The sequence below is a fragment of the Lepeophtheirus salmonis genome, chromosome 1, assembly GCF_016086655.4.
Source record: "Lepeophtheirus salmonis chromosome 1, UVic_Lsal_1.4, whole genome shotgun sequence".
Classification (NCBI taxonomy): domain Eukaryota; kingdom Metazoa; phylum Arthropoda; class Copepoda; order Siphonostomatoida; family Caligidae; genus Lepeophtheirus; species Lepeophtheirus salmonis.
Genome location: NC_052131.2, coordinates 4966045 through 5037505, shown reverse-complemented (window position 1 = coordinate 5037505; position 71461 = coordinate 4966045). Strand labels below are relative to the sequence as shown.

Here is a 71461-nt window from a genome sequence, read left to right as displayed (position 1 = left end):
TTCTTTGGTTTTGGGAACAAGAAAAAGTCTAATGGGGCCAAATCTGGTGAGTATTGTGGCTGAGGCATGATTGTAGGGTTTTTTGGCCGAAAAATCTCGACAATTATTTTGGTTAATATTAAACAGTTTCCGAACACACTTCGTTGACACTCGTCTCATGGCCAAAACGTTCGAAAAAAATTATAGCACGAGCCAACGTATATCCCAACGTATATTTTTTATCAGAACAGTTTCATCGTATTCCAGTGTCAACATTTCAAGTGTTTTGGAGCACTTAATTTCATTCTTTACAAAAAAATTGAAACAAATTATTTGATCCATGTTTATAAACGAAAAAATCATCGCACACGCAAAATGCTTCTAACAATTATGCCTCTGAAGAACAAACTAAACATATTATGTAACTGAAATAATAAATATATATTCGTGGCGAGTGTAATAACAAAAAAAAAAAATGAGCATACCAAATGTACGTTGCCCACAAAATTTTAAAAGTCACCTTACTTTTTGAACACACGTCGCATTGTGTGAAAGAGATCCTCAACAAGCATCTGATTCTCTAGCACCCGCGAAAAAATAACCCTTCCCCGCCCCCTCCCAATGAAAAAAATTGTTTTGTTAACACATCAAAGGCAATTAATTTTCCACCAAGATAATGCTCCAGCTCACCACGCAAAAAGGTACAAAATAGTGTTAAATAAATTTGGATTATTTCTGGGGTAAATATAAATGGCCCACAAAAAATTCAATTTTGAAATTTTTACGCAAAAAATTTAATATATGAAATCATTTTTTCAAAATTTTTTTGTGAATAACTATGAATTTTTGCATTTCATTTCCAAAAATGAAATATTGTAATTTAATTTTCGAAATTTCTCCGCAAAAAAATGATATTTGTTATTTAATTTTTTAAATGTTTAGGGAATAACTATGAATTTTTGTATTTCATTTCAAAAAATGAAATATTACAAATTCAGTTTTTTAAATTTATCTGCAAAAATTTAATATTTTAAATTTAATTTTTCAAATTTTTTGTGAATAACTATGAATTTTTTGAATTTTATTACAAAAAACTAATTTTCTGTGAATAACAATGGATTTCTGTATTTCATTTTCCGAAAATGAAAAATTGAAAATTCAATTTTTTTAAATTTTTCCACAAAAAAATTTAATATTTGGAATTTAATTTTTCAAATTTTCTGGAATTTTATTTTTCAAATTTGAAATATATTTTTTTAATTTCAATATTTAGAGTTTATTTCAAAAATCAAGCTCCCTCTAAAATAAAATCCTTCAGACTCCCCTAGAATCAATAACCACTTATGAAACTTTAAAACATCAGAAAAAGTGTAAGTACCTCAGACTAGAGGTCATGTATAAATTTGCTGCATATCTTAGTAAATCCTTATATACTTATGTAGATATTATTGGAATATCCATTTAATATAATATGTACCCTACATACATACAATGTACATTGTTAATACAGGATATCTACCAAGATATCAAATTACCTCATAATATATACTCCTGACTACATTTACATATATTACCCAATTTCCTACCAAGTTTTTCATTCTACAGAGATACAATAACTTCTTTGTTAATCACATTATAAATCCCTATTTCTTTCCTTAATTAACTTACAGTGAGATATTCAGAAACTCTTTTGTCTTTTATTTGTGGATATTAATTTACATACGGAGAATTAGAGGAATTGATTCTTTCCTCTAACATGGTACCGCCATTTACTCACTGTAATCACTCGAGAGCCAGAAGGCACTGACCTCCAATATATTTTTCCTGTAGTACTATTTATTGGTAAATTCAATAAAAAAAATGTGATTAGGGTACATGCAATAGTTTTAGATAAAGGACTCCAGTGAAGGAGTGGTCACTCAGTAGAAGAAAAACATGTTTTTTCCTTCTCTTTGCTGATTGGCTTAAAATTGTCAGCTGGTATAACGTCTATTTTAAAAGGTCTTGAAAGTAATTCATATACTTCTTTGTGGTCTTAATTGTATTACTTGTCATAATAAGACAATGATAATTAATTGCAACATATTTTTCATATATTAACTACAGCCGAGAAGTAATTTTGCAACCTTATTAAAACTCAAAAATTTAATTATCTAAGTTAGAAAACCAATATTCTGCAAGATATAATTGAAAAAGAAATAAACAAATATATCCCTACCTGATTTTCATAGTATTAAGACAAAAGTTATTCGAAAATATTGCCAAATTCGTGTTAAGGTGCACCGAAAACTTTTTCAAAAGTAATAAACAGAGACAAGATGAATGAGGAACAATGTTCAGGCTAGTAAAAATGCAAGTATGTATGAAATTGTGCAACACATGTCTTGATTATTGGCCACATTTAATTATAACTAATTATTTAAATTTATTATTCCCTAATAATATTATTTAAGCTTATAGTGAAAAATTTACTTAAGTATTTAATATTTAAAAAGTAAATTTGGTTTTATCTTAACTTTAAATTTATTTAAAGAAAATAAATTATTCATTGAATTCTATTTAAACAAAATAACCATTTTAAATCATGAGAGAACAACAACTATGTATACCTATATCAGTCGGTGCAATAGCTCTAAATTTAAACCTTATTTATTTCCCTTCTATTTGTGTTGTTGTTCTAGAATTTTTGTCTGTCCTCTATTGCCCTTGAGTTCTTTAGTTTTAGAGTGGAATTTTGAGAATTTCGATTACGAATTATGCGGAATAGTTTGTCGTATAATACCCTATCCAAAATTACATTGTTCTATGATGTCATTTTTAGGTCGCACATCTCAGTCAAAGTTTGAAACAGGCAACCATGCTGAAGTATAGATTTGTTATTTGGTATACAGCCATTTATATAGATCCTTTTCTAGCCTATAACAAATATTAATACAGATATCTAATAAAGCTATATAAATAAATTTAAATATTTATTTTGATGGTCCATTCAAGGATTTCTTATAAAAAAAGCGGCAAAACCCTCTTGATCTTTGGTAGATTTATTGTCGTACCAATATCTGTTTTTGCACGCAAGATGTTACTTTTATGATTTTACAGATGACTTCACTTTCTTCCATTAAGTTACAAATGAATAGTGAAGTTGAGCTTCTGAAGACTTTTTCTTCAAGTACTATCTTCAGAGAGTATCTTAATTGACCCAAATTCAATTCAAATAACTATTACGGACCTTCCCTTACTCCACTATGTGAATGAAGGAAGAAAGTTACTACTCTTTGATATCACTATTAAATCTATTCAAAATAGTGGAGGAAGTCGAACATCAGTCGGAAAAGCTATTTTGAATAGATTTAATAGTGACATCAAAGAGTATGCATGTTTCTGTTAATCATATAATTTCCGGTCTTATATACTATTAATATACCGTTTTTATACTCTATGACGTCAAAATATGTCTGTCTTCCCCAGTAGTCGGTTCGGTACATCAAGTTGAAAATTATGGCACGCCCGATTACATGATAGTATAACCTTGTATTTCTATTAGGGTTGGCATTGTTTAGGTCATTATCTAGGACTGAGAACTGTGGTACAGTCAAGTTCACTTCAGAACGATTATGTCGAGTCTAACTTCTTAGTCTTAAAAATACACTCCAAGACTGAACGTAACCGAAGACATTAGGACCAACTCAACTCTAGATTCATATACTAACGTTGAGTTTCGGTCTGGAAATCCTATATCGGTCTGAGATCATTATAATTTTAACTACTTCTGTCTAACTAAAGCATAGTATGGTATCCTGACAAAATTTGGTCTGCAAAAAAAAAATCGGTCCTTATCCGGTTCAACGCCATTTAAAAAAAAAGAAGTAAATATTACACTACAATTTTTATTTTGGTGCACGGTTTGAATTACGACTTAGACAAAAAATTCGTTTCAGCTTGGTAATTCTGTACGCACGTTTCAATTATTTGGACTAATGAGAAGATCTTCACGTGGAAATGGCTTACTACAGCCACAACAACCGGGTGATGGATTGGAGGATGGAGGGCATTGCCTCGAACGAGCACAGCGGGAGTCACCTTCTGCAGGATGAATATGTCCATGATGTTCATTCCCAAGGGTATGAAGGTCAATCAATCTGTCTATTTGGATATATTAGAGTCCCAAATACTTCCCTGGATCCCTTAAGAGCACTGAGAAGGATTTATCTGCTTTCAGTAGGATGGAACACTACTACTTGCCAAACCACTTCCCAGCTCTTACGGAGCAGGAACATGTGGACCTCTTCTTTCCCAGATAGACACGTAATAGACTTCTCCATATAGTCTATTCGGAAGAGGGAGGTTATTATGACTTCCTATCGCAGTGTCGACGACTTGAAGGCCACCATAGTGTCTGCAGGGGACAAATTATCAGGCGAGTCCATCTGTACAGTGTGAAAAGCATTTCTTAAACTTGTGAGAGCTGTAGTTGCTGTAAATGGTAGTCATGAAGAATTAACTTCACTCATTTGAAAGAAAATTTTATACTGATTGCACTGTTGTAAAAATATGTCTGGATATATAAATATTTGTTTACTTTCTTGGCTGTTGAATTTATCCTAAGACTTATGGGTAACCCTGTAGATATTGTGTAACATTTGAGAAGAATATAGCATGAGATAAAATGTCTTTGACATGTTCCCAGTAGGGAACAAAAAATTAAAGATAAAATTATAAAAAAAAGTCATGATAAATGTCTATATTGGGATAAGTTTTTCTATATTTAAAGTCTTCTTAAAGGACACGCAAATTTCAACTAAATGTTTATTCCCTGTGTTCACATATAAGTGTAATACTTTTCTTCACTCAAAAGTAGATAATTATTGGACACCGCTTAACAAGGGCTAATTTGAGAACAACCAATGAACATTCAAAACGTTAATGAGCACGACTACCTTTTTGAAATAAACAAAGATAAACTGCATTTTTCTTCCAGTTGTTTTCGAGTTTGTAATCTAAAGAGTATTTTTCTAACCTGTGATCACCATTATTTAATTCTTGAAGAGAGAATACAAGGTAATACCATAAAGTCATCAGGCTTGCTGGAATTGTCAATTTGATGTACATTAACAACAAAATACAGACAGATTTTGACCTAGGTGTACGGTTGCTTATAAAAGATGAAGAGTAACTATAAGGGTTTGCTCGGGAGTGTAAGTCCTTGTGGAGCTTCGAGTATATTCGATGATTGACATCGGGAGAATTCCTTACTATTTTCTTAGTGAACTTTGTGCTTATTTCCTTCCTCTTACCGCTGCTGGTAGCTGATCAAATGAAAATCATGATAGCTGTGCTGATCTCCTGCCAAATCTTCTTTAAATTGTCAAGATTACCAACTTCCTTTTCGATTCCTTTTTTTTTTTTTTTTAACAAAGTGATAGGTTATATTTTAGGCTGAAAGGATAGCCCTCCCCAAATTAAAGATTTTTTTCTTTTTACTATTGAATTTCTTTTTTAATTCTTGAAATTTTTTGTGAACATCTGTGAATTTTTGGTTTAATGTATATACTGTACAATTAAGGTCCTTTCTCACTTTGTTTATTTGTTTAAACAAGGCCCCACTTAAAGTGAGGCCAATCTTAAATTTAAGAGAGTTTTAATGTAGTTCCAAGTTTAAAGTTAAATCAGGTTCATGCAACCAGGCCTACAAGTTTTTTTTGTTTTTTTTAAATTCAATAATATATTAAAATAGGATACACACGTATTATATAATTTTAATAGAATTATTTAATTAATGGCTGAAATAACTCCAGAGTTTATTAAAACTTGTCGATAGACAGCATTTGAAGTTCTTTCATCCCTTTGGCCATTATATTTAGAACAATTAATGAAGATACATGCTAAGGCTAACTCGCGAATCCTCTTCCTAATTTGTTTTTAAATCATATTCAATACACGTTCTCCCTTTTCCTGTTAGTACAATCCTTCGTTATTCGGATTTTTAATTTTTTTGACTGCACTTTCGAATCCACAACCCATTCCTTAAAAAACTATGAGACACGGAAATTGATGTTGTTTTATGAAAAAAACAAAAATCAACTTATTTGCGAAAAAACAAACTTACCATACAGAGTGCAGGAGTTTGATCTGATCAGAATGAAACAGAGCCTTATTTACATAACTCTGAATTCTGAACAACTTTTATTTTGTGCCTAAAGTTGATCTTTTTTGTTTTTATTTAATTTTTTCATCTGTTTCCCTTTTTAGTATAAATACCCTCTCTATACGTTTTCTTTAAGAGACAAACATACAACTATAATTATATATTATAGATAAGGAAGGCTAGATACATGGCATAGTCGTCATTTCCCCCCTCCCCCCTTCTTATAGATCAACAATTGCACTGGCCAAAAAAGGAAGACTACTTATATTTCTTTTCCTTTATACTTGATTCTAACCAGCATGAATCCCCTGTTTGATTTAATTTTTCATTAATTTTATGAGGCCTTCTACACGTATTTATCATTACGCATTAGTATTTTTATGATTATGCCTTACGCATGTATTGCTCCTGGCTGTGTCATTGGCCAACCGACGTTTCGACTCATCGACTTCTGTCTGATCAGACTAGGTGAAGACAATGGATTCATGCCATTAGAAAAGTTCAGAACAGTTATAATCTTTTTCTTCTTCTTCATGAAGTTTATTGTGCTCAGATTAGACAAAAATTAGACAAGGGAAACAAGTCCAACTAGCCGCCAATTCAGGGTTTTACAAAAGTGCAATCCCCGGATTTGAATAGTATTTCAATCATGGGTTCCCTCATTTCAGTCTGACTATCCCTTTCTATATTTAATTAGAGAATAGTGGAACCGTCTAAATGTTAAATAATTAAGCGCCGCTAAGAGATCCCGCGATCCTTCAAGAGCAGCTATATATCATCATGACTCCTCCAGAATAACTTTTCATCCATATTTTTCTATCTTTCTGTAAAAATGGGAACAAATTCCAAATTAATGAGTTCTCTGGAATCTTTGACGAAGCAAATAAGTTTGAATCTGAAGGGAACATCAATTCTATATTAGAAATATATCATGTACTTTCTTCAACAGAAGTTGACTTTGACAATGAAGTCACTGCACTCAATACCGTTTTTTGTTTACATTGGAAGCTTCATTCATCGATCGATTTAAAAAAATGTCTTGTCCTAATTGTAGAATACTCCTAGTAGACGAAAGCTCGTTTGATATAATCAAAATTCTCTAAGGATGAAGAAGGAGATAAGGTAAGCCTAATAGAAATGATAAATAGAGGAGGACTGATTACTCCTTCGTATTTCCTTAACAATTTCATATGTGAACAACTTTTTATTCTTCATAATTAAAAACTCGGATCTCAGTGGAAATTTTTTCAATGCTTCTTCTTCGGCCGGGATACTCGGCACTGTCTGAAAATCAAGTTCGATGAAAGAGCAAGTTTTCTCCTTGATCATGAATGTAAATCTGACCACAGATTTGAAGAATTAATATTTGTTATTGCGACTAAAGTATTTAATATTAATATGAAAATTTTTGTGAAAAAAGATGAAGTTTGTATTAATTATTGGAATAAAAACCGAAAAAGAGCGGCAAAATTATCCTTTCAGCCCACTAATAAGTGATATTTTTAAAATTTTCTTGATAATCCTTAAATAGAAATATAAAATTGTATAAAAAAATTTCCTCTAAATTTTATGGACACATGGTGATCCTCTTAACATACGTTCATAAAGAAAAATGTTCAATAGTTCATATCAAGTAATTTTCCTCTTTTCCCTTCTACAAGTGTAGAAAAGAAAAACCATGGACTTGGATAATAATTCAAGACTAAATAAGCTCTAACCTATCACCAAAAATAGATGCAAACCCCAGAAAAATTTATATTCATAACTTAAACATTATCAGATTGCAGTTTGGCAGCCTTTCTAGATTTGAGTTTGTTTTCAGATGATTTTTTTCTGCCTTCCTGTCGGATGTTGTCAATGAGTTGAGAAACCAAATTTTTGCCCATCACGTTGAAAAGGATTTGTGAAATCTTACAAAGAATGCTTGACCATTTGTGACCTTGATCACACACACTATCAACTATTGCTTCTATTGTAGTTTCTTAGCTCTTTCTCGACTCTTCATGGTGGATTTCTTTGATATGAGCAAAGGTTGGGCGTAATGATGATTTAACTCCTAGACAGTTCAGGGGAATTCTGAAGTATTCTTGCCTTTGGAAGAGTTATAAATATGTTTAAAATTGTGTACAGGATCGACGATGATATGAACTTTTTTATTGATGTTGTGTGGGTGAGTTATTGAAGTCTGGAGCTCACCACCGCCAAGAAAATGAGTAAAGAACTTCCTGTTGACTGGATGGTTATCAATTACTAGTCTCTATGGTAACTGCAGTAGACAGAGTTCTAAGGTACATGGCACTGTAAGATAATTCGACATGAACATGATCATAGAGGGACGTACTAACATTTTGCGACAGAATACAAACAGAGAGAAGACAAGGTAAAAATCTCCTTTTCTTACTTTTCTTGAAGAGTTATGTCATTTGTTCTATGATGAAAGACAGTTTTGAAGAATGAATTAGCTCCAAGTCAGGGGATGCAAGTAGTTTGTTCAATAAGCCCATGATGATTTAATAAGTATCTTCATTTTTTAAGAACTCTTTTGGATCCTAAATACGCAGCAATGTTGATTACTTCAGTTACTGATTTGATGACATTAGCCTTTGTGGTAAGACTGAACTTATTGCTTAGCGTATATGAGGCCCATGAAAAATTGGAAAGGTAAGTTCTTCTTGAATTTCGAGGGTAGCCTTAATAGCAATGCCCCTACCTTCAGTCGCTTTTAGCTTAACAAGGGTCAATTTGGGGGATTTAATGAGTATAAACCCCTATGTTAATGTTTTAAGTAACAGCTTCTCATACAGCTCGTCAACGGTTAGCGCCTCGTCTTCTCCAAACATTTTGAGCTCGAGTTGTAGGCCACTAACAGATGCTTGGGTGGGTCTAGGAAGAGGCAGGGGAGAAGAGAGGTAGAACAGAAGGTTTGGCCACACTTAAGTCACAGCATCCTTTTTCAGTTTCCTGAAAAGTTAAGCAATTCAATTAAGTACATATGTCAATCTTTGGATTAGTTTTATATTTTCATTTTAATAACTTTGCCTTTTACAAAAGAGTTTTTGAGCTTGTGCCGCTGAGAGCCCTACCTTGTTTCCTGTTGCCGATTAAGTTGACGATCACTGCCCTGTCTATGATCTACGGAATGTGTAATATAATCCGATTTTGTGAAATGGAGGCTGTACAGTCTTCAATTCTTAATAATTGTCTATATTTTGAATTCCCTTTGAGATCCACTTTCTGTTTTGGAACAGTCCTCTCCAATTTAGATAAGTTCCAGATTAGGAGGCACATTGAAACCAGGAAAACTATGGTATAAGATATTAGAATTCTTGGGGATGCCGTCATAGCCTTGACGGCATCCGGGGGCACAGCACTTCTATACCATCACCTTAAGCTTAACAGTCACGATCGGAATCCTGAAGCTTTAAATATTAAGTGCAGTTTCTTTGACCACTGAAAACAATGACTAATCAATTTTAATAATAAGCCGTGTCATGGAGCCTGCGCACTTTTTTATTTATCCGCATGTAGTCCAGATAGCTCTAGATGTCTACAGGGAGCGGGGATCAAATTGTCGCCAAAATATTTTTCTACAAAAAAACAACACAAAATATACCTTTTTTATTGAAAATTAAAACTATGACGAGCATATAGATATAGAGTAGCCATTCATTCAATATAATCACCGTTGGCATCAATACGGTCTCTGAACCGGCCGCAGGCTCTTTTGACCATCTCATTGTCCATGTTGCCGAATACCTCCTTGATGGAGTCCATCAGGCTGGCCTTGGTGCTATGGGGATGTCTGTTGGTATGTCTTTCGACATAGCCCCAGACAAAATAGTCCAAAGGATTAAGGTCGGGAGAGTTAGGAGGCCACAAATCCTTGGTTACGACGTCATAACAGTTCTCGGTTAACCATTGCATGGAGATTTTGGACACATGGCAGGGTGCTAAGTCCTGTTGCCACACCCAGGGCAGTCCAGATCCCTCGCCATGGCCTTCATGGACCTGGTAGGGTCATCCTCAACCATCTTCTTCACCTTGTCGACAAAGTCGGTGTCCCTGACCTTCCTGTCGGTGCCCTCTTTATGGTGGCATCAACATCCCGGGTGTCCTCTTGCTTCTTACGGATACGCTGAACAGTCCGTTAATTCACTCCTAAGGTTGAAACAATCGTTGAATTGGAGATTTCACCTCCATTATTAACCAATGCCATGACTACAGCGGACCTCGAAAGCTCCTCGTTCCACTTATAACTCTTTATCTCCTCATATGATGACGGCATGATACTAACTGAACTACGTATCGTCAGCTGACAAGAATAGTTTTCCTATTTGGTAACCGGTTTTTTATTTGATAATGTCGTCTTCAAGTTATCAAGGTTTAAAGTAGGCGACAATCTGATCCCCGCTCCCTTTATGGAAAAGCTCATCACTATTCCATTCACGAACACAAAAATGCCCTATGTATTTCATTTTCAGCTGTTAATTCCCTCATTCCCCTTGATACGTCATGACTATTTCATAATTAATTATTTTTGATAAATAAACGAAGTAATAAATTATTCCATACATATGCTCCGTTTCCAAAAGAACAGGAATATAATTTATTGTTGATCCCTTGTCGTTTAAATAATATATTTATTCTTCAAATTATATTAATACTTTATTATTTTGGCTATTTCTTCATTGAAAAATATAATATCTACTCCTGACTGTTCTTTTAATAAAATATTACTAAGGGATATTATATTACAGTATCGAATAAAATATTACGTAGATTTAAATAATATGTACTTTGTTTTAAAAATAGTGAATAAATATAAGACAGTGTTAGTCTGCGAATATATAAGATATAAATATCGGTTGGTATGACTGACTTATTTGGCTAACTACCAGATGATTTGGGCCATTTTTTTTTTCTTTTCTTTTGAATGAAGGTTGCGTGATACAATAAAGATAACGACGTGATCTAGCCGTCCTTGATTATAGATGATATATGTGATGACTCTCTCTAATATAACTTTGAATAATCAGCCCCTATAGCTTTATTAAATTATTATTAAATCTCCCATCAGAACTGGGAGCAATTGCTGTTTGGGAATTACAACAACATAAAACAGAGTATTTATAAGCATTGGTATTTTTAACAAATGAAAGCAAATGACTAGTTTAAAATCCCCTGATGCAACAATCAACCATAAATGTAGATTTTATCATTAATTTTCATTGCTAACGCAAATGATAAAGGTACACACGTCACAGTAAATACAAATTGTATGCATGTATGCAAACAACTGAGCTATGATTAATTAAATTTTTACCCTTGTTTTCAACGTTTTAGTTCAAAAAAGTTTCATGATCTATGAATATTTTATAGAAGAAGAAATAAAACTCACTTTTTCTCTTTTTTTTATCCTTACTTTCCCATAAATAGTAGGTATAATTATTGGAGTATACTGCTTCAAAATACAGTCACCTTGTAATTTTAAATTGAGAACAGGATTTCCTCAGTATTTTGCCCAATATAAGATACTGTAAATACATGCTATATCTGAGATATTGATATATGTAGAACGCATCGGGCTTAAATATTTATTAATTGTGAGATATGAAGGCAATATTCCAAGGTTCTTGAATCCTTCATATTTCCTTGATTTGTGGACCAATTACTAAAACTACAAATGACGTAAGAGCTTTATCAGAAACAGAAAATATTTATCTACAATCATATAGTAGGTGGGAGAAAAAGTAATTTTGTATTTCCCGCCTTTTTTTGTTAATTAAGTATGTATATTTCGTTCCTTATTGGTCACATCTCATTCACGATAAGGTATTGTAAAGGTATGAGTGCATACTACAAATCCTTTTCGGATAGTATTGTGCTTGGCCGGTTCAGTCGTGAATTATCGTGCGTTGAGTATGGAGGTCTCAAAGGAAGAAATTCACCATATTTTACATTTTTCAACCTGAATGAGAAAAACACGTCAAAACAACCACGAAAAATTGCGATATATACTGGCCCAATACTCTTTCGGTACGTGTTGGACAATGTTGGTTCGAGGGATTTAATTCCCTTCTCAATTCTGCCCTCTGCTGTGAACAATTTGACCGTTTGAAGCTGGCGATTCAACAGAAGTGGTCAGCATTGGTGAATAGGAGACAACGCCAAGCCGCACACACCTTTGATGACGCTCAACATGCTCTGGAAGCTCAGAAAGGAAGTTCTTATGTGTCCAATCTACAGCCTGGACCTGGCATCAAGTGACCTACTCCTTTTCCTATCTATAGCCAACGTGTTTGGGGATTCAAATCTGTCTTTAATAAAGGCCTGTGAAAATGGTTTGTTAGATTTTTGTTTTTTTGCCCATAGGGACAATAACTTCTACGAGAAGGGCATTATGAAGTTGGATAGTCATTTGGAACAAATTATCAAAGAGAACAGGGCATACTTGGCTTAAGTCAAGTTATTATAACACTTCCTATATTTATTAATCTGTTATTCAAATTTAAAATCAAAGTACAAATTTAAAACAAAATTTTTGGGTTAAATTCTTTCCACTCTATCTTACTAGGAAAACTATGAAAACTACGAAATGATAATGTACTGCCATATATCCTTTTATTGTCGATCGGTTATTAACATTCAAAATTGAGTAAATGTGTTTACTAAAACTACATGATTTTAATGACAGAGCTAAATAATGTACTTCACAAAAGTGAACATAAAGTAAAGTTGTTAGTATCAACCACGCGTTATTACATCGCGTGGTGAGGACAACATAACCTTATGGGCATTTTAGTTGTAACAGTACGAGTCTGTTTAATTATATATTTAAAATAACGATAATGCAGTTTTTGTTAATGTGATAACGATAATGCAATTAATAAAAATCTATTAAACGATCCATAAATTAATGAAGTAATTTTTTACTTTTCAGTAAGGGTACCAACCTATACTTTTTTTAAATTGTATGCTCTCAGGGATTTTGACAATTTTCACATCTCGACTCAAAATTCAGATATACCTAGAGTTGAGTAGTTTGCAATGAAAAAATGTGCGCTTGGGAAAGGAGGGAGCGATACATTTGGTACTACTGAATTAAGACCCTTACAGCTTCTTGTTATATCACTTGTTTTGGGTGGGAGAAAATGAATATCTGCCATAAAAAGTAGAACCTTTTACATTTAAAATAGCATTAATGTACGGAAAATGTTGTTATTATATTTAAATTATATACTTAAATGTATTTTATGAGCATTTTTAAATCAATTGACACCAAAAAATAGGCAATAATATACACTTAAGAGAAAGAAGTTAACATCAAGACGACTGATTAAATAATAAGAAAAAAGAATGATCACAGGCAACGACAAACTACTCATCTCTAGACTAATACCTTGAGGCTTGATCCCATCTTCTCCTCGCTCTCTACAAAAATCCCATCCCTACTTATAAGTAACTTTAATTAATTGTGCTCGCAGGTATTAAAATACTCTGGTAAATACTTGGTTCTAACCAAGTCCGAAGTTCAACTAACTGTGTCTACCTTATCAAAAAATAATAATACCCGAAATCCATCCCTAGTGCAATCCATATATGTTGTTATATTGTATATCTAGTCAAAACTGCTATAAGCAGTCAGGCAACGTAAACAAAAAGGTTTTTTAAAATTTTTAAATCATAATGTTTATTTATATATATGACCGTGATTGTTTTTTTTTATACATAGTATATGTGTGTTATATGTAAATCATGGAATTCTAGGAACCTGGAATAGTCAAACATTATTTTTCATTCCCACATGAGGGGAATAAAAAAGAAAGAGTGAATGGTTAAAAGAAGGGGAAAAAAGTCAACGTCATTTTTACTTCCTTCCTTCAAGAAAAAAAAAGAAAAAAAAGCCTGGCTGCATATGTCTAGAACTCCATGCAATTCTATATGTATTTATAATTACCATTATCTTGTTGACAGAGTATAAATCAAATATGTTTAAAATAACAATAATAACTGACCGCATGCTGTAGATTACCCCTTAAACAAGCTTAGATATTATGGAACAATTCAAAGGTTGGAAATAGTGGATAAAACAAACAATAAAGCATAACATTTATTTAACTAACCTCCTTGGTTTCTGTAGGCCCCTCCCCCTTTTTTTTTCTTCATATATATAATAAATCTATTTATAAAAGCAATGATGAAGGGTAGCAACGCCCCTGTTGGGCATTAATCTCCAAAATAAATTTATCAATAGAGATGGAGTGAGGGAAAGACAAAAATGTGGGGGAAACATTCATTTATGCACAACTAGCAAGGGTTTACTCGGCATTGCTCGGACAAAGGAGGGAGCGGAAATCCCATTGACAATGGTCAATATTATTCCTTCTTAATGTGTCGACATTCTTCAACGCGGGAGAATATTATACTTTATCCATTGTTATGGATTTATAAAAGATATATATTGTGTTATAAACTTCAAATAACATTACAAGATATATGTATCCAAAATTATTTAGACGCGAAGTCCACTGACTATTTTGTCGAAAAATGGTCAGTTCGAAATTTGTAGAAAAATGCAAAATAAACTTTTGGACAAATTTAGAAAAAAAGATGAAAATAGCATTTATTGCAATTGTAAAGAGGAACACAAACTTAGCTATGTAATTATTTGTGCGACTACTGGCCAGGAATGGTAGAGACCTGCTTATAGGCTTTTATGAAATTTCTAGGGGAGAAATATACAATAAATATGGACGCTTATTGCAATGACACGCTTAAATTAGGAGAATGTTTGACCAGTTTGGAAAGTATATTGATTTGTTGTTCGTGCCAGGCCTTTCAATCAGGTTTGATCTATTATTTTTTTTACAAGTTTTATGTGGAGGGGCGTTGTATATTCAGTTTGTCATAATTTTGATCTAGATACTTTTCAACTATAAAGAGCTTGAGAAACTTTGATATACTTATGATGTATATCAAAAGAGCTCTACAAAATTCGCTTATCTGTCATGACGTCTTATTAGATCAGCTGCGAGTAGCAGTGAGAGCAAAATACTAATCCTGCTTTGTATATAGCAAGAACATAAAGGCTGGAACTACTCCAATGTCGATCTCCGACTCAAACAAGGACTTATATCTCACGAGCAAACTCTCAGTCATACTCTTCGTATTTACGAGCATATGATGGAGTGATTATTTTATAATGAGATGTTCCCTCCTCAAGAATGAAATGATAATAGGTATGGAAAATAAAAGCAACCTTGTACAGATTGTTAACTGGAAAAAGCCGCTCCCTCCCACTTTCTAAGACATATTTTATACAGCTCTCTACTATCGTGCGTAGATCTTAAATACGTTTATATCTACATTGATATATACAGTATATATCAGAAAGAGAGATGTAAACACCCTGAATGAATAAAAAAACTCATGAACCAACCCTGGTGGTTCCTTTTCGAATCTTTAAATAGAGGTTTTTTTTCCTCTACAAAATCACATTCCATATTGAACAGTTCCTTATAGAAAAGAATGTATGTATATACTTTGAGTGTGTAAGCCACCCCCTCTACCTTTAGTTCACTTAGAGTTATTTCTATACCTATTCTACATACCTATATAAATAAAAGAAGAGAAAAAGTCATGCATGGAACATAGAGAGCAAAAGAGGAATTATTCTTTTATTAGTCTACGATGAAGACTAAGAAAGACCACCACCATTCAGTGCAACTTGAACAAGGATTGAATCAAATTCTACTTACACTATTATATTATGTGAGTTTCTTTTTATTTTAAACAAATACCTATTAAAATAATAATAAGTCATTTTTTGACATCTGTCTCTGTCAAGTCTCGAGTATTGTAGCTCTTTAAGTAGTCCAAAGTCCCGAATTATTTTTGAAGTGTAACTCGAGTCCGATGTTCAAATTCCATCATACTTTTTATGATGCTTAAATAATATGAATAATTTGAAATTAATGATGTGTTTTAAGCTTCAAATCTTCTCATTCAAGTCCGAATATTTTCTTTGCTTTCAATTATATATAGACGATCTGAAGTCTCAGTTTAATAGAAATAGAATAGGTTTGGCCTCCGTTGAAGGAGTCCCCTCTGGGATTCAGTCATCAATATTAAAATAATTACATTAATCCAACAGTAAACCTTACTTTAATAATAATATTTAAAAAAATAAATTTTTTTCAAGTCTGAATCCAGTCGAACGTATTTTCCCTTGCATATGTACATTGAATCCAAGTTGAGTTGCAGTTTAATATGATCTTTTGTGTCATAACTATAGGGATCAAAGCCCCCACTTTTTATGTAGAGAAAGTGACTATGACGTCAACGTTATATTACCCCCCTCTACAACACTTGCAAACACATTCTGGGACCGCCGCAGCTTCAGAGCCATGTTTAATTGGCAATCATATGTGTGTACTTTTATAGTCCATTTGAATATTAATGAGGTGGCTGTTCTAAATGTGAAAAGTACGTACATTAAGACATACCGTGTGGAAAGTTGAAACTTACACACTTAGGAAGGAAAAAGAAAATAGCCTGTCATGCATCAAATTATACATATCACAAAAATCTTTTTCTGATACATAGCTAATGCCAAATTAATTTATTTTATTTTACCGTCATTTTTGCGGAGTGACCAAAGCCAAAACTTGCCGAAAGACAACCGTTTCCGACGGAGAATTTGCCTGGGCACAGGGGAGCAGGTTGGCCTTGAAAATGTCGATGTACAATCTTGTAGTGAGCTTATAATCCTCCAGATGGCGTCCTTGAGGGCATCTGCATTAATGATGGTTTTTTTTCGGAGCCCTGCTTTCTCTCTTTGGTCTCGTGCTTGTATAGCCTATTCTCAACATTTTAGATAGTCTAACAAGCCACTCCCGTCAGCTTGGCTACCTCTATTCGAGTGTGATCCGCACATGAATAGTTATGATATACTGTACACTGAATATCGCTGCGATGACATTTCTAGTCCGATTTAAACAAATCAAAAAGCAGCCGAAATACATGGCTACTTATACAATTAAAGACCGTTCAAATTTCATCACAAGTGTCTAAGTTTCAAGATTCCACCCGGTAAAAGAAGAAAGAGAAAATTTTTTGTACATATAAAGTACATAAATATGAAAAAGGTTCTTCCCCTCAAGGCCAAGCATGTGAGGGCAACATTCAAATATTGCAGATATTTTTTTGCCTTAGTTATGAATGTTTCACTACCTTTAATCATGTTAAATATACAACCTTTAATAAATGTTTACTCTTTGACTCTTATCGGACAGGTATTTACTCTACATATTTGTTGTTTGTACTCTGGCTTGAAATAGAGTTTTTATCGATTCAAGAAAATATAATTTATTTCTTTGTTACTCATTAGTAATCACTCATAGGCTCAATAACTAATATCCTTGGATAAAATAAACAAATCTATCAAATAAAGTGGGGAACCCCGCCTCTTAATTTTATGAGGTTTCCATGACAGCCTATGGGAAATTTTCACCACTCCCCCATCAGAATGTTGGCTCCAACCGCATGTGTTTACGTACAGTTTGTGTTCAATTTGTAACTTTTCATCCCTTGAGAATGTCTCTTGATCATAAATTATTTTATAAAGTTACTAGTTGTTGTATCTGGCAATGCCCAGAGTAAACAGGAGTCGTCCAAGAGACAAATTGCTTTCATAGTATAGAAAATAATTCCCCGATCTCTTTTAATCCGTGTCAGTCTCCGTTTTCATGAGCACTCTTAAACGTAACTACCCAATACTTATATCAACTCATATGACGTGTTCTTTCCTCAAGAATGAAAAAATAATAATAAGATAGATATGTTACAAAGTCTGAAAACAGTCAAAATATGAACTTGAAAAGAGGCTCTGACGTTGTCTATGGAGTGTATCTTCCCATAAATATATCAATTATTAAAACTCCATGGCTATTCACAGAGAAATCTGGAGATTTGTGGTCGAAAAATCAATCCGTTTTCTCCGTGAATTGCACGTACTAAGAACTGGTTTCTTAAGACTGGCGTATTAAATATGACGCACGGAGTTTGTTATTATTATCTTACTCAAATTATGCCCTTCTACATTTAGGACTATCGTAGTTTGAATCACGAAACCTACACTTTCCTAGATGTGAATTGTATGAGGTTCAGTGAACGGAAAAGAATGAGCATAACAAAAACATGATACTCCTCTCATAATTTATAAGCGCCTACAAATTCCAAATTCTCATAAAAACTGAGGCTCTCAATCAATTGATATATTTTTACCCCTAATAAATAAAAAAATGTTCAAGCTTCCTTATGTTTAAAAAAAAAATTATCTATGAATTAGAAGGGTCATTTTTGGCTCAAAACGTTGAAACTAATTTAAAGATAAAGAATTATTGCGACAACAAACTTCTTAATCTCATAAAAACGGATTCCGTCACATCAACTTTTTATACTTTTTTCACAAATGAAGAGATAAATATTCAAGCCTCGTTAAGTGTTTTAAAAAAATTTATTTATCAACTTGAGGGTGATTTTTTGAGCAGAACTGCTACGCAAATCTGCAGTTCATTACATCCTCTATTCATTAGCGAATACAAACTATTTCATCTCATAAAAACTTATGTTCTCAATCAATTTATATATTTTTTTAAACTAATGAATAGAAAAATGTTCAAGCTTCCTTACGTTTAAAGAAAAATTATTTATTAATTAGTAGGGTTATTTTTGGCCCAAAACGTCGAAGCCAATTCCTAGGGCATTTTAAGTTATTAAATAAAGCTGTATTTTGCAACTTTTCCTTGAATTTTTGCACTGACAATATAGTTTAAATCCTCTAGAACATTATTAGGGTAATTTTTTTTGTAATGTCTTTACGAAAAAGTCATCCCATTTATGATTTAAAAGATGTACATGTTTATGACGTTTTATGCGTCACGAAACTTCTTATCGATCTGCTGTTTAAGCAACTTAAAACGTGAGGAAAAAAAGATTAGATCACTCTCTCTTTTGTAACATACCTAAATAAGAGTTTCAAAATATTTATCTGTATATATATTTGATGGGATGACTAAAGTGTACTTTAGTCTCTCGAGTACTCACAAACAAAAAGAAACAGCCCAGTGTTCCTTGTATTCTAAATACAAAACGCCTACGAGAGTTAATTCATTTTTACATACCAGCCTTTATATTTTATTCCAATCTTTGCATATACTGAAAATTCATTTGAATTATGATATACTGTATACATAACAGAATAATTACACAAACAAACAGTCACGGTGCTATATATTTGATACTACAAGCATTCCCCTGCCATATTTACTTAATATACTATTTACTATTTACATCAGGGGGAACTATTTACAGTATACCACGTGACTGTTTTTTATTATAAATTTACATTGAAGTTTCCTGTATCTTGACAAAAATATTTAATAATTTTTTTTTTCACAACCTAGAACAAAGAGTAATACATTGTTAAATACCAGTAAAAATACCGGTACATAAGAAATGTCCTAAGAGTATCGGAAATCCCCCCCTTATTTTCTTGACTCTAAAATTTTTAAAAAAAGCACCATATTTTCTGTTGGGTCTGACGTGGGTACTTGACGCCAACCATCAACAGAGGATGCCCAAAAGAATGAAAAATAAGATATGATAATATATGTATTCCTTCCACAAACGAATATCATTGTAATCTGGCTATTTATAGTAACAAATATAAAAATACTATGCCATAACTAAAACACATTAAATAAACATATAAGTAATAGAAGAAAGGGGAAAGGAGGGATTTGCGGCCTAATATGATACAATTAATTTATTCCCCATCATACTCATGAAATATTTAATATATTTAAAACATCAGCATGCAATAACTAGTTCGTGAAGTCAAATACACCAAGTTCAATCTAATAAAAGACAAAAAAATTTATGCTTTAAATCTTGATAAACTTATTTGAATGTGTTGATGACTTTTCGATCATAAAAACAAGCTTATCTTTTCAATTTAGAATATTGGAGGTGGGTTGATTAAACATTTTCGGTGTTTAATATATGTCATTACGATGAAGTGGAGAGCTAGCCTCTTTGAGAGACTGGCTCTCCACTGTATTGACAAATATGTCCTAGCAAGTCGAAAAATAAGAACAAATCTTGTTCACACTTCGTAAAGCCACCACAGCAGAGGATTTGAATTTCCAGGCTGTAGTGGAATTCCAAAGTAATTTTTGTTATTTATTTTGGAATAGGAGGGTTGTGAAATTTGCTATCTCTCCTGGGAGTTAATTTATCCGTCAGAAGAAGCCCACAAAATCAAAAATTCATATAAAGTATTTAAAGTAGGGATTTTATCTGCAATTTGGAATTTTAAATCTTCATTTTGGTCCAGTTTGATCAAGTGTAACACTTACAAATAATCAATAACATCCATGTCAGCTTATTTTTTTATAATGTGTCAAATCGAAGATGACGATATTGATTAGTTGTAAAAAAATTATTTTGAATGTCGGGCTGGAAGGTTCGGGATATGGGCTTGTCAAAAATGAGGTTTTAACGGTGGAATTTCCGGCTCGGGCCAAGATTGAATCCACCTTTAGATCATTAGCCCATAGGATCAAGAGTAAAGATGTAACTTTCTCAAATGCCCATGAATTGTCACATCACTAATTAAAAACAACTAATGACAATTTGAATGTATTTTCATAATATTTTGTCAATTAACAATTGATCAATATTGGTTCTTTGAGAACAGTTATTTTAAGAATATCTATAACCAATTACTCAGTCGATTTTTCTTGACTAATTTTTTAATTAATAAAATGTCCACCTGTATACACATAAAATATGTCATTCCATAGTTTATTTACAAAGCTTTTGCGAAATTACAGCTTAAAATTTATCTTTTGATAAAATATAAATTGTGAGTATATTGTTCAATCCACAAAGGATTTTTAGTTTACTAATTACTAATGTGGGCATGCTTGTGGTTTTAACTAAGTTTTTGACAAAAATATGTAAAATAATTATCAAAAACAACTAAAATAATTATATAAAAGTAGTATAAATGTATTTTATTATCTAGTATGTGGTGGTCTGCCCGGGAATTACGGCCAAAATAATGAATGGATTTTTCCCAAAATGTTCATGTAGGTTTTTAAGGCTCTTGAAATGGTTTAGATCACAATTTGTTTTGCCTTCAAGGCCATGGCGAATTAAAATAGTATTTTCCTAAAAAAAAAACGAACAATTAATTCATATAAACCAAAATATTTAGACGATAAATTCTAAGAATAATTCTTGCTGGATATTGCAATGTATCTTTGCAGACTTTTTTAAAAGAAGATTATAAGTTTTTGAGAAGAAAAAAAAAGAAGAGAGAAGAAGACAATAATATGAAAGTTGAGAAAACGATAGTTCATCTTGAATTTTATTTTTCTCTAAAGTATGCATGCACATATAACAATATGCAGCCAGAATAATTATTTATTCTTTATTTTATATGATGCAGAAGAGTTCAGAATTAATTTTAATTTCTTAATATCTCGGGCAACGCTGGTCAAACTTACTCTATAATCTTTTTTTTTTTTAATCGTTGCATAGATACAAAAAACATGCTGCAAAAATAATTTATAGATTTGACGGTTTTTATATTGCGTTTTAAATCAGGGTTCGGTTAATTTTTTGTAGCGTTACCTCAAAATAACTTATATTAAAATTAATTTAGTCCAAACTAGTGGTATTATGTTTATTTGCTTATTTCATTTAACAATAGGAAATAAAAGTTCTTCTTTATGGTATGGAAATAACAGACAAGAAAAATCTTTATAAATTAAATATTTACAAATAGATGGGTATTCTATGTATCTCTACATGACAAACAATGAAAATCAGTTTACCTCATAAATTTCAAAATCTTATAAAAAAAAAAATAAGAAAATGTTATCAAATCCACTATCATGGGGAAAAATGTTTATTTCTTCTGGTATTAGAAAGTCAAAAAATAAATCTGATGGAAAATATATTACAAATTATAATATTTTATTCATATCAGCTCTCTGGCCTTGGAAAAAGGATACTGTTTCATCTTTGATACAACAGTCTCAATATCAGGGATTTTTGAGGTCACTGCTACTGGGATGCTGTCTTCAGGATCCGACCGGTTTCTGTATTTCGTTTTGAGATTTACAAGGGTAGAAAAACCTTGCTTGCAATGGTAGCAACATTTTAGTTGCTTCCAAATGTGCAGTTCTATAAGTCTTTGTAGCTTTTGACATCCAAAAGCTTGAGAGGTCATCCTTGGTCTCAAATTCCATGTTTATTTCACTGTGGGAACGAAGTTCGATAGGGTATTTACCAATTCTTCAAGCTCGTCAGGTAAATCAGTCAGTTCACATTTGAAAGGATTTACAATCTAGATGACAGTTTGTGAATCAGACTCTGGAAAGTAGTTGGATAGCCTTTCCCTCGGTTTGGTCAGTTGCCTTGTGACTCGTTCCTTCATGTTAGTAAGACGGCAGTCTTTCCAAAACGCTGCCACGTTTAAAAAGACAGCAATCTTATTGGTATTTACTTTTGGTTCCAATGCGCAAAAATTTCCCTTGCTAAGGTGAGCTTGTCAGCTAAGTATGCAAGAAGAGCTAGCCGGATTGGTTTCCTGAATTTCTCTCCAAGTACATGAATTTAATCAGTCAGAAACATTTCAAGTTGATTTTAAGAACACAGACTCAATTCAGAACATTTCCACGTGTAAATCACATCACTTTGGTATGGAAAAGAAGGCCTGAATATTCAGCTTCTCCACTCTCTCATAAATCACGAAGCATTTTTGTGTTCAGTGCATCCTACTTTCATTTCATCATTCAAGACAAATTCAACTTCTAGCTCAAAATTCTTCACAACTAATGCCTGACAATGTATCATACCATAATTGACCTACATATTTGGATTATGTTAGTTGGTCAAAGCTTTTGGGGTTTTAGACTAGAGATGAATAAACAAAAATCAAAATGGTGAATTTGAATATTTTATTGAAGGAGAGCAGCTTAGCATAGATGATGTTTCATTAATTCAGCTACAATCAGCTGTGACAAAGGAGGAGGGGGAGAAGGAAATAAACAAGGACATTGGCATGAATTACTACGATATCGATAAGATAGTTCAATTGATTATCATATGAGTTGTAAAATTTCTTCATCCATTTCCCCGTCAGAAGTTTGTCCAGCACAGCTAGAACATAAAGTAGGATTAAGCAAGTAGGGTTATTAAAATCTTCATAAATGGATTGTCTTAAGCCTCCGTAAGAAGTCCTTATACTAAAAAATAATCTAAATTTATCCTCATATTCTAAAAGTTTTTCAGAAATATGAAATACAATATGAAGACGATTTCATCTATATCTTGGTAAAAAATTTTTTGTAGATTATTTATATTCAAGAAAATTACAAATCCAGTGGGGTCACACTTTCCATTTTTGTATCTCAATTTGTTGAACTTATATATTAAACTGGCAGCTATTAGAAGTCTTGGAAGGAGGCATCGTTCAGTTATATAAAAACCTTTGTAATAAACGGAAAAAATCAAATTAATTCAACTTAAATAATTATGACCATAGTTTGAAGGCGACCTGAGGGTCAATAACCAGTATAAAGTATGCTAAAATTTGTACAGAAAATAGATAAACCCCTACTTTTTACCTAGGATCTATTCAAAAAAACCTACAAGATAACTGGAGAGACTCGGGAGTCGAAACATAAAAAGAATCCGTGAAAAGAATTTGAAGGAACTACTTTAAATGACGAAATAATAAATAATAATCGTTAAACTCAATAAATATAATATACTTTCGCAAAACTTTCAAATCACATAATGTTTAATCATTTAATAATCAAACATTCGTTGAAGAACCGGTTTGAAAATGAATCCATATGGTAGAACTATATAATTCACTTGTGAAAAAAATGATGGGTGGCGCTCTCTACTTTGTTAACATACCTACCTTTTCTGTTAGTAATTGAAACATACAGTACACACAAACATAAATTATTTTAATGGGGGAGGGAGTGAGATGCAAACAACGTGATTCAAAATAATCCAAGAGATAGCGCGTCATACTCTGGCCTTAAAAAACTAAATACATATATCGTAAATATAATATATTCATGAAGAAAGTGTAAATATTATCTTATTAATCATTGCTATACAGTAGAATTGTACTAAAATTTATTATATATTTAATTTGTGAATAGCTGTTACTTTTTAAAAGTTGCCCCTAGGTATCAAAAAATGCTATGCAACGTTTCAGTACCTAGAAAAAATATTTGCATAGTTACAGAAGCATGAATATTCATAGATTCTTAATTAATTATACAAAATAATTCAAATGCAGATTTTGAATTTGTCATCTATTAAGCAGATGTTTCGAAAAGTGGAACTTATTAAAATATATCTTTAGTTAAGAAACATAGTTTAAATAATTTTATAATACAGAAAATAGATATATCATTAATATCCTCAACGATTAAATGCACAGTATCAATGTTTATTTCGATGCTAATCACAAAAAAAAAAGTAATAAATAATTGTTTTTTGAGAATATTTGAACCTTTTAATACTTAAATTTAACTAAAATTTGCTAAATGTCTTGTCAATAATCACGTATGAAGTGTTATGTGTCATTCTTATTTTTAATTACTTTTATTAAGTTGACACAGGGAATCTTTTGAATAATTAATGTACCTTTTACCTATAATTCTTACTTGTATTGATCTTGTATTATTCTATGAATATGTATCTATTTTACCTATTAGTCCCTTAGAAATATATTTAGATAGTGTAGGCTTGTACACCCAATAAAGTAGTCATTATTGAAAACTCTTTCTCTGGTCGTATCAGTAGCCTTTTAGGAAGGCTACTTCAAGTTTTCTTATCTAGCCAACATTCATTTTCAACTTTTTTCAAAAATACCACCATAAATGAGCAACTCTACTATTTTACCTACAGAAGAAGTAAATAGTAGTCACTTAAATAAGTATTACTATTAGAAATAAAACAGAACTTATCCATAATTTAATTATGGATCAAAATTATTCCGGTTGGACAATAACGGAACTCAAGTGAGAACTCTTAAAACGAGGTGCTAGGACTCATGGGAGAAAATCACTTCTGATTGAGTATCTCCAATCATATGATAGAAATGATGATTTTAAAGGATCAGCAGTTTAGATTCCTGATCTGATTCCGATGGCAAATTGGGAAAATTCATTTAAATTAAAGACAATTGTTAAATCTAACAAATCGTGTATTCCCCCTGTGACGAAGGCCCACATTTAATTAATTATTTCAACTTATGCGACGAATATTTGAGATCCCCCACTTTTTTCCTATCCTTTTCTTCTCTGTATTTTCTAGCCTTTTGAACTCTTCTTATCTTCCTATAAAGCCCATTAATAATTAAATAAATTGATCTTATAAGGTAATTAAAAATGAGCTGTATCCCCGAAATATGACAAAGATATAGAGGGCTTTCTGCATTGATTCTTTGTTAAATTATGGTTCAGACTTTCAGCTATCAAATGAAATTTCAAATGACACTTTCTGAGTTATTCATTTTTGGAGCCATGAGCCTTTGAAAAAAAACAAAAACATTTTCAACTTTAAACAAAGATAACTCAAGTTTTAAAGATAATAAATACATTTTTAAACTTTTTTTGGAATTTTTTGGCTTTAGGTTTTGAAACATATTAATTTCATTTATCCATATTTTCAACAACAAGCGGTTAAAAAAGCTTTGAGTCTTAAAAATATCCAAAAAAAAAAACACCACCAATTTTTATAGCCTTTTTTTGAAGGCCCTGAAGATGATGAAGTAAAACAAAGACCCTATTCGGGATTAGGGAATCAAATTTTAGTATTTTGATAGTGTGACATTTTTGCTGTTGAGCAGTATTAGTAATTACTGCCTATGAAAATGCATTAAGCGTAGTTTTTCTTTCTTTCAATTGTATGAAGAAGGCCCAAGTATGACGCGTCATCTAGCGGTATAATTTTTTTATTAGTTTGCTCGCACCCCATAATATAGGATCGCTTAAATTTCACAACATTTATGTATTTGTTATTAACTCATAATGGAATTTCAGGATATCGTTGAAGAACAATTTTCTGGAGAATTAGAGACTCCAGTAGAAACATAGGTAAATATATCGATTAAATTATTGTTGAAAGATTTCATATTATGTAGCTTCTACATGTAAATTATATAAATATTTCCTCGTTTGAAAAGTAAACTAAAATACACCAAAAGGTCCAAAATGATATTCATTGATACCCATTGACTTTACTTCAACTCCCAAACTCTTCAACTATGACAATCATATGGATAATTAGATTTAATGATCGAATGTCTTATTTTTTTCCAGCTCATCATATCCAGTGATAGTTTATTCTTTAAAATACCTCTTAGATCATCTCCATGATCCCCAAGTCCTTCAATATCTCTTGGAAGTCCATATGGCATCACCTCTGGTTAGTGCCACGAATCTTCTTTTCTCCATCCTTTCTTCCATATTATGCACAAGTCTTCTGAGCTATTCGATCATCTTCGGTCCCTGGGAGACAGTCCATTACTCCCTCTCAAAGTTATCAGAGCATACACAAGCATCAACAAGATCATTCTTCGAATCCAAAGTTTTCGTAAGCAATGAAACAGATATGGGACGAGTATTTCTTATTCCAACGAGTGCGGGAATATGGTCCATTTGTTTGGATATATCAGGTAAGGAGGCAAAATTTAATGGCTTCCTCTTCCTCAACTAAAACACAATTTTCAATCCCTTAAAGAATCTCAGATGAAAGAACTCAAAGAACAATTTGAAGACTGGATCGAACCTAAATGTCTCAATACCCTCAGCTTAAAAATGAATCCAAAGGACACGACCCTTAGGAGTATGAAAGAACAAAGACGAATACGTGAGTTTATTTTTAATTACCTGCTATAAACGATTCAATAAGAAAATTTATGATAGTAAGTATCTATGTAAGCTAGGGTAGGGTGGTGTCTAATGGGGGTATTTTTATGTTTTGAAGGCTTGTCCAAAAAAAAAAGAAAAAAAAATGGGTGAACGTTTCAAATGTTTCATAAGTCCATGTTAGCATTATATGTCTTAGATATCAATTTTACATTGGCAGCGTTTATTTGTAATTGAATATAGTATAGAAAGTTTTAATTCAAGAACAAAAAGTTAGGTACACCCTTTTGACATGTTTGTAATAAACAGACTACCTTTCAAATTTAAATAAGGAAAAACAGTTGTTGCGTGTGATTTTCCTCCTTTTTTGTCAACTATTTAATAGGTCGTATTGGTGTTAACATCTGTCTCTACATGAAGAATGATCACCTATGTTTGCAGTAAATAGATTTAAAAATGCCTAATGAAATTACAAAAACAAATAACAAAATAATTTACTTCTTTTAAAGTTTCACTTTTATTAATAAGGGTTTGTCAAGCAAAGACATAAACATTTCAATCAAAATTACCATTATAATTATTTTTAAATTTTAAAATTAGATTTGTCTTCTTAATAATCTAATTAAATAAGTAAGCCCAGGTATCGGAGGAATCGGCATTATTGATTTGAATCCGATAATTCAAAATCCAATGCATTAGTACAACCCTAATTATAATACATTGTAAACACAGCGTTACTTCACAAATATAAGAAAAGTGCACGGTATTTTGCAATCAGCTATTGATTTTTGAGCCTCTTTTCTCCTAATCAGTGTTCTCAATGTAGATTGGTTGGTTTCGAATTAGTTAGCTGTGAACAATTTCAAGTATTTAATGAATAAGAATTCCATTGTTGGGAAGAAAAGCCTAAACGGATTTTGGGCCTCTCCTTCCATTTTATTTTTATAATAAAGTTTGTTTCATATAATAAATTACAGCTTTATGATTTTCAAAAAATTAAAACGGAATATAGCTTATTCATTCATAGTGTATTCAAGGGAGTAAGTGTATTAAATTATAGAAAAGATGAAGGGAATGCTATGAGTAAAGAAGGGATCTGTGTAAAGAAAAAACTAAGTTTTACAATTAGAAAAGGAAACACGGTTGAACGTGTGCTCTTTCTTATTTTTTGTTCATTATTTAACAATTTGTGGGTGTTTTAACATATCCTTCTAAAGAAAAATCATCGCATATCCTTGGTGTAAATTGATTCAAAAAATCATGTTAAAATATATGAATTTAAATATAATTTTAATATTTTCACTCCATTAATGCTATTTGAAATGTAGAGGATTCTACTATTTATAGCAGTAATTCGTTTTCTCCCTCTGAAATAATAAAACAGGTAGCTGATATCAATAAGGGTCATAAGTAAATAATATCTTATGTCTCGCTCCCGCCTTCTCTTCGCGCTCTTACAAAAATCCCATCTCTAATTATGACGACCAATATATAGCCCGTAGAAAAATATGTTCTCTTGTTTATATCTTCCTCTTGTGTAATCCATGTGTAAACTGTAATTTTCAGCTTATTTTACCCTCAACAAAACTGTTACTATAATCTTTTCATATAAAGGATTGCTAATCGAGATGATCTCGATATACTTATTGTTGGAAACATCATATAAAATTTAGAAACTATAATATTTTTTAATATTATATTCATTTTAGGGAGTAAAGTCTTTATGAATAATCAAAACTTACTTTGAGGTGAATGTTAGTCAGAAAATTAGAACTGCATTTCAAAAGATCCATAACTCTTGTTGTGGTGCTAATTTAGTCATGAAAATTGAAAACTAATTTAATTTCATCTAATAGGTGTGTTAAAATTTTGCATTTAAATTATTATCGGGCTGTAACAAGATTTTGTTGTAAGGGGGTGGGGGGTTGTAAAATGTGGAAATTGGAAGAGACCAGATCAAAACATTCCCGACAAATTTCTTGTTGATTCTTGTTTTCCTCTTTCAGTTGATTTATCTTTGCTCTGTTTGAATGTAATTACATCTGATCATCTGATTAAACTATTTATTTAAAAAAGTTGAAGATCATTTTATTAGATATTTATGCCAAACTCATTCAAATGATATATGTCAAAAAGAGAAGTTACATGGGGAACTAAGCCACAAAGCTAAAAAACATTCTTTATAACTCAATTATAAGGCCCTTTTTTTAAAGGGACTCATAATTTTAATTACAATTGTTTTTTTAATCAGATATGCGGCATTCTAATAACTAATTGTAATATAAATGATTGGTGTTAGTAAACAAAATTGCCTGGAGTTATTAGGCGTCGACGAAGAGATCTATTTTACTCTTAATAATATAGCAGAAAACTACCCAACAAATCCTTGATGTTACTCTCCATTTTTCAAGAGCATACATGTACGTAGTTACTCAACCCTTAAAGGTTCCCTCCTCAATACTTAAAATAAAATCATATAACAACCATAAAAAAATTAAAATAAATAAATTGGATTGATGAACCAGGGAGAAATTTAACTTGTTGCATATCCTCATTTAATGTCAAATTCACTTTTTAAAATTTTATATAAAGTTCCTTTTTAATATGAGTTGAAAGATTACAAACATTTTTACATTTAAGAGTTTCATATTTTATGCAACTCTTAATACTGTAAATATACAATATTTATTATTAGAGTTGAGTGGATATACTTGTAATGAAAAAACTACATTTCAAAATTAAAAAAGGAAAAGCGGTTGTTGCGTGTGCTCTTTCTTCTTTTTTGTTCATTATTTAATCAGTCAGTGGCGTGTTAACATCTCCCCCTTAAAGAAGAATTATCGCCTATCTTTGGAATAAATTGTTTTAAAATGCACAAATTCATACATATTGTATATATATGAATTTAGATATAATAAAAATATTTTCACTGAACTAATACTATTCTAAATGTAGAATGGTCTCCTCTTCTTAGAAGTAATTCGTTGTCTCTCCCCAAAATCATATAACAGGCAACTCATATTAATAATGGCCTTAATTCACTAATACTATACGTCTCGCTCCTGCCTTTTCCTCGCGCTCTTTCTAACTTTTCGAAGATATCAAATAATTATGATTGGGGATGGTTTCTTTTTGGGAGAAGGTGAGACTAAGAAATACGGTACACCTGAATTAAGACCCTTGTTAATATTAGCTGCCTCTTGTATGATATTGAAGGAAAATAATGAATTACCGGTAATAGGAGGAGTACTTTCTATGTTTTGGGTCAACTATTTCTTATTTATTGACTGTGTCAACTACTTCTTCAAATCATTGTTCAATGAATTTTATCTCTATAGTCTAAACATTAAGAAGGAATAATATTGATCATTGTCAATGTGATTTCTTGATCCCTCCTTAGCCCGAGCAACACTGGGTAGTTTTTTTTTTGCTAGTGAATATATCAAGATTAATAGAAATACAAGGTTTGACCATCATGTAATAGGGCTTGCTATAATTTTTAATTGATTGTATTGTACAGCCTGCTGGGCACAACAGGCGCATTTTGACAAAAGACGCTACCAATCATAGTCTATGACGTCACTATTGATAGAATTTTCAATTTGATGTATCCTACCCACTGCTGAGTAAGAAAGACAGATATTGACAAAACACACAATCACTCAGACACTATGAAGTAAATATTGAAAAGCATGGTGGGTGTCAAACATCCGTCGTACAACGTGTTATGGTATAACCTTGGTATATATATATAACTAACTCTTTTTAATTGATTATAGGAAGGTTTTTGTTAGAGCAACTCTTCTCCTGATATCATTTATATATGTATGCATAGACGTGAACACGAATAATATATTTTTAGTAACCCACATTTCAAAATCAAAAATGTTATTTTTCAAGCATTCAAAGATCCACATCCATATATACAGATTTTTATAATTATAGAGATAATTTTGATCATGTTACAATATTATTAATTACAAATAAATATGAAGATAGAAAGGTTTATAGCTAAATACTATTATCAAAATTATCATTTTGACGAATAAAATAATTATTTCATAGTTGTTTTTAATGTCTTAGATTGTGCTTAATTAGTTTCACAATAATATTTCCAAAACATCCACAAGTAATATATATTTTTTGTCAGCTTTTTATTGTTTATTTATCTTGCCCCTCATTACATAGTGTTCTAAGTGTTGAATTGATGAACTCAATTTAGCCATTATTTGAGAGTGAGCAATCGCCTACTATTAAATAATTAATAGTACCATAGCTAAGGAGAATGGGCTAACCACGCTCCTTGGGAAGGCTGATAGATACAATGAAACAAAAATGAAGAAATTTGATCTGAATAAATTGTTTCTTAAAATAATAGAAACATAACATGGTTAATAAGTTATTAAAGGATGGAATTAAATATATCATTAGAAAATGATAATACATGAACATAATAAAGCTAGAATTTAGCTCAACTTGTTCAAAGAACAAATAGGTTTGTGAATATTTTGAAATAGATTGAAATTCCTTCTGCCTGTGTAATAAGGCTTACAGAATATCTAACTGATTTCTTGAAAATACATGCTGTGAAGGGGTTAGGGGGGTAGACCTTGGGCGAAATGGTTTTTAAGTACTCACTGTTTAAGGGAAAATACGGGTAGGGAGTCTTTATCTGCAAAAAAGTAACACTGATCTTAAAATAAAGTATTATAAATATGGATTTTTTATTTTGTCTAAAGAAAATAATTTCAAATCCCTATATTAAAAAAAAAAAATTGCCAATTATCAAATCAATGACCTAAAGATACATTTCGATGTATAAATATATCGACCTCATGACCAATTACAGACAAAACTATTTTCTTTTATTTCCCACCACTTACTATTATTTTTTCTATAATTGAATTGTGGATCCTGAAAATATATTAAGGAGTATCCTGTTAGTTTGCGAAGTAAATATTGTATGTGTGATAACCCATTTGACTTAATTATTACCGATTTTGCCAGAGCCCGTTGAGGTAATTGATTATTATGGGCTGAAAGATAGGAACATAATTATGTAGAATGTAAGGGATTTGAACTTATTTCAAAATCCGCTCAGCGTCAGCGGAAAGTTGACAATCAAATATCGCAACCTTTAAATACTTAGGAAATAATTTTGGAAAGCGCAGAATAAATTACTGCCATTGGAGTAGAAACAGAGAGATGTCGACTTTTTTGAGACATTCAGACAATAATATACTTTTAGCTTCGCTTCTTTTAACAAATTATTTTTTTATTATTATTAAAAGGTTTCGATCATTGACTTTCAACTTTCCGCTGTTGCTGTCTCTAATTTCGAGATAGAAAGAGAAAGTAGTACATGCGGGCACACTTTTACAGTGCATCCCTAAAAATGTCCAAAAAGGACACGTGATAAGATAAATATATTTTTTTTTTTACAAAGAATGAAGAGAAAACTCTTAAGTACCCATAAATTTTACATTAAGTACAAATATTTTAGAACTACATGCATAAATATGTAGGTTAAGTATTTACGTAAACTAATGTTTAAAGGTCCCAATAAAGAAATTTAGATATGCTCTAATAGGAAATTATTTGGCTGTAATAATATAATATATATTTCATATTTAGATATAATTAATTATAATAATTATTCATAATTAGTGTTGTATCAGTCCTACTTTAATTTGTACTGTTCATTCTAGTCCTGGGACCGGTCTTTTAGAATGTCAATACTAGAATTAATAAAAACAAAGTTGATTAACGTGATCAAGGACCAAACTTTAAAGGATTTTAGCACTGAACTTGACAGGACTCCAGTCATAAGTCCTAAATAAAGAGTAACAAAACATTATCTATAATCATTTCTTGAGTTCCCCTATTTTAAAAGTTTACTTCCCAGTGGTGGTCGAAATACTTCTAAATAGATCAATTCCAATTGTTTGTTCCTCATTCAACACATTTCTTGTATGAGAGATGAAAATAACCATTTAAAGACTAATTAATTCAGAAAAAGGTGTAAGATAAGATATTCTTACTATATTAAGACTCCATATCCTGCCCAATCCATACATTTTCATTCTAATCGTCTTGTATTTAATTAACTACTATAACTAAATCACATCTCAAAATGTCTAATTGGGAAAATATCCTTGAGAGAACATCTAAAATTGCTCAGAGTTTGAGTGCCTCCAAAGAACTAAAAACAAGTTCCGTCTCGTCAACAATTACACCAGAGTTTGATGAAAAAGAATTAGTTGATTTACTTAGAGAGGCTAATCCATGGACTCAACTAGCCCTTAAGTTAGAAGAAGAAGAAAGGGCTAGGCTCAAAAGACTTTCAGAGGCTCCCCAGAGTCAGCCACCCCCGGTGAGTCAACAAGTAAGAAGGGAGCCCAAAAGAACAACGGACGTTCCTCACGTTCTCATTAAGAAATCTGAGCGTCCAAATCGCTTATGGTTTCCAACAGAGGAAATGAAGAAAAGAGTGGCTGTAATTTATGCATATGGAGAACGAATGACGGGATTTTATGAGAGGAAAATATTTTGCGAGTCTTTTGAACCCTATCAAAACGATCCAATGATTGGAAGGGTACTCCCAAAGAAGAATCATACATCCTTCTTCCAGGATAAGCGGAGTAAAAATCAAACAAAGCGCATGTATAGAAAAATATAAAATAAATAAAAACTTATTAAAATAATCCAACACACTAAAGTTATTTAATCATAAGTCATTTTAGGGAATTAGTTATGAATTTTAGAAATTTGTTCTTGGATAATAAATTTGTTGCATCTTCAATGTTAGTCCATTCGAATTTTCTTAAAATTTCTTAATACTTTCATATGAACATATATCACGGGATCCTTTGAAATGGATTAAAAAGTGTATAATATCAATGCCAAATCACGGTTATGTTATTAAGGGAGTGGCCTGAATCAAGTGTCAATGGATGTCACTATTACCGGGTCGTTTCAAAAGTCCGTACAAAGCCAGAGTGATGAAACTAGTGGTGCCTATCGAGATTATGTTTAGTAAGTAGCATATCTTGAAAGAACAAACACCAACTTTCAGCCAGCTCGGTCTATTTTTTGTTCTGTTTGGCATTCATTTGAATCGAGGAATCGGCAGGAAAGATTATGCGACTGTCTTTTTGGGTTCACAAGGAATTATCCTAATCGACTAAATGGAAAAAGGTAAACCTATTAAAGGTACATATTATTCATCGTTATTGGACCGTTTGAAAACCAAGCTGCAAGAACGAATTCTTTTCCCTCACGACAATGCACTCGCTCATACCTCAGCAGTTGTGGTCGCAAAATTAATGGAAATAGGGTTACAGCTCAAATGCCCACAGTACTAGTAATCTCACGGACCTTCACCATGTTATGGATTTTATCAATGTTTTCAACAGGGTATCCAGAATGTGCAGCGTCACTTGTGTCCATATGAACCATCTGAAAATTTTGAAACCACTTATAAACTGTTCTAATCGAAGGTGCAGATTCCCCATAAGGCTTGTTAAGCTTGTTTTTAGTCTCCTGAGGCGTGTTGCCTTTCATAAAGTAATGTTTAATCAAGACACAAAACTCTTCTTCGACCATTTTTTGAAAATCACTCCACTTCCTCGATTCAAACGAATGCTAAACAGAAAGAAATAGACCGACCTGCTGAAAATTGGTATTTGTGTTCTTCCCAGAGATGCTAGTAACTAAACATAACCTCGACACGTACCAGTAGTGACATCTCTCAGACTTAGTAAGACTTTTCAAACAACCCTCATAATGAGTCCCATTGATAAATGATAAATGTACAGTAACATATTTTTTAAAAACCTAAATTTCAAAAATGTATTAACACCCACGCTCTAAAACCAACACTGGCTGGACCACATGTCCTATTTTTGAGTACAAAAACTAATTCAACCCGGACTACCACCATAACAATGTATAATAAATGACTTATTCAACATCATATATGACTATTTACATATGTGTCAGTATTGGATCGCTCTGAAATTATTACAAGCTGAAGTCCTATTAGTAGATATAGGATTTTTGTCAGAGAGCGAGTATTAGTGTTGAAGAGGTCATATAACTACATTCCTAATCGGACATTATTCATAAGGACCGATGAGTCGGTCCTTCAATCCTAGTTACCTTTTTATTAACTCCTAGCTGGGATTGAATAAAATAAAAACGCAAAAAATTATAAACAAATCTAGCCACAAATTTCCTACTTAATGTATTTATATATAGAGATTATTATAGGTTAAAAAATACGGCCCTGCATAAATTATATTTCAATGGGTTTTTTGTCTCTTTGATAGAGGTTATAATAAAACTTCAACAGTTGAAATTAAGGAGTTAGTAACGTCATTTGAGTTGTTGCAGTTACCATAAAAGACGGTTAAAGTTGACCGAATTTGTTAGGATCGTACTGATGCGTAAATAAGGGATCTGCGTAAAGAAAAAACTAAGTTTAGCGATTTAAAAAAAATTCTTCTTTTTCGTTTATTATTTTAAATATCGTAGGGGTGTTAACATCTCCCTCTGAAAGAAGAGTTCTCGCCTATCTTTGGTGTAAATCGATCTTAAAATGTAGCATAAAATAAACATATATAAAATTAATCATTTAAATTATCCTTGTACTAAACCTATTTTAAATGCAAAAGGTTCTACTATTTATAGTGGTAATTCATTCTCCCCCCAAAAAAAAAAAAAAGAGGCAGCTGATATTAATAATGGCCTTAATTCAAAAATACCATATGCATCGCTCCTGCATTCTCCACACGGTCTTACAAAAACCCATTTCTACTTAATGGACTGGAGCTTGTAAATGTTTTTAGATCGGTCCAATACTGACACCTATACAAATAATCACAAATGACGTATGGAGATAAAATGACTTCATCTTTTTCTTTACTATCATAGTAATAAATAAAACATTATTTAAAAAAAAGTCATTCAATAAATATTATTAGGTTGGATAAAAAGTAATTTCGTATTTTTCGCTTTATTTCAATGCTTTATAAGAAGTGTTACAATCATCAAATGTATGCCAAGCATGCCCCGTTCTGTGCGATAATTTTTTGCCAACACGAATTCAACTTCATAATCTCCTTTTCGTAGAAGCCCTTGACCCTACTGACAAATAACTTGGACAACCAATTTTCACAGGGCTCTATTGAGGGCAAATGTATGATTCCTCTCCTATTCCAGTTTCTTTATGGATCCAGCCTTCTACAAATGGTTCAAAACGGTTGTATGATCGCTGGTTAATTCCTGAACAATGCTACGACTTGTAACATGACGATTTATCTCGATTTTTTTCCATGATTTTATCAACATTTTCGACAACAGGCCTGCCAGTGAGTGCATTATTCGCCTCCACTACACCAGAACGAAATAACTCTAACCACTCTTGTACAATACGAACCCAAATAGTGTCCGCCCCGTATACATTACAAATTTTCTTGGTTGGTTTGGAGACGTTTTTCCCTGTCAGGTAGTAAAAATCTAAAATATGGCAAATTTCTTATTTTGATACTTCTAATCTCAACGCACAATAATTCACTATTGAACCGACCAAGCGCAATATTGTCCAAAAAAGTTTGTAGTATATATTCCCTCCATTACAACGTCGTATCATATGATTCGATGTGACCAATAATGAACCAGATATACTTTATTTTAAAAAAGGGTCGGGAAATACGAAATTACTTTTTCCCCAACCTATTTTAAAAATTATTTTTATTAAGTCAAAATATGCCATCAGAATTTCCGTTTCTACAATGTTTGAATTAAAAAATCTACTTACAGCTGCTAATATATAGTACAGAAATACAACTTCATTTCATCACTTTAAAAAAAATGATGATTAAAAAAAAAAAAAAACTTAGAAAAATACGAAAATCACAATTACCAAATGTAACCCCAAAAATATATTAATTTATAGGTATGAATAATTTAATCATATCTTGCTCAACGACTAGCATCATTATCCTTGTCTCGTGTCTCATCATTTTTCCAATCGGACTTTTCGAAAAACAAGCTCCATCTATTTTCATTGTCAGTGTTCTCTACACCCTCTCAGGTAATGCTCAAAAATAATTAACATCTATGAATAAAATATTTGAATATTTATCATTTAAATGTAATTTTCAGGGGTATTTGCGATATTTGCTTTAGGGATATGGGAAATGAGTCGCAATCATTGTGGAAGCTCCCTTTTGGGATCCAGACTACTCTCATCTGGTTCGGATTTACCATGCATTTCAGGGACTTTCTATCGAGGAAAAGGATTTTATGCTGGATGGACGGGGGTCGGTATAAGTTTCTTCTCGGCTGGATCCATTTACTTCCTATCAAAGATCTTAAGAGGTGTTTGACTACAAATAAGTTAATATGAACAATGATTAATTATTGATGAGGATGAATCATAATGTTGAAGACTAATTACTTCCTTTTTATAATGTTTTAGATATACGTAAATAAGTCATTGCTGTTAATACATGATTTTATGAGCCAGTGAAGAACTTTAATTCCATTTCTTTGTAACAAACATATCAATATTAATGATCAATATACCTATTTATTATTTATTTGGGTCATTTCATATACAAAAAGGGCATTTTTTTACCTGACCATGGAGGTTTTTCCATGCAAACTCCAAATTTAATCTATTTTTTCCAATAAAATAATTAGTTCCTGAGATATATAGTCCTTATTTTCCCAATTTTATACAAAACTGATTTACATACCATATTTAAAATAGTTATATATTCTGAACTTGGGATTCAATTTCAAGAAACAAAGTATATCTGAAAATTAAAAGTATGTGATGACAGTTTTAATGTGAATTTAACTTTATATTTGCTCATTTCAGCACTATGACCTTTAATTTGACCTCTATGAATTTATTTTTTAACAATAATATAAATATTAAATTAAATATTTTTTAGATGAAATACAATTTTAAAATGTACCTTTATATAATATGCTATTATATAATTTATCATTCAAATCAAAAAGTCTCCCAAACAAAGACCATATCCTGTTCATATTTGCATAATATATTGTTGATGGTATTCAGTAATAAGAATGAATCCAATTTAATCAAAATAAAATTTGAGTAACGAGGCCAAAACAAACAGCTATAAAATTAAATTGGGAAAGAACTTTTATTTAAATAGTATTATTATTTTTTCAAAATGACGAAAATATATAAATGCTCCATATTTCAGGAATCAATCATCTGATTGCAACAAAAAAAAGTGAATTTGCTGTTAAATATTTAGAGACATATACTAAGCTTTGAGCTGCTGTAGAGGTCCAATTTTGATATGAAATGGCCCACTTATTGATGACTTATGTATTCATTTCAGAAGTAAGAAATTATATTAATTGATCTGATCGTCAGTGTTCATGTTATAAATTTAAAAAAAAAAGAAAAAAAAGTGGATTGAAAGGTTGAGCGATTAATATAATCCACTTATTTTCCGTAAATAAAATGAAATTGATGAAAGTGTTATCCAACTATTACATTATAATTAATTAAAGTATCTGTAATTAATTAATTACTCAGATAATGTTACATCCATACAATTTGTTATTTTCTTTATCCATATTTCTCTTATCAAGGATCCAAACTAATACACTACGTAACCTTATACTCGGTTATAAATATGTATTTGTTTGAAAAAAAAAAAAAAAAAAATGAAATATTATATTCTCTACTCTTTAAATCATTAATTGAGTTCAGGAAGGAGTTAGTGCCTTATGATATTACAAAATATCAACTTCGTCTCCTCATCTGCTACTTATTGGATACTCCATACCTATAAATTGAAACACTTCAAATCCCCTTTTCCGCATAGTTTCATCCTTTTACCCAATTTAGAACACATGTATATAAATAAATATAAACATATTATATTAGTGGCTCAAGATGACCTTTAGATTTTTATTTTATTCATAACTCTCATAAAGGAGTTCTTTATGTTCGATACATGAGTCTGTATAACCTTTTGAGGACCTAAAAGTGTTTTTATTTTACACACGACGTATCGCAGGATTAATATTTTGAAATTATGATTTATCGTTGGTAATGTATATTACGTACGAGTTGTAGATTAGTTATTATCATTTTGATCCATTAAAATAACTTGGCTAGTATATGTTTAGTAGTAATATAACTGTAGGCATTTGAGCATTATAATGTATCACAGGATACTTAGTAGTGCTTATTATTTAGAAAAGAATTGTAATTACTAATATTTATCATTTGAAATTCTTCATCTCACTCTTTGGTTGCAACTTGAAAATAGCATATTAATAACTATAAGCAAAATTCGCAAATCAGCAAGGAATGAAAAGAAGAAAGAAAAGAAGAAGGGAGGAATAATGATGGAATTATAAGAAAAAGAAGAAATGGAAAGAGAGGAATTATCATGTTGACGGTTGTTTGCCTTTACGTGCTCTATGTACGTAAGCGGAAGTATCCTATGGTCATTCTTCAACCTTAGATTAAAAAAAGAATACATCTATTTTTGAAGGTCATGCAGATAGTACCTACACTTTGAAAGTGGGTTCATCCTAAAAAATGTGTATGGTTGCTGAGAGAAAGGGAAACACTTGGAGGGTGAATTAAAGATTGAGGATAAATTAATAATAGGTTGCCCATCCACAGTATCACTAATACTACGTAATAGAATCCTATTGTTAAATAAAACAACATAAGAGTGAAAAGGGGGATCGAGCGAGAGGGCTTAAAGGAAGAAAAGTTGAATAATTAGTAGTTGTATAAGTAGTGCGCACTGTGCTGGAATTCATGAGGAACTTCAGAAGAGAACAAGGCTATAAAGTTAATAAATATTTAAATACATTAGTATGGAACTAATGAAATCGTGATTTTTCTGTTAAAACTGAGCTGAGGAATAGAATGTAAATGAATTTTAAAGAAGGAAAAGGAAAAAAAGAAGAAGAAGAAGAAAAGAGAAAGATTTCCTTTTCTTTTCCTCATATTTATTATTATTATTATTAATTCTAATAACTAAGGCCTAAGGGGGTCTAGTTCTAAGCCCCAACAAAAAACTTCAGGTCTACATGACTCCGTGACGTGAGAGGAGTGTGGCCCAAGTGATCCTACTATGAATAAGAATGAGCTATGATGCATAATTAAAATGTGAAGTCATCTCTCTCCCACAAATACAATGTTTCATCCTCCTCGATTTCTTCCGCGACTCCTCACGGCCAGTGTTCTTATTATCTGCTTTGTACTCTCCTGTTTCCTTGTCATATTGCCCTCTCCAGACCTTGGGGCAGAACAAGAACTTCGGCGAAAGCTGGCAGAAGTGAGTATACGACTCGAGAGAGCGGAGTATCTCAACTCAGCGCGCTACAATGATCTCAGGAATCTCTATAATGCCTACAAAGGCTTCCTCACCACGGATTCGAACCTACTCAAGGTGGAAAACGAAAGCAAGAGCCATTTTAAATCCTTTCTTTTTATATTTAAATACTAAATGCTGTAGCTCAATGTCCCATGAGGAAGGGTTTAAGATGGCTCATATCGAATCCCCGTATCTTTTCTTTTCATGTTTATCATAGAATGCTTTATTGGCAAAAGCCAATTGGACATTCGATCTCAGTCTACCCTCAATTGTACAAAGTCTTCCTCACTCCGCGGGTCGACCAGAAGCATTCATTCCAGCTTATAAAATTGCCAAGAATCCTCGGACACGTGTTTCCATGATTCTTGGAATACCTACTGTGAAAAGAGATCATCAATCTTACTTAATGAGTACACTCAAATCCGTTATAAGCAATTTGAGCGAAAGCGAAATAAAGGACTGTTTAATTGTCGTTTTTATCGCCGAAACGGATAAAGTATTTATTAAATCAGTCTCTGACGAAATCATGGGGGGTTTCTCCGCACAAATTGATGAGGTAGTCGTATATAACAATTTTATGAAGAGTTTTCATTACATTGTCTTTTTTGGTAGGGACTGGTTGAGATAGTAGCTCCCCCATCTTATTACTACCCAGATATGAATTCCCTGAGACAAACGATGGGGGATGATCCTGAAAGAGTGCAGTGGAGAACGAAGCAAAATCTCGACTATGCTTTTCTTATGATGTACGCACAGTGGAGAGGGGACTTTTATGTTCAATTGGAGGATGATATTCTCACAAAACCTGGTTTTCTAACAGCCATGAAAGATTTTGCTCTTGATAAAACAGCAGCAAAAGAACCCTGGTTTGTCATTGACTTTTGCCAACTTGGTTTCATTGGTATGTATTGTTTATCAAAGTGTCTCCTAAAAGGATTTTTTTACAAGGATATTCTATCCATTTCATTTATAGGAAAAATGTTTAAATCATCGCAATTACATATTCTGATACAATTTTTTCTCATGTTTTATAACGATAAGCCCGTGGACTGGTTGCTCGAGAATGTTATTCAGACCAAAGTATGTAAACTGGATCAGGATTATAGGAAATGTAAGAAGGAAAAGGCCTCACTTTGGCTTCATTATAAGCCATCTCTCTTTCAACACATCGGTACGCATTCCTCATTGAAAGGAAAAGTTCAAAAACTTAAAGACAAGCAGTTTGGAAAAGTTCCCCTCTTTGTGCCTCATAAAAATCCTCCAGCCACCATAGAGACCAATATTAAGCATTATAAACACTATAGCTTATCTCGTGCGTATCGTGGGGAAACATTTTTTTGGGGCCTTGTGCCTCAAAAAGGTGATAAAATAGAGTTCATTTTGGATCCCCCGATAGAGCTAGACTCACTGCGGTTTGTTTCTGGAAATGCAGAACATCCATCGGATCGTTTTGTGAGTGCTATCGTGGATATGCTACCTGCCGTGCAAAAAGATAGAAAAAGTGATCTTCCATTCGGGTATCAAAATCTGGCCACCTTTGATTCTAATGGTGTTGCTGAAGGGAAAATTCTACCTTCAGAGGGACCTATTCATAAAGTTAGAATAACCGTCCTGGCGAGTAGCGATAATTGGGCTATCTTGAGCGAAATAGATTTTGAAGTTCGGAAGGAGAAAGGATAGAGAGTCCCTTTTTATTTTATGTATGTATGTTATATATATATTTTTTTTTTGCATGGTTACACTAGTCGACTCTACAATCTGCAAAACTCAGTGATACATAAATGACTTATTTCATCCGAATACAGAATCTTCCAAAACGAAATAAATTATAACTCAAAGAAGAATTAACTATAATATAAAAAAAGAAGAAAATATTTAAAACGCTAATTGATTTTCAAGTAAAGATTTATTACATGAATTGACCCATTGATCATGAACTTAGAAATATGTCCTTTTTCTATAGGGAATGTAATTACCTTCAAATCTACATACATTAATACATATGAGAATCATTATTTTTCTTCAGAAATAATTAAATACTATGAACACTACTCATTTCATCATTTTAGAGCAATGTACTTTTTTTCTCCTTTTTCATAGTTTATTGAGAATATTCGAATTACTATTTATTGATAATTATTATTACATATGTACGTGTTCCTTTTCTTCAAAGTATTTTTCTATGTTTACATATTATGTATGTAATCATCCCTTACAGATTATACAATCATTTCCATGTACGCATAAACTTACTATCATTACCTACTTATCTTCATTATAATGGAAAGAAAACAAAATGAACGACAGATCTGCTTACTAACATTATTGTCAACTTATTATATTAACTTTATAATGATTTGTGATTTGCTAAGCATTTTGATTAACTATATTAATCAAGTGCAAGAAATAACTTTTTATAAATATATACATTCTGCTAACGTATTATTCAGTATCTAACCAAAATTTACTTTACTTTTCCCACTGTATCCCAGATCTGGAGTCTTTGTACTCGGGTTGCACTTAAGTCACATTAATCTTACCGGATTCTAAAGTTAGAAGACTGACTAAAGTAAAATTCAGGCTCGAAACTCGCTAACATCCTATATTTCAAATTATTAACATTATTAACTCAGTGGCATTTTATCCTTTCATATCTACGACTGCATTGCAATATTGATGATAACCGAATCCGAAGGGCGAATTACTCGTACTCCCCAGCAGTCGGGGTTGAGTCACTCTGAAGACTCTTTGAACAGCGACTTCAGACTCGAAATATACGGTTGCAAGTAATCCCGACACGACACTCACTCGTGAACAATACTAAATTATTACTCACCCCTTGGATTGATTCAATTGTATCAATCACTCTGTTTTTCGATTTATTTTGCTGCTATACGTTGACAGAGCTACATGTTCTCGGTTACCAACAACACTCATATGCACAGACGAATCCTCTTTTTACATCCTGTCCAGAACGTCCGGTGGAGTTTTTATTAATTCATGAAATGTCAATTTTGTAATGGGTAAAATTTTTTGGAAAGTAAAATATAGACACCCTAGCTAGATAAATAATGGTAAATTCTCGTAATGTGGGTTGTCGATGGCCCTTTGCCTCCCCCCTTGACATTTTGTAAGTTCTAATTTCCACGTTTAAATAAAAAATATTATTAAGAATTAGTTAAAATACACTTTGTCAACCGTCATGATTCACACTCCTATTGTATTTAAAAGTACATATTGGTTTGTTCTCAAATCTAAGCGTTAGTACAATAAAGGAATAAATATGTGTATGGTTGGAATGTATTCACTTATCTAAGGAACAACTACTCTGGATGGCAAAATATCTCCTTATCAATCCATTGTTAGCCTATAATTATTATTATGAATTATGACAAATAGTAATTAAACTTATATGTATTCCGAATTTATATATATTAATATACTAATATCACAATTTAAAAAAAAAATGGTCATATATAAGATTGATAGAATGATTACATTTTTTTTTTAATTAGCGGGGTAACGGTCATTTTTGTGTGTAGCGGTATTATAATGTATAACGGGAGAGAAAGTAATCGTGATTAGTCAAATAAGTTATTCCGATACGTAAAAGAGTAACGCCGTTATTCCCAACTGAGGAAATGTCGCGATTTGTTCTTTCAAAAAACAAATAGAATTAGAATTTTTCTTACAAAAAACCTTGAATAATTGAATATATTTCATTACTAAAGAACAAATCCTATAAATACGAAAAGAGGTTCCAAATTTGGAGCTTAAACATAAATGATGTTATTCCAACATCAATTTCACAATTGTCATGATTCAACTAATATATATATAAGAAAGTTCACCCAGGTGATATTATGTAATAAAGGTTTAATTGAGTAGTTGAAAGTATTGCTATTAACTTTATAGCAAGTATAAAGTATTTAACCAATAAACATGCAAGAATACATACATATGTAGGTAATTGCTTGTAGATTCGTATATCCAAAAAAATTTGTCCCCTAATTATCTATGCGTCTTATTCAGTCTATATTTCCTCGGTAATTAACAGGGCCTCTCAATATATTTTATATGCGGATGAAATATTGATTTGATTGAATAATGTCTAAATTATACAAAAAGGAACAAAGAGTAAATTATCACATATAACTTATAAGTTCCATTGAAACCAGTGGTATTGTAGAATTTCCTTGAATAATAACACTAATCTAATACGTTAGGTCTCAATTTTTTTTTCATTCGAATATCATTTTGGCGTGTGTGTGTTTGTAATATTCATGCTAAAGAGAAATCAACAAACGAAATAATATTGGACGTTCTTTAAAATCAATGATTAAACGACATAAATCGAGGCATTTTCCACACAACGCGATCTTCATTGTAATTTTTATTTATCAAACTTCTCTAAAAGAAAAAAAAACAAGGAAAAAGACCAAAATCAGTTGTAGATTTGGGATTTTCTGTTTTTCTTTTTCGATCCCATTATAACACGTAAAGCTTCCTAGAATATTGTAACAGTCTTGATGAAGATTTGGCATCAACCAGAAGAGCACAATAAATAATTAATAGGGATTCGAGACAAGAAGAAATCTTTTTTTAGATAGGGAAATTTTCGTCAAATACCTTAAGCAATAACTGCACTTGAGGAAAGATGGCCTCTTCTTACCAGTCTGACCATTGTAGAAAATCTGACTCAAGATTTGAAGGAAGAGCCGTTCAAGACCAAGTTACAAGAAATGCTTCAAAATATTCCCAATTGTCAATTGTGAAGCTGAGAGTCTATAGTATGATGAATAGGGTCAATACGATAAGGAGATCCAAACTAAATACAAAGAAATTAAGGAAATTACTGATCACGAAATGGAATGAATGTTTTGTAAATATTTAATTGTCAAGGCGTAAATATTAACAATATTTTTAAAATAATTTGTAACTTTATTGCCTCATTTCTATAACCTAGATTTCGTGCCAAAGTTATCTATTCATCCTTTATGGTCACTAAGAAGTAATGAGTCCACTTCTTGTAATGATGGGTTTGATGTCTTCTTATTAAATAACAACATATTTTGTCTTGCATAAATTTATAGAATATAATATACATTTTTATATAGTTATTTATACGGAAGTAATATATTAATTATATACAACAATCCCTCTTCCTTCATTTGTAAATAAATAAATAATTTAAGTTAAAGTTATATTCTAAACGATACTCTTTAAATTGGGTTGAAATCGATATTTACTTTGAACTCTTTATCCAGCGACAGATACAATTGCACTACTCTCATGTGTAGCTATTATATTTTTGAAGTAATTTCCATGACATTCAAAACATCAATGGGTAATTTATTTAGTTCAAATTTTTGAATAGAGTTGATGATCGAAAAAGAGTTAACACCCTTTGATACTAAATCATTTAGACTAATTAGATTATACATCGCCGTTTCTACTATTCTCCATTAATATATACTTCACATATCTTATTTGCAGCATCAAAAATCTATTTACTTCCGGATTCCGGTCAATTTGATTTCCATATTAAACTTCATTCTTGAATGTTATTTCAAATAGGAGTTCACACACTACCATTGTGTCATTGACACTCAACTTCTTCCCCGTGAAGTATAAGTGTTTCAACCAAATTTAACAATATTTCTCTTTTAGACTTAGATTGTCGTGACAGATTTTTCTTTATCTAAATGATATTACGTCCCCATGTAAGGAATGAACATCTACAGCCTCATGCAAAAATTATTATAATTTGTTATTTAATTTACTCACATACAATTAACAATTTGTTATATCCATCTTGTATATTGATATTTGTAACCTAATTTTTATGTTATGACAATAAATACTATTTGTATCATACAATAAATTATAACTAATATTAAGACATTTCCTTGATATTCTTGTTATTTTGATTGAATAGTACCGATTTACAGCTATATTTTAGTGAAGGAAAGCTTCCATATAAGTTTTCAAATAAGTTGTAATTTAAAAAAAAAATCATAATTAAGATATCTTGTAAGTATGTTTGAAATTACCCATCGGCCATGAAATATGATTTATGAATAAAGGTTTGTTTATGTCCCAAAGAAAACAGAGGAACCAGATAGTTTAGTTGTATTTGCGGCACGCTTTCACAAAACACGATTCCCACAACCATAGGCATAACATAATTTCAAAAGACCATTTGTCATATTTTTATGGAAGAAAGTATTGATTAGATATAAATAGTCAAAAATATACCTATATGAAAAATCAGAACTGTGAAATTCATAAATCACCGTTTTTATGAAATCATTTAATTCCAATATCAAACCTGTCACAGGCCTCTTTATTTGGTACAGGTATACATTTGACTTGTTTGAATCTAAAAAATGAGTGTGTTTTTTTTCATACAAATATGACAAATGTTATATCATTGCTATAATTTCTCTGTTTTCTAACCCATTTGCAGCGGTGCACTTGAGCCTTCGCTCACAGGTTTCTAGTATTTTATAGATGAGCCAGGGAGTACTTGAGTCTCTATAGCGCTACCTTAGCTACACACACTCGATACTACATACAAAACGCTTCCAAGATTTCATTAATATGACTATCTTTTTATTTCTCGGATAATTTATCATAAATAGTATTAAAATAATTTTTGTGTGTATCTGAAGTACGTCCTGCTTGGAAAAACAATGATAAAAACAGATTCATTTTAAAAATAGAGACTTTAGACATGAAACAAAAGTTGTTTGGAATTTTAAGTTACGTACGGAGAGCTATTTTTTATTTTGATCAAACCAGATTTGGAGGGCAAGTTAGTTTTTTCCTTAATAAGTTGACTTTTTTTCATAAAAAAGACTTGATTTCCATGTCTCAAAGCTTTTTTGAAGGTATGAGCTGTCGACTCGCAAATGCATCTAAATAAAAAAATACAAATTTTGTACTAACAGAAAAAGGGAGAACGTATATAAAATACGAATTAAAAAAGGGAAGAATGGAAAAAGGGGATTAGAGAGTTAGTCTTAGTATATATCTTATTAAGAGGTGAAGAAGGAAGCTCTTATATAATAATTGTATTTATTAAAAGAATTACCCTTACGTGGCGATGAGTTCCCCTTTTCACTTACAAGAAAACAGTTCCCAATTAAGTAACAATAAATAAATCATAAGCTCAAACACTTGAAAAATTGCTTTATCTTTAGCAAAATCAGTATTTTTACAAGGTCAAATATGTTGGATTTTTAAGAGTGTCAAGAGGGGGGTGCAGCTTTAATTTTTTTTACATCAAATGGAGAGAAAACAACTAAAAATATTATATGCAAGGAGGTTTCATAATAGAAATTAACTTATTATGTAATTATAGTTAATAGCAGTTCTAGCTGCAACACAAGTGGGAATGATGTAATATTTTAATACAAAGCCATGGAGCCTAATCCATCAACTGTGATTATAACCATGTTGTCCATCAATTCTAAATTCCCCATAAAAAATAAAATGTTATAGAAGAGTGTCTGCATAAGCATTGTCATTTCGTCATTGACGGAAATAAAAAGGATAAAAACTCTACTTTAAGACTAACATACATATACGATGATGTTCCAAAAGCATGTACAAGTCCAGTTTACATACAAAGAGATTGAAATAAAAGTGATGGATCGGCCCTTTGATGATAATATTAGACATTTAGAAATACTTACATATGATCTAGATCGTAGTTACATAAAATGTAATTAACCAATCTTGATTTTGAAAGGAATGGATGAGCATCTACTTAATTCATATACAAGTATTATGAACTGGTAGCCATTAGTATTAAGACTCGATCCAAAACCTACTTTGTTTCCCCAATTTGGTCGTAAAGGAATTTTTTAGCCCAATATTTTGGTACAGATTACGACATGTAGACCGCAATTTAATCGTTTACTGCTCTATATACAGGTTTTTCGGCTTCAACAAATTTTGTATATACCCATTTCTTTCGGTCTCAATCTATGGAGCGATTTTATTCCTCATTTTGTTTTCGGATTTGTCCAAATATGATTTATGTAACCTAATTTACTTCATATGATGCCATTCTAGGTCAATTATTATAATTTTGAAATACAACTGACGTCATCAACAATTCATCCATAGAATCGGACTAGACTAGAAGTCGGATAACTTTTTTTTTTTAATTTACGTTCACTTTTAGATTGATTTTAGTTGTTTCTTCTCAGTTTTGGAGCATTTTTTATCATAAATTATTTTTTAACAATATCTATAAGATTATTAAACTCAAGTAACAAATTCACATTGTCTTTTTTTATATTATGACGTATATATTTATATTTTTTACATTCCGAACCCCTGCAGACGCCTCTAATTATAATATATTTATGAAAGAAACACGTAATTTGAAGAGCTTTAAAAGCTCTTGTTAGTGAACCCAGCCGAAAGAACGGATTCTCTAAAAAGAGCCGAAATTCCCATCACTACAAATTAGCACCTACATGGTTAAATAGGATATTTACATTAAAACTAATAGGAAATAAAAAGTCGTACCATTACCGAATCCAAACTTTAATTAGTACTTGTTAAGATATGCACATTAGGAAATACCTGTTATTTACTTCATAGTAATTTGTTTAATAATATTCAGGATCTTTGCACAATCTTGGGCTATGAAATTGATACAAATAATTTATTAACTTATTTGTAGTTTGTTCATTATAATTCAGGATCTTTGCACAATCTTGGGGCTATGGAATTGAAGGGATGTAGCCTCCATCTAATTAAGGATTTTTTACTTTTTATTAGAAAATTTAATATTTTCAATTTTTTTCAAAAAATTAAACATTTGAAATTTTATATAATTTTTTTTGAATAAATTAAATATTTGAAATTTAAGAATAATTTTTCTAATGGTTGTACAAAAATTGAATTTTCTGTGAATAGCTGTAGATTTTTGAAATTTTCTCCATAAAATTTAGTATTGGAAATTTATTTTACAAAAATTTCGTAGTTAAAATTTAATTTTTGAAATGATTTTATGAACAACTACTCAGGAGGTACAATTTTAGGCCACAAAAGTTGGCATGTTCAACCTGGGACTATATATAAATTTAAATAATATATGCCTTTAGTTATGTGTCCTTAATGAAGCGGTGGCGGTGGCTAATAACCCACCTTTTCAACCAGCGGTTGACTTGCACAACTCAGGATGAGGGGTGTTATAAAATATAGAAAGAGGCCCTTGATGCTCAAGGAAGCGGTGGGTAATGATCCACCTCTTCAACCTGCAGTTGTTTCACACAACCCGTAAGTGGGTTTTATTATAGGATAGTAAAAGGTGTTCTTGATGGTCATGAAAGCGATAACGGTGCGTTATAATACACTTTTTGGACCTGGGATACACTTGCACAACCCGTGGACCGGGGTGTTTTATAGGATTTTAGAAGGGGTTCTTGATACTTAGGATAACAGCCCCAATGAATTTTAATCCCCTTGTGGACAAGTAATTAACTTGCGTAATCCGTGGGCCTTGGTGTATTATAATATATTTGAAGGGGTCCTTGATACTCAAGATATTGGTGGCGATAGGTTTGGATCCACCTGCAAACCCCCTTGGGCGAGGTATATTTTTCAAAATAAAATAATCTCTTGTCACAATTTCTTTTCATACTATTGTTTGATCGTCTGGATACAATATAAATTTCAATAAAAATGTACTAGATCAGGGATATATAGCCTTTTAATATAATGGGCCGCATTGCCACTTGAAATACTTTAATGGGCTGCGGAACCTATTAAGTTAAATTTCGAAAAAATGGCTGCATAAAACACAACTATTATAGGTATACAAATTTGTTTCAATTTTAGAGGAAATATAAATAAAGACCAAATTAAATTTTTCAATACCAAACTGCTTAAAGAAGCTAAACTGGCAACCCTGTAAGAGTCTCAGAAAATACGAGATACCATGAAACATTTTTCAATTTTATTACGTATTATGAGCGTTCTACGTGTTTTGATGATATACCGACAATTTTACTCATAAATAATACATAAGTGAGAATGAGTAGTGGCCACACCTAAACATTCGGTGGGCCGTAATCCACTGGTTGGGCATCCCTGTACTAGATTATCAAATTACTTGCAATGAAATTGTATATTTATTTAAGCCTTCATGATCAAATTACTTGCAATAAATTGTTTAATAATCAAATTACTCACAATCATTTTACCTGACAATGTAAATGAAGTTAAATTGACCATTCTATTGAAAAGTTTATAGATTGCCTGGGCATTTTGCACATTGTCTGTGCATTTTTCACATTGTCCGGGCATTTTGCACATTGCTCGCTCTAACAGGCATTTTGCACATTGCCCGCTCTAACGGAAAATCGAACCGAAAAAATATTGCATGGTATACTAACTTATACCTAAATTCATATCGTGATTAGTTCAGATTTTGATTTAGTTGAAGTTGGTTTCAAAGCACAAACTCCACTGTGTATTTCATCTCTATGAATTTACAATGAATAAAGAATAGTCCAACATTTGGAAAAAATTGCAGTTTACAACTGATTTCGAGTTTTTTTTTCATAGAAGAATGGTTGCAATGCGAGTATGTCATACAAATCAAATTGTGCACAGTACTCAAGTTAAGTTATAATTGATTCAAAAACTAAATCATGATTGACGACAATTTAACTCATCCATTACAGTTGCTTAATTTAAATAAAAAAAAATTCTGTTTTGATTATTTTTCAATTCATTTATCTTTTGATTGGTTGATTTTTGAAAGATAATCAGTGATGGAAACTCAGAATTTTTTCTACTCTAATTCATATTTAAATAACGAAAAGAGTTAATGTTGAGGTTTCATAGTGCAATGATTTCTCTCTTTTTTCATTATTGTGGTTATATAAAAGTAATACGTATCAACGGCTACGAGTAACGGTGTACACTCTAATGCATCTACCTTTAATATTATAACTACATGACTATGAAGTAGGTTCGCTGAATCATTCCCATAATGGATCTTCCTCAGAAACTCCAACAAAATTGAAGATTAAGGGATCCATATTTTAAAGGGACATAATATGGGCTGTAAGATTTCCTAAAATCACGATTCCCGAGTCCTTTTCTATAATAGTAGACTGGAACCGGCTCCATAATACAGTTACAATTAAAATACAAATAGAAGGGTGGTCTGAAAAGTTTACAAATATTTTTCTTATCTCTAATTCTACTTATTCGTTTGAAATCATATATATGCGCTATTGTCATCTCTTGCGCAGTTAATAGAACTCGACTTTTGGTATAGGAGTATCCACTTTTCTTTGGAATAAACCATACATATAAACTATTAATTAAAACCATAGTTCATAGTATCTGAATAATAATAATGCTCTAAAAAATTATAAAAGTTATTTTAAAACAAAAATACATCACTTTGATCATCTAAGAAGGGTATTTATGTTCAATATTCTATGGTCAAGATTAAGTGAATCCTAAGCATAATTCTTATACATAGTTTTTATTTCAACAACATTGGCTCCTCATTCCTTTTAAGTATGTTTATCTAGCATATGTTGACAGTTACTCACCAAAGTTTCAGCCATTTTGGACTAATATGTAAAAGTTGTTTGAGTGAGTTGATGAGAGTATTTTGTGTGTAAATGGACAAAATCAAGTATTGTGCTGTCATTAAATATTTGTTATCCAAAATTGCTGAAACAGCTAGTCACATATATCTAGCATCTGTGGACAGTTGCTCACCAAAATTTTAGCAATTTTTATAAAATGCCTCCATGCAGTTGAATGTCGGGAAGGACCTTAGACACTCTCCAGGAACAGGCTGGAAACTATTTTCGTCCGTCAACCACCTGAAGTCAGCCTCCTTTAAGAAAAAGCCGAATTCCACAATGGCTGACATGGTCAGGAAGATAAATAAGTCCCAATCTGCACTGTACAGTCATATAAAAAGGCAGAAGGACAGTCTCTACGGCGTATTCCGTGGCCTCTCTTAATAGAACACAGAAAAAAGTCCATGTGGAGCGTACAAAAAAGATCCTGGACCATCTCAAGGGAACTTGTGAAGTCATTGTGTTCTTTTCTGATAAGAATACCTATACTCTTGGCCCTGTCTTCAAAAGGTAGAACGATCGAGTCGTGACATCTGGGGATATAGTTGAGGAGCACCGATATGTATCCGCCACTAAACACCCTTCGTCAATAATGAGTTCAGGCTCATTTGCATCCAACGGGAAGGCCAGCAATCCCGTATAGCTCTGTTTAGGATACAGGCTGAAGGATGATGAGTACGTCCAAATTGTGTACCCCATAGTTCTCCATGGATGAAATCTATTGTTGCTAATTCTCCTTGGGTATTCCAACAAGATGAAGCACCTCCCCAGACCGTAAAGAAATCCCAGGAGTATCTCCTAACCAACATGCATGTATTGACAAAGGAACCCTCTAGACTATTATATTTAGGCACACGGGAAGTCTAAGGCCTGCAGGAGACGCCACTTCCGCACTTGTGCTCTGAATATCTCTATCAACACGGTCTGGGCCTCCGTGAGCGCTGAGTAGATCCAGAGTGTCTGTGTCAGCTTCCGACATTGCTTGGAGCTCACCATCAATTCTGAAAGGGGATACACGGACTAAAACAGGTTCTTTGGGTTTCAAACTAGTTTATTTACTATTTTTTATTTATTGAAACCCAAAGAATGAATGGGATTTATTTAAAAAAAAAAAAAAAAAAAAAACAGATAAATATTTTGGTACAAGTTTTTATTTTAATGTTACATTTTATAAAATTGTTTGGAAAATAATCGGCAATTACATGATAAAAGGAGCAAGCAACATAAACTTCATTGAGAATCAATCTTCAACAATCACTCAGAAGGAGAAAGGCAACAAACAATAAATATAATAAATGTATTAGGCAATTAATTAATTCAACAAAAATTCATTTATGAGCTACCTTCAGTCTCATTACTTTTCTTATTCAAATACACATACTGAACAATCTTCAAATCATAGTTCTTTTCAACTTCACCCTCCTCCTCAGAGGTAGTATTTGTTTCGTATTTTGTAATAGGCAATGTAAGGATATGAGCAGGTAATTGTACCCTCAGTACTTTAGGTGAGGAATCCTGTTCATCAGCTCTCAAATGGAAATACCTCTCTTGTTCCTTTTCTTCATTATCACCCTCCCCGTAGGCAATCTGGGGCTGTTGTGGCCTTGGTTCCGAGGAGGAAGATGCTAAAGGATACTTCCAGGCATTTTTAGAGATGTGACGTTGATTTCGTTGTTGTACTTGATGTCGTGAAAGAGCAGAGAAAAATCCCGATCCGAAGCGTTGTGCCCAGTAGGATCTTTGTTCTGGGGATTGGTTGAAAATGCCGCCATTTCCCAAGTCAAATGAGATAACTCCAGCCGTGATGGTAGAGACTAATATGAGGAGCTCCAGTTTCATAGTTTGTTTTTTAAAAAATGTTAGAATGTATGATTCTAAAATACCGGCTGCCGAGATCTAAAATGAGAGGAATATATAGGCAATACAACATTTATTTTTCCACAAAGATTTCTTTATCAAAAGAAAAGTTGAGACAGGAATGGTTCGTAGTAGAGTTTTTACGAGTTGAACGAACCATTCAACCATTCAAATATAATATTTTGTACATTTATCATACTTATTTTGTCATATTGTATACCATGATTTATGTGTATGTAATATTTGTTACTTAAATGATTGAACTTCCGCTGAGTAAATTAGAGGATTACATGTACTGCTTAAAATAAGGATTCGGACGAATGACTCCTCTAATAATCGTACAATACGTAATGATAGAGATCTACAAAAATTATGTACTTACGCAAAGTTGATGACTAAAGAAACAGAGGGATGGATTAAACTAAATGTTTCTCCACTTCCAATATATAAATAGGTTATAAAATTTTTCCAAAGATGAGATTGACCACTCTCTTTGTAGTTGAAACTATTATAACCTTCCTCAATGACTTCTACGTTCTTACTACTTTAATTTGGTTCATTAATTTACGATAATATTTTTTTTTTTTGTGTGTGTATGTAAAATCGTGTGTCTACTTCATTTTTCTTCGCTGGCGTTTATCTTACTCCATTACTACAACCACTATGTGGTACATACCATGAAGAACCACAATAAAGAGTGAAAATAAGTAAAATACACTCTTTGAGAAAACGACAGTGACAGGCCATCTTTACAAATACAGGGTTGATCTACACATAATTTAAATTCTAATAAATCGGAAATTTATTCGTCGATTGTCTTCAAACTTTGGTGAACGATAGGTTTTATGACTCAAGATTCCGACTACTTTCAACTCAATTAAAAACAGAAAGAATGCACGTGTAAAGGAGTGAAATTTTGAAGCTTCTCTCACGCAGCAAGTCCCCATGGTCATATCCAAAGAACCGGGGTGCAGCCGTACGTGTTGTCAGAACAAGCAAAGTCTGCTCTCGCATTTTGTGGAGAGGAAGGAGCTGCTCAATGCAGATGCTTACATCGAACTTCTGGACAAGAAAATCTACCTAGGGCCAGAGAAAAGTTCGGAGACCTCTTTGTTTCCACTCAAGACGGAGTTCCATGTCATAGCACCGCTAAGACTCAGGACTTTGGGAACTCAAAATGCAACCACCCTCCTCTCCAGACGCGAACCCCTTGGACTACTCTATGTAGGGGCGTCTGGAGTTGAGGTTGTGTTCTACTCCTTACAGGAGTGTCCAGTCTCTAGAGGATTCCATCAAGAAGGACCAAGCTCGAGTCTGACAGCATAGCTAAGACCTCTAAGGGATTTCGACCTCGTATTGAGGTAATTATTACAGCTGAGGGCTCAAATATAGAATAAAAATTGTTCCAAGTACATTTTTCAGGTGACTTTGTAAAATAAATGTCCTCACAAAACCTCTAATTTAATTTTTACTCTTGAAAAATTGAAAATAATAACATGTGTACCGCTGGATCAGATCAACGTTGTAGATGTACATAGTGTTACGGCCTATTTCTATAAATCTTTGACAATTTTAACAGAATGATTTTTTTATAAATACCACTTTTTCTTGGAAAGCTTGACAAGAGAAAAAAAGATTTTCATAAGGGATGGAGGGCTAACAAGATATCTTACTGAAAAAAAAGAAGAAGATTGTAGTGAGTGGAAGGTCTTGGCGCCTGGGAATTATGTGATGTAAATAATATGTTACGGGCAAAGTTGAAAATTGGGTATTTTGCAAAATGCTCGAGTAATGTGCAGAATGCCTGTGTAAGTTATAAAATTCCAATAGAGTGGTGAATGTTCATTTTAACTTCATATACATTGTCAGGTGAAAGGATTGTGGGTAATTTGATTACTATACATATAATTCATAGCAAGCAATTTGATCATTAAGGATTTGATCAAGATACAATTTCATTGGAAGCAATTTGATAATCTAGGGCAGGGATATCCAATTTGTGGGTTACAGACTGCATTGGGGCCCACCTAATGTTTAGGTGGGCCCACTACTCATTCTCACTTGAAGTAGTATTTTTTAGCAATATGGTTGCAATATCATGAAAACGGTCATAATAAGTACAAACATTGAAAAATATTTAACGGTATCTGGTATTTTCTGAGACTCTAACAGGGTAGCCAGATTAGCTTTTTTAAGCATTTTGGCCTTGAAAAATTAGATTTGGTCTGTTTTATGTCAAATCTAAAATTGAAATAAATTTGTATTTAATAGTTTTGTTTTATGTAGCCATTTTTCAAGAAATTTAACGTCATTGGTTCTGCGGCCCATTAACATATTTCAATTGGCAATGCAGCTCATTATATTAAAAGGTTAAACATCCCTGATCTTGTGCACTTTCATTGAAATTTATATTTTATTCGGAGAATCAAACTATAGTATGAGAAGATATTGTCACTAGAAACTCAATTTAATTTTGCAAATATACCTCGGCAAAAAAGTTGTGTAGGTGGTCATTTGGTCCCATCTTGAATCTTCGATTCTTTTGTACAACCTGTGGGTGGGGTGAATTATAGGATATCAGAAGGTGTCCTTGATACTCAGGGAAGCGGTGGCAGTGGGTAATGATCCACCTTTTGGACGAGTGGTTCACTTTCACAACCCGTGGACCGGGGTGTCCAAAATGATATTAGAATTAGTCTTTGATACTCAGGATAATGGTACAATAGGTTTTGATCCCCTTTAGGGACCAGCTGTCCACCGTCAACACCTGTTGGCCGAGGTATATTTTGCAAAATAGATTTGAGTCTCTCGTGACAATTTTTTATAATGAAATAGTTTTATTCTTTGAATACTCTATAAATTTCAATGAAAATAAACTAGACTATAAATTGCTTGCAAAAAAATGGTATCATAATCATATCCATCATGATCCGATTGCTTGGTAATGAATTTGATTTTTTAATAATCAAATTACCCACAGTCATTTCACCTGACAATGTAAATGAAGTTAAAATGACCATTAACTATTCTATTGTAATGTTTATAGATTGCCCGAGCATTTTTCACATTTCCCGCTCTAACGGGCATTTTGTAAATTTGCACATTTTACAGAATACCTGATTTTCCGCATTACACGTAACATTGCCGTATTTAATAAAATTTCACATATAATTGTTTTGAGGGGTGTAAAGCTTAAGCAAATATTATCATTTTATAGGATGTACAAAAAGTACTGAGACATAATAACTGTAATTGATCAGGATGATGTTGTACATAGTACATTTTATTTTATAATATTTTTTACTATAAGACTGCACATTAATGATGAATCTGGCCTCAATCAGCCTCAATGACAGGCTCCAACCGCCTCCGGAACCCCTTGCAAACATTGTCAACGTAGTCCTTTTTCATGATCATCCACTGCTGGTTGATGGAGGCCTTCAGGGCATCAATATTTGGATGGCGGACTTTGTGGGCCTTTTCTCAATTTGCCACCAAATGGAGTAATTCATTGAATTCGGATCTGGGCTCTGAGGGGGCCTAAGGTTCGTGGACCAGAAGTTCATGTTGCTACCCATCCACTCTTGTACAATATTAGCAATATGGGGCGGGGCCCTGTCCTGCTGAAATACGTAGGTGGTCTTATTGAACTTCTTCATGGTCCTGGTTATCTATGGGACCACATTTTCCTTCAAAACCATCAGTAGTTAGTTACAACTGTTATGTAAATTAAACCTTGATCAATCCAATATCAATAAACTAACCTATTCATAGCTTGAAGATCGTTTAATAGATCCACCAACTACAACTTCTCTTGTGCCTCTATGTACAACTGAAAGTATTTACGACCACCAAATAAAATTACTTTACGTCCAAATGAATTAGTCTCTTGTGTTCTAACACCTTTCATAACATTCCCAGCAATGGCAGACGAATCAACTGGTTAATGCAATCTTCCTTTCATTTCTAATTTTTAATAGTAGTGTTATACAAAAATGTTGCTACCTGAAACAGCAGCAGGCGGAGGAGGAAGAAGATTCAAAAGTTTATTTTTGTAAATGTAATTTCCCTTCCCTCCTTGGTCTGAGCAACGCCTGGTACACCTTTGTTAGTATGTTACATATAATACATTTTGTGTGTGTTCTTTTATATTTCCCCCCACCGTTGGGCATAGGAAGCTGAAACTTTGAATGGGTGCCTCTTTTGAAGCTAGTCAGGCACACAAAACACAAAAGTTGTTTTTTGGAGCATAAAAAGACTAGATAGGGGATTGAGTTATAAATCAAGAAGTGAATAACGTCTCAAAAGAACAAACTATAGTCAGTTATACTACTTTAATAAGGCAGTCAATTATAAACCAAATAATGTAGGAAATTCCAACACGAAAATTACACATTGAGCAAAATTTGGTCCTCGGATCGTAGTTTGGAGACCCCTAATCTACAACTACAAATCATGAAATGTAAGAATAAGGCCGATTATAGTAGGTGGTAATTATACAAAAGAAAATATATCCTGCCAAAAATATAACAATTATTTTATTAGAAAATCTCCTGCCTCAGCTTTGATTGCATCCTGTTTATGATTACCAAATTGAGAATGACGCCTTAAATATTATTCAATTTAAATCTTATTCCATGCTTGATAATTAATACTTTGTAAAGCAAATAAAACATTTAAAAAATTCAATTATTAATACTAAAACCTCTTGGTCATTATTAACCAAATGTCTTTTTAATTTTCTTTCAATATACGTATGTAGGTATATATTAGTATATATAGGGGAGATCTCTAATAGTTGCAGCTCGGGTGCATTTAACAGGGCCACTTTTCTCTAATGTCTAAATAACTATAGCAACAAATTTATTTACAACACAAATGCAATGAATAATTACAATGTGCATATTCATCGTTTTTTTCAACTTTTCTCTAATATCATTGATAAAAATTAATTCAAAGATAAAAATCCTTTAAATTATGGATTACTTGGGGTAGTAACCGTCATTGCCCGGATTAATGAGGGGTAGGGTAAAAGACAAATTTTATTTAATAATATAGAAAATAACTCCCAAGAAATCCTAATTGTTAATCTCCGTTTTTCGTAAGCAAACTCACACCAAGGTTAATAGAAAAACAAGGTTATACCATAACGCTTTTCAGACTGATGCTTGACTACCACCACGGATTGTAAGAGTGAGTTCAATGAGTATAACTGTTACCAAGAGTAAATATATATCGCCTTCCTTGAGTGTTACTGTTGTAGTACCTTTATTATACTCTATGACGTCAAAATCTGTCTGTCTTGCGCAGCAGTCGGTACGGTACATCAAATTGAAAATTCTAGCATGTCCGATTACATGATGGTATTTCTTTGTATTTCTATTAACCTCTAATCACACATAACTACTCAATATTTACATCAATTCATATCTATTCTTCCTCAAGAATAATATAATAATAATTTGGAGCTGGATAAAAAAAAATAATATGAGGGGATGATTAATGACTGTAGTACTTTAGTCTCTCGAACGCTCACTAACACAACAAATAAACGAGTTTTCCCTGAATGCTGAATACAAAACACCTGGGAAAGTTAATATATTCTTACATACCAGCGCTGATATTTTATTCAAATCTCAACATATACTGAAAATGCATGAATTTACATAAGAGAGCAATAAAAAAAACAGGAACAGTGCTGCATATTCGATACTACGTGCACCCACCAGCAATATTTAATTAATGCTACTAAATAGTTATTTTTTATATCAAAATCATTTTATGATATACATCAGGGTGCACTTTATACCGATTCGTGATTAGTTCATCAAAAACTACTAAAATTGAATATGAAATTTGAAAGATTCTTTAATAAATAAATTATGTTTTTGTTTACTTATGTTAGTCATCAAGTAAGGATAGCAATTTAGATATAATTAATTATTTATTTACAATCAATAATAATGGAATCATGTCATAAGATTGAAATACTTTTGAACCTACATAATTTAAAAGTAAAATATTCTTTAATTTAGTGTAACTGTATTTAATGGGGATGGGAGGGGACGTTCCTCAATTGTGTTATTCTACATACTTAAATATTTGCTCCCGAATGTTGCAAAGGGAGATGAGACATGAACTGAGGACGTGTTTATTAAATACATATGAGGGATGTCCCCAGGAGGTGGGATGGAGAGGCTCTAGCCCACGCCCCAAATTAAGGATTTTTTAGCTTTTTCTGTGATTCTTTTTCTTCATTCCGGCAGAGTAAAAAATTTAATACGTGAAATTTTAATTCCAAAAAGTATCATTTCTCAAATTTTTCTCTAAATAATTTAATTTTTCAAACTTTTCTCCAAATAATTTAATTTTTTGCGAGTACCTTTGAATTTTTGAAATACTTTTTTGTCCAAAAAGAGAAACTTTCTGTCAATAGTTATAAATTTTTGATTTCTTTTTTTGCGAAAAATTTCATTTTTTTTTTTTTTTTTAAATTCCAAACACCAAATTTACCTCCCTCCTCAAATATAATCCTGCGGACGCCCCTTAACTCTATAACCGTGTACATACACTTTGCAGAAACCTACGTCGAAGGGAAACTTTGTCGAATGCCCACTTTGCTGAACGGACATATTGCCGATTTCTGGCCCTTATTATTTTTCCTTTGTGAATAAATTATTTCAATATTTAATATGTTATTAAGTGTACCTATAATGTTGTTACTTACACCTATACAACGTTCAAGAAGTTTGCAGCAGCGTAGTAATTTAAAAAAAAGAACTTTGATGATATTATAAAATATCATATATAAAAATTTTGGTAGAGAAAACCCTAAGTCATACTCTAAGAATTATACAAAACTATGAAATAGTAATTTTCAATTAAAGGTTGGAGGTAAGGCTGATTTTAGCGTGGGCTGAGCCTGGGCAAAGATAAAAGTGTGGGACTCTTTAATTTTCTTTTAAATTACCTTTTTCTGAAAAAGATATTATTCAGTGGCCTTTATACATAGTCATATTTCACTTAATGATATTTTTACCAACGAATACTATATTTTAACTTTTTTTTTAAAAGTTCAATCATGTATAACGTTTTTAATAGTTTGTTTTCATTTTATTTTATAAAACAAATTAATATATTATATACATTTTTTCTTAGTTTAATTTTTTCATTTTTATTGCCATTCTTTATAAACTTAAATAAATTAAGTTATATCCATGATGGTCCCCATAGTAAAGAGCAGGCCTGGGGTAAGTCCTCCCTATACCTCCTTCTAAACCAGCCTTAAGTGGAGCAGGACAAATTAGATAATTAATAGACATGTTATATTTTGCTCATTCAACACGGTGTTACCTTGCAACCATCAAAATATACATCATATTTTGTTATAAACTATCAATGTTTCTGTTTCTTTTGTCCTAACTAGTGTTAGGAATATTGAGATGTTGAAATAGAAGAAGTTTCTTATTATCTCTGAATAAGTGCCAAATGATGTTGGCCCTATTCTCTGTGGCAGCTGTCCTGACAGGAATATAATTTCTTGTTGATCCCTCATCGTGTGAATAATAGGTCGAGAAAAAATAATACCATATTTTTCTCTTTATTTCAATTCTTTGTAAGAAGTGTTACAATCATCAAATTTAAGCCAAGTATGCCCTGTTCTGTTCCATAACTTGTTGCCAACAAGAATTCAACTTCATAATGCCTTTCTCGTAGAAGCCCTTATCCCTATTGCCAAAAAACTTGGAAACCCAATCTTACAAGCCTTTATTGAGGACAAGTTTCTACCGTCATGCGCGGGTGGTCATAGAGCAGAATAGGTGGTAGTCACTTGGTGCCAGGTCCAAACTGTAGAATGCATAATAAATTTCCATCCGAGCTTCCGGTGCTTCTGACAATAGATGTGTGTTGTATGGCTTTGTTTGGTTGTCTCTTCACCAATACTGGATGCTTCTGTTCGGTCATTGAAATATAATTTAATTTTTTTCAAAAAAATTGTGAAACGCTGTGGACTTTGGAAAAGTTTTTCCAAAAAAAGTTAATATTTGAAAATCAATTGTCGAATTTTTTTTCCAGAAACATCAAATTTGAAATTTTTCTCAAAAAATTATACTTTTATAATTTTTTTTCAGAAAAATTTAATTTTTCAAATTTAAATTTTTTGAATTCTTTTTAAATTCCAAAAATCAAGCCATCCCTCCAAATAAAAAAATAACGACAACAAAAAAAAAATATATATATATATATAATCCTGCGGACGCTCTTGAGTATGTAAACCCAATTTATTTGTTCTAATTCATGAATTGAATGCTGAATTGAGCTCCGAACAGAACGTTAAGAACAGTTGAACACTAAATGTTAACACAATAAATTGAAGGGAACATTAAATTGAAAAGTAAAAGAGTGGAACGCTTACAAGCCTGAAAAAAAAAAAAAAAAAACAACTGTATTTCTATCGAGATTATTTTCTTTTCCTCTGGTCAGTGTTCTTAAAATTGATTGGTTGTATACAAATTTGTTTTTATTAATCTGGCAGTAGTTATCAACTATTATTAAATAATAATTTCATATTTGAACAATTGGCCAACTACCAACTGATTTTGGGCCTTTTTCTATTTCTTTCCGGAGGAGAGGATGCAAGATACAATAAAGTAAGGACGTGTCCTTTGACATAATAATAATAACTAACATTTTTTTTTTAATCGTAATAATTTTAGATTATTTATTGACTTGGCATCAATAATTAGTAAAAATGAAACCTTAATCTGGAACCTATTTTAAAAAGGTCTGAACTTTGGATAAAATACTTATAAAATTTGAGACAATTCGCCCTGTAATTTTGGTTTCGGATCTTCATCCAAAAGTTCATGCACCCAAAATTCTAAAAAAACTAAAGATCCGAAACAGCCCGGATCCGAAAAATATGGATCCGTCCTATCTTTAGGCCTGACTCATATCTAGAGTACTTGTGTTTGGAGTAGGATTTGGCTTGGAGTTGGCGCATGAGGCTTGGATTTGAATTGGATTCGAATACAGCTCTGAGATTTCCATTTATTTCAAAGTAGGCTGATTGATTTCTATCTATTGTTTCTTTACAAAAAAACGATTCCAATCTTGATCATCTCTATACATTTGTTTTGGAGATTATCTTTTTGTGAATTAAAATCCCTCCGATTAGTTATGATACATATTATGTAACGTAATATACATTGTATATAAAATGTAATTATACTCTTTTGTAAAAAGTGACGTCGTTTTGGTACTCTAATAGTTCTCATAATATATGTTACATATATGTCGGTATAAGTTCATATGACCTCGTCCGGATCATTCCTCTTTGTTACACACCTCCAATTATTTATATTCCGTCTTCATATTCATATGTTAATTTACTTGAATCCTGCACAAATTGTAGACTTTCAAAAATTGAATCCTATACATATTAGACTTACGTAAATAATAGATGTATAAAATATAACCTGCTAGTATGTAAAAATATAAAAATAAAATGGTAAATCTACACCATTTAAAGGATATTTGAGGGAAGAGCAGCTTAGCTGTCGTGACATTTCATTATATCAGCAGCTAATAGCTGTGAGAAGAAGGGAATCAGGAGCGTCCGAAGGATTATATACTTTTTTGGGGGGGAGGGAGGGGGCTTGGTTTTTGGAATTTTTTGAAAAAAAAAATGGAAAATAAGTATTTTATTAAAAAAAAATTAAAAATTAAATTTCAATTATAAAATTTTTTTGAAAAAAATTTCAAAAATTCAATAAAAAATATTAATTTTTTGGAAAAAAAAAATTAAAAATTACATTAAATTTCATATATTGAATTTTCTTGTAAAAAAGCAATCTAGCAAGGATATAGAAAGGAATAAATCTGTTTTTGATCCTCGGTTGTATAATGTCCAACAAGGACTTGTAAATCCCGAGCAAAGATCCATTAATAAATACTCTTTGTCTTCTATGAATATACGCACTAGTCATTACATAATATTTAGATGTTCTCTCACCAAGAATAATGAAGAGACTGGACCTAGAATGAGACATGAAAAAAGTATAACCATTAATACTTTTGAAAAAAAACAAAAAACCTTCAGCAACTCTCATCAGAAGTTGCTTAGGTAGAGATTGGCAAATTCCTCACTTTTTACAAATCAATTGAGATCGAGTCCAGAGGATGGAAAGTGTTCATTCTGTAAGAAGGAGACAGATATATCATGTTATATTTTTGACTTTTGCTTCATGGTTGTAGTCATGTTGAGAGTTGTGGAGGACATAGTAAGACGCAACTTCGGAGTGGAAATCTGGATTGGCTGGTCGTCACGTTTCCTACATATGATGAGTGTTTCAAAGTAGACAGTATTTTTTTGAAGTTCAAGGAAATGCTCTACACGGCAAAGCATACGAGTTTAATTAGTCCAGCCGGAGTCCAAAGCTGCGTGTCCATCTTGATTAGTATCATGGACTCCTTCTCAGGTGGAGAGGCACACCTAGACAAATAATAATTTTTAATAGCACTCTTGACAAATAAAAAAAAATTAAAGAATAATGATAAGAGCTTAAATATATAAGAATAAAAACACAACTCATAGTGTCAACTAAATTAAAATCTGAACGCGTTAAGGTCATATTTTATACAATTCTATGCATAGTGTATGGAAATATTTGGGAAAAAAATCTGTTCAGACTCTTGCTCGTTAACATCTTTAATTCCTCGTCATGTATGCAATTTAACTTTCTTTTGCAGAATTATCCATGGGAACTCAATTAAAAGGGTAAATTCATGAATGTTCGTTGTAACTTATATAAAAATTGCTGATATCCTTAGTACTTCCGTTGGAAAAAATATATCTATTATTGTAGCCAACTATATTTAGACAAAATGGATCAGGGGATCGTCGTTTCGTAGCTTTATAGCTTTGATCATTTAGAGAACAATAAAAAAGGATCAAAGAAATAAACTAGTGATGGGGAATCGCAGAATTGGTTTTTTTTTTCTGGAATCGAAATAGGCATCGAGAAAATAATATGAAAGTTGCAATTCTGATTTGAATTTATTACTAGTATTGAACTATTATTTTATTTCATTTCTATGTCATGAAAAAAAAATTATGAAATATATTCGTCAAGATACAAAAAATGACAATATGAATTTGTTACTTGAGACTTATAGTTTTATAAATCCTATATAATTAAAATTTATTTGTGTATGTGTGATATGTGTCCCGCTTTGAAAAACAATGATAAGCACTTATTTATTTCTAAAACAGAGAAAATACAGACTTTAAAATTTGTTCAGAATTTTGAGTTACGTACGTAAGGCTATGATAAATTCTGATCAGACCAGATTCCTGGGCTCTGGAGGGCAAGTTTGATTTTTTAATGATTTTTCAATTTTTTTTTTTTTTAATAGAGCAAGATCGATTGCTTCTTTTAATTCATATTTAATACACGTTCTCCCTTTTTCTGTTATTACAATAATTAAAAATCTATCAAGCGAATTATTGTGCTAACAGAAAAGGGTAGAGCGTGTATTAAATACGAATTTAAAAAAGGAATTAGGGGAATGAAGAGTGAGTTAATTTAAGTATGTATCTTCATTATGGTTGAAGAAGGTTAGCAATGACAATGTTTTATGACAATGAATTACAATGTCAAACATTTGAAGAAATTGCTCTAGAATGACCAAAATCAGTATTTTCACAAGGTCAAATATGTTGGATTTTCAAGAGTGTCATAAGGGGGACCAGGTTTGATTATATTTCCATAAAATGGACAGAAAATCTTTTGTAAACAAGGAATTTTTTACAATAGAAATTTACCTTGTATATAATTATAGTTTATAGTGGATCGTTTTTCTTTAGAATTTTAACATAAACAAGCTAAATATAAATAGCATCTTTTCGATTAGCTATCTACAAGATAGCGTGTTTGTCCTGGTATTGTTATAAAATAATTTATGATAAAAAATTCTCGTAAACTCAAAAGAAACAAATTGAACACAAACTCAACGTTAAAATAAGTGTTCTAAACACATGTGGTCGGTGTAGGTATTGTTATTTTAGGTGAATACGTTTTGTAAAGGGATCTTAAAAAGCTCCCCTTTACAAAATTTACCTTTGGAAAGTCTACTGTGGGGTTGTTCGCCCTGGGAAAATTTACCTTCGAAAAAGGTTGCCGAGCAGAGGAGTCGCCTTCCTTTATTCAATGTAAATATTATTTAGTTTCAGTTAGAACACTTAACTTATTATATGCAGATTTGTAGTTTGAAGGGAAATTTGGGCGGCCTCTACACAAAATTAACCAGGGGCTATGTTGAGTCAAAACCACCTTAACCCATGTGCTGAAAAGTACCAGGATTCACGCGTAGATGGAGCTATTTTTCAATTCACCCCATTTTCAATAAGTGCTAGTATTATTCAAAAAGCTAAGTGCGACTCTACTTTTTTTATTTCCAAAACATTGGATTAAAAACAATTTCGTAATTTATTTTTACATATACTGCCTCTTGATGGGAAAAAATACAGTTCAAGCTAAACAATTGCTTGGAAAGGGTTCTGGGGGCTACATTCCATAAAATAAATAATAATATTTATAAAAAAATTAAGTAAAATAATAATTTTCAAAAGAGCCAATTTTGAACAAAAATACACGTGTTTTCTTTCTTAAGTAATTAACAAGTAGAAAACCCCCCTTGGCTCTTGAAACGGGGACAAAAGCAAGGAAAATATAGTCTCTAAATTTAAATTAAACAAATTTTTAAGCTATTCACATTCGCTTGAGTATGGCAACAAGACCATAATCTAGAAAACCACATCACTAACCATAAGGTTTCAGATTTTTTAAAAAGTTATTTGATAGTTCGATGCCCTTGCACCTCATCCTAGCAATCTCTTACGCCACACTCCATTAAGAACTTTTAATGAATATAATGTAAATGTTGTTCACTCTTTGATTTATAAATTAAAATTTCGTGAGAGATCTGTATATGTAGATCTGAACCTTGACATGGAGAAGTGAGTAGGCATATTAATTAATAAAACATCATAGTTCAAGGATTGAATAGAACATGACTTTATGATTAAATATCTTTATAACAATATGTAATGATTATGTATATGATTCATAACTATTAGTTAATTCGTAGTATACATATAAGACTATGAATTAGTATGTATTCAAGACGATGCTTTGTGACTTGTGTTGTGATCCTTTAAACGTAATAGCTTTTTGTAGCTTGTATGTACCTTTGTTACATACAGATGATGATGAGACCATTAATTACGAAATTAATTCAAATTACAATCTCAACGACAAGTGACAACGAACAGCAGGTCCGTCTGTGTCAAGCATCATGGATTACTATACATAAATAAAGCAAAGAAAAAATAGATTGTTAAAAGGAATGAAACGACATTTTTTTGATAATACACTTTAACTTCCAAACTTTCAAAACTGTTGGAAACAACTTAATAGTATGTATCATCAAACATGTGGTCTATATGTCTACTCAATTTTCTGTCGCATGAAATACATTCTTTATTCACTTGTCAAATATACATGGAATGTATATAATCGTGTGTGGTATATTTAGAAATTAATTTCCTTTTGACCATGGGATTGAAGTAGATAGAATGGATAAACGGGACACTGTCTAGGCACATGTTACCTATACGAAAATTATTCCTTGTACCACAATGTGTCTGTAATCAAATTTCCATAAGGGTGCTAGGTGATTTCATTCCTAGTAAATTCATGCCCTGTCGTTTCATTCCTAGTAAAATCATTTCAGTAAATTCCATTCCCTCTAACATTAATCCCGAACATCTCATTCCCACTTTTGAAGAGGGGTATTTATTGACGTCATACGGTGTATGTTTCTAAACTACTTAGTCCTTTCTTGTAAGTCTGTAGAGGGCGGGCGCACTGGAGTTGAGTGAGAAGTGACTATTGATGGAACGGAGACGGATATGAATGATTTATGTGTTTATACCTTGGGAAATAGAAGAAGATGATGATTGATACCGAGGGTTACTTATATATTCTAAGGTATGAATATTATCCACGGATCGGAATTCCATTCCTACTTACTCTTAAGATTTATCATGACGTCATTTATAATCCATAAACACTATCAATCATTCATATCCGTCTCCCATCGACCATCTCTCACTATTCATCTCCAGTGCTGACTCCTCAGGCTACGCTCAACAGCCCTACACGAAAAATACTACGTAGTTTAGCAACATAAACTGTATGACGTCGCTAAACATTCTTCTTCAAAGTGGGAATGGAATGTCTGGGGATGAATTTGACAGGGAATACACTTACCGGTCACGTCCAATGATTACTTATTCCGTATTATTATTATAACAAAGGGAGATCTTTCGGAGTAAATGATTTGTCAAGATACTCACAATTGAGGACTCAACATAATATTTAGAAAACAAACTGAGTGTACAATTACCTAGTTGCTATCATAATTTTGATTGGAAAAAACCTGTCGTAGCAACCAACCTTCCTGCAGACCTACCTATTTTACTCATTATGTAATTAGACTACAATGTATGTATACTTTTCTATGACCCTTAGGCTTTCATTTACTTCTTCCATACTTATTTTCAGTGAGGATTGTTATTATTATTATGTAATACTGATCTTTCTCTTCATACAAAGAATGAAATTTATGATCCACTAAACTAAACTTCAACCAACAATGTTTTTAACATGATTAAATTTATCACTCTAACCACAAATCCCAGAAATAACCTCACAACTCAAAGCCACGCCAATTAATAGACAACATGGACATAAAGTATGTACATCCTAAATCAGGACTTGGACGGTTTTCGAAGTCCATGGTAAAATCAGGGGCGTCTGTAGATGGTGTAGCCCGCCCCAAACAATAAGGAATTTCTACTTCTTACTAGAAACCCTTTTGCTCAGGATGAAACAATTTTACACAAAAATTAGGGATTTTTTTTTCAACAGATTTAATACTTTTTGACAATTAAATTAAATTAAATTTTTTGCAAAAAATATAATATTGGAACTCAAATTTTGAATATACAGAATCTAGCAAATTCTCCTGAAAATACATATTTATAATTGATGGTGTTAAAAAATTAAGAAAATACCTTTGTAGTGTTCTAACTTCTTGACATTTAATAATACAATAATTATTCTACATTGATATACCTAAAGTATAAAATATAATTTCTATAAATAGCTGAATATTTTATTATGAAGAATTACGTAACCAGGAATCATGTGTAGGAGGAGTGAGACTAGCTCTTTCACTTCCACCACACCAGAACCAAATTTCTCGAACCATTGTTGTGCAGCACGAACCAAAGAGTATTGGCCCTGTATATATCGTAAATTTTCTTGGTCGCTTTTGACATGTTTTCCCTTTGAGGTAGTAAAATGTAACCAACAGTGAGTTTCTTCCTTTGAGACCTCACTTCTTGACACACGATAATTCACGACTGAACCAACCAAGCGCAATACTGTCAAAAAAAGTGTTTGTAGTATACACTCATAACTTTAGAACGTCGTATTGTATGATTTGATGTGACCATTAATGAAAAATGATTTACTTATTTTAAAAAAGTGAGGGATATACGAAATTAATACTCCTTATTGATACAGAAATGAGGAAAATAGGTCTATCACTGAAAATACATGAACTACAAAATATAGTTGAGGAGTAATTGAGTATGATCCAATGCCCAAATGTTCGTTTAATTCGTAAACGATTCGAAGGATAGGGAAAGGAGATGATAATTTTAAAAGTGTGAAAACCTCCCCCCGAATATTTATACTCATACAAAATTGAATTTTTTATCCTGAACGTTTCCCATAAAATTTTTGGACTCAAAGTGCATTCCCCTATATCTCCAACACCAATATCTCTAAGTTCATATGGTTCTGACCATAGACGTACCAGAATAGACGTCAGGGGCCTAATACAACGTCACTGGCGTCAGTCACATTTTCAAACGGCAAAAAAATAAATAAAATCCACACACACAAACGGAGACTCACATACAATGCCCCCTACCCCCCAAAAAATTACCCCCTACCCTCTTGACCCTTTATCCACACATTCTTTTCTATTTTTATTATTGAGAAGTACAGTCAGTAAATGATAGAGGGCCTAAGAAATAAATGAATGTTATGGCTGTTTGGAACGGTTGTTGAGCAATAACACTTTCAAGTTTGAGTGATTAAAAACTTTTTTTAATCACACGATATTGTATATGTATTGTCGGTCTTAAAATAGGATATAACGTTCCTTATTCAGAGTTCGGGTACGTCCATGGTTCCGACTTCATAGTCCTCAACCACCAATTCTATATTTTAAAAAAATGACTGGTATACAACACCTGCTGTATTATTGTATTTGAATTGAAATAACTAAATATGTAGTACCAAAAAATGGGATAACAGATATCATCATCCATATGGCATCTCTTGAACTAACATACCCTTTTTATCAGGTGAAGTCAATGGCTCAGTCTTGTACACACCTTTTTTTTCCTTTATGCTTTTCTTTCTCTATTGTACATATGTAATGTATATCCACATAATTACGCCGCATGAATTACTTAATGGATGAAGTTCTCTTTGATTCGTCATCACTTTGTCTATACAGTAAACGTATGTGCCGTCTTTAACAATTCTGACATCTCTTCTTCATGCTTGTTTCTTAATCTTTTGAAACCCTTTTCAACATAAAATAGAGTGGAGCTTTACCTACCTCTTTCCTCTCTAAAGGCTACATTCCTCCTTCACAAAATTTATTTAGATCAAAGGTGTTAACAGGTGTAAGAGAAAGTATATAATCACATTAATAGGGATATGGATTCTAAGCAGTTTTTTGCGAGTGAGTTTTTGAAGCTAACATGAACATTGTTTTTTTTTTTTTTTTGTTTCTTTTTTAAATTTTCCAAAGCTGTTAATCATTATTAGTTCATTCTTGAGGGGAAAAAATCAGTATAGAGGATAACCACAGGGCATCCTCTGGATATTATTTTGGGTGGCCCCTGAATTTGACCATATGACTTTTTTTTTACAAGTCTGACCCACCCCATTTTCCCATTTAAAATTTTTCCTGCAAAATGATAATGTTTGGTTGATCCAGACAAACATTTCTTCATTTTTTTAGGAGGGGGGGGGGTCCTACATCCCCTCCATCCTCTACCCCAGGGACCCTTGAACCACAAGTGTATGTGCTCAACAAAAGTGAAGAGGAACACAGAGGATTGGATATGGAGTTATAATTGTAATAAATACATGTTGAATTCAGTGTATAATTCAGAACCGAAAACGGAGTTATTTCCCACCATTGATCCGGCTTGATATGGAGACTATATCTATTTCTTTCATCTCTAAGTTACTCTCAACTAATTTATTCAAATGTTATGATAGCTAAACAGCTCTTCTCACCTCAAGTTGTCTGAATTACCATTTT

General features: G+C 32.1%; 2 protein-coding genes and 2 long non-coding RNA genes across 6 annotated transcripts; 2 read left to right on the top strand and 2 right to left on the bottom strand.

Annotated features, from left to right (window-relative positions):
- Positions 1–15806: 15806 nt before the first annotated feature.
- Positions 15807–38632, top strand: LOC121114638 (uncharacterized). 2 transcript variants are annotated; one of them, XM_040708669.2, is made up of 5 exons: positions 15807–15895; positions 26548–26903; positions 26969–27097; positions 37055–37192; positions 37264–38632. In XM_040708669.2, the coding sequence occupies exons 2-5, from the start codon at positions 26639–26641 to the stop codon at positions 37485–37487; spliced, it is 756 nt and encodes a 251-aa protein (XP_040564603.1). In that variant the 5' UTR covers positions 15807–15895; positions 26548–26638; the 3' UTR covers positions 37488–38632. The 2 variants fall into 2 exon arrangements, with proteins under 2 accessions (XP_040564603.1, XP_040564612.1); XM_040708678.2 differs by lacking the exon at positions 15807–15895 and adding an exon at positions 26217–26322 and having other exon boundaries at positions 37264–37623.
- Positions 38633–39280: 648 nt separating this feature from the next.
- Positions 39281–42932, top strand: Mgat4a (alpha-1,3-mannosyl-glycoprotein 4-beta-N-acetylglucosaminyltransferase a). 2 transcript variants are annotated; one of them, XM_040708651.2, is made up of 4 exons: positions 39281–40565; positions 40708–41046; positions 41103–41391; positions 41464–42932. In XM_040708651.2, the coding sequence occupies exons 1-4, from the start codon at positions 40311–40313 to the stop codon at positions 42168–42170; spliced, it is 1590 nt and encodes a 529-aa protein (XP_040564585.1). In that variant the 5' UTR covers positions 39281–40310; the 3' UTR covers positions 42171–42932. The 2 variants fall into 2 exon arrangements, with proteins under 2 accessions (XP_040564585.1, XP_040564592.1); XM_040708658.2 differs by having other exon boundaries at positions 39816–40578.
- Positions 42933–53256: 10324 nt separating this feature from the next.
- Positions 53257–54623, bottom strand: LOC121114614 (uncharacterized). The gene is made up of 2 exons (XR_011779383.1): positions 54363–54623; positions 53257–54019 (listed from the first exon to the last, which is right to left on the bottom strand). It is a non-coding gene; the product is annotated as an uncharacterized lncRNA (long non-coding RNA).
- A 12436-nt stretch (positions 54624–67059) lies between these two features.
- On the bottom strand, positions 67060–68176 carry LOC139904996 (uncharacterized). Its single transcript, XR_011779382.1, has 2 exons — positions 68077–68176; positions 67060–67978 (listed from the first exon to the last, which is right to left on the bottom strand). It is a non-coding gene; the product is annotated as an uncharacterized lncRNA (long non-coding RNA).
- Between the last annotated feature and the right edge of the window lie 3285 nt (positions 68177–71461).

Excerpts from the sequence above, each read along its gene's own strand:
- LOC121114638 (XM_040708669.2), top strand. The coding sequence starts at position 26,639 with ATGGCATCACCTCTGGTTAGTGCCACGAATCTTCTTTTCTCCATCCTT. Across the intron at positions 26,904-26,968 it reads CATTTGTTTGGATATATCAG|AATCTCAGATGAAAGAACTC; the intron begins GTAAGGAGGCAA and ends AATCCCTTAAAG. Across the intron at positions 27,098-37,054 it reads GAAAGAACAAAGACGAATAC|GTATGAATAATTTAATCATA; the intron begins GTGAGTTTATTT and ends ATTAATTTATAG.
- Mgat4a (XM_040708651.2), top strand. The coding sequence starts at position 40,311 with ATGTTTCATCCTCCTCGATTTCTTCCGCGACTCCTCACGGCCAGTGTT. Across the intron at positions 41,047-41,102 it reads TCTCCGCACAAATTGATGAG|GGACTGGTTGAGATAGTAGC; the intron begins GTAGTCGTATAT and ends CTTTTTTGGTAG. Across the intron at positions 41,392-41,463 it reads TTGCCAACTTGGTTTCATTG|GAAAAATGTTTAAATCATCG; the intron begins GTATGTATTGTT and ends TTTCATTTATAG.